Raw genomic sequence first — 54845 nt, 5'->3', positions numbered from 1 at the left:
CAGCTCCCCTCCGCCGGGAAGCGGGACGGGCCGGGCGGCCCCGGCGGCGGCTCTCCTGCGGGCTCCGAGGGTCTCCGAGGTGTGCTTCGGACTCGCCCGGCTGCCGGAAGCAGCTAGGAAAATCACGGCTCAGTAGTTTGGGATGTATTGTAGATATTTTAGGATGAGGGAAACTTCATTTCTGATGCTAGCTAAACTTTCTTATAGGGGTATCTAAAAGTCTGGTAAATTTGGAAAGGGTCATTGTGTATTTTCTCTTAGCAGGCCACAGGCAGGGGTAATTCCTGAAGGTGTCTTGTCCTTTAATTTGGCTTGTAAAATCTTTTCCTTTTTTTTTCTTCCTTCTTTCCTTTTTTCTTTCCTCTTTCTGTCCCCTTCCTTCCTTCCTCCCTCTCCTTCCTTCCCCCCTTTCCCTTCCCTTTCCTTCCCTCCTTCAAGGAGAGTGCGGCGCCCCTTATGATTTAGCAGTTTTAGCTGATTTTTTACCAGATATTAACTGCAGCCGAATCCCTTCTATTCTTGCTCTTTTTGCTTAATGATTACTGAATCTTTGTCAGTCTCTGCCTGACTTAATGCATCTAATTTAGGCTAATGGCATCTCAGTTGGAGGTCTTCAGACAAGCTCACCTCTTTCCATTGATTACAGGGGGAATTTAGCACTTTCTCCACAGAAGCTGCTCCTGGAGACACAGGCTAGGAGTCTGGATCTTAATGAGAGAAACGTGGCCATTTTCCTGCAAGAATCACAAAGCTGCTCCTTAAGCAGCACTCACTATGGCTCTGCACAAACATTGTTAATGGTCTGATGCTTTGCTAAGTTGTGTTTGAAGCAGGCCGGGAAGGGAATGTGCTCCTAAAAGATGTGATTTCCCACTGTGTACCTCCTGTAGCTTTGTTCCCCCCCCCACTCTGCTCGGTGGAGAAGCAGACACACAATCCTCTGAGTGTCCAGGCAGAACAAGAAGTTCTTTCTCCTCATTGCATTTCTTCATTGGTCATAGTCTTGCCTAAGCTGCTTTTTTACATGTGCATCATGAGTGGTATGTATTAGGCTTTGAGGTTCTCTATTTGTTTTTTTATTCCCGAGTCTTAGCTCAGTAGTGATGATGAGGTCAAATGATCTCTGTCGACTATTTTTTTTTATCTTGTGGAAAAACATTTGACACAACTCCTTGGCTTGTCTTAAAGCACTTGGGAATCCTATCTGTTCCTCCACCGAGGTGTGAATCAAGCTCTCATCTGCTTAGCTTCCAAGGCCAACTTAAGCTTGGATGCAAACAGTTCAGCACTTAGCTTCTCTAGCTCTGAAGGCTAGAAGGGCTGAAAACTCATGTCTGCACAAGACACTCAACTCTCTCTTTTCAGCTGCTGCAGGCACTGTGTTAACAATTCTAAACAGTGACATCTCTTTGCTGAACATTTTGAAACAGTGTTTTAGAAATATGTTAAAAGTTCATACATACTTTCCAGAAAATGCAGTGTTAAAGTATTATTTCTATTTTTATATTTGCAAATTATTCTTCAGCAGTTTGTATCCGATAAAAAAGCAATGATTTATTGATAGTTCAGCAATGTTAACCAAAATATACAATTCATAATTGCTGTTTTAAAACATTAATTATTTTCAGACAATGTTAGTAAAGAGCAGTTCAATTTATATGGTAGCATATTCCACCCAAACAATTATTGTTATTACAATTGCCACTGGAAGTCCTAATCATGGCTAGCATTTGGTAACACGTAATAGAGAAGAAAACTATTAACCAATATATTCTCATCTTGATTCACTGGAATACGAACGTATCCTGTTAGTCATTATGAAAGCTGTATTTATAAATCCTCAAAACACCATCAGGAAAATAATGTGTCTTTTTATCTATAGTAAAAACTGTCAAGCCTCTGATTATAGTCCAAGAGAAAGTTAGAGAGGCATACTCTCATCTTATTGCAGTGGGGTTCATACACCCAGGCTGAGACTTCTAGCAGCTGGGAGTGACGATGTTACACGTTTAAGTTGCTACTGAGGATAATTTCTTTAAAATTAAAATTTTGTATTTGTCATTAAAACATGCAAAGCCCAAAGGGTAGAATTAGCTGTAACTCAGTGGAAGTGAGACTTCCAGTCAGAGCCAGTCATCTGAATTTTCTAGATCAAGGAGGCAGAATATCATCTTCAAACGTCATTCCTCCTGCATGTTTTAGATTTTTAGGTAGAAGGAATCACTCCCTGAAAGTGTCTAACTCTTATCAGTGAATATAAAATACAGCCTGGAGGACCAGAGCCCGCCCAAGTACTTAAAGCTAGATGAAATCAACTCACCTGAACTGGACATCTATCAGGCGCTTTACAGGAACTGAAATGTTCAGGATAAGATGGTCATGCACACTCACATTTATAGATCTTTGAGAAACAAGGCTGATATTTTAAAACTAGTGCATCTAGAGTTAGCTACTTAAATGGCTTTATTTCCAGCATTCACTGGCATCTCGAGATCAAGATGTGTGTAGCACTTCTGAAAATAACACCATTTTTCTTTAGATACATAGCCCATGTTTGTAAATGTTGATTAAAACATCATGGATATTCATGTGTTTTCTTGCAATTTGGCAAGAACAGTCTGAATTCAACACATTGATTAGATACAGTTTACATAAAACTAGAAATAAGAAATTTCCAGTTGTAAAGAAGCAGCAAAAAGACAACTGCTTTTGTCTTGCAATAGATGCATTGGCTGAGCTCAAAAAAACGAATTTTTGTGGCTTCTCCTCAAAATAATAGAAATATGGACTGGACCATAAGAAATGGGGATACAGCAGCAGCTGGTAACATTTTCTTTCTTAGTGGTGATATAAAATATTTATGCTACACAGAGTTTATGAAAATACCAAGATAAATCCAGACCCTGGATTATTGTTCAACCTGAGAGTCTTCATTCGGGGGCAGAATTGTAGATAGGAGAGATTCCTCATCCCTGCTTACACGTGTTTTATTTTTGTAATTGGAACTGTGTGTAGAAACGCTTTTCTCCGTATTTTGGTAAACCTACAATTTGGGAAGAGAAAATAAATTATATCTTCTGTTATTATGTGCTGTGCATAGAGAATGGTTTTTCTCCTTGAGAAACCTGCACTTGTAAGGTACAGCCCATCTCCTCTTGAAGGAGACATCCCTGCACACTGTGGGATAGCCACACTCAGACCTGCCCGTTACTTCTCACTGACTCTAAACACAGTCCAGACAACTGGTTAAGTGAAATGGATCTTATCTGGCCAAAAAGAGTGGGGTTGAGAAAGGACATGGGACAGCAAGCACTGATTTTGTTCTAACTACAATGCATCATCAAAGTTGCCCATCATTTGACAAGCAAACAGGGAACCCCTTAGTGTTACCAGAGTTGACTGACATTGGCAGTGGTCATACGGACAGGAGCGCATGCAGCCCCTGCCCAGCACACAAACCCTGTGTATCTGTTGGGAGCAGGAGAACAGACCCTGTATGGTTGACAGCTTCTGGCAGCCTAATAGGCTGCAAAGACCAGAGTCATTTATAACCACCCGCCATGCCAAAAGGTTAACAAGGACACTGTGTATTGAGAAATAGTGTGTCTAGTCCAGAGTAGACAACCAGAAAGGAATCTGTAGTTTTGAAAGGAATTGTCTGTCTTCTTTGAGGAGGAGATGTGAGTCCAGTAAGGACAGAATATGGTTCCTCAGATCCTGCTTATTTTTTGACCCTCCAGACAAAATGTGGCAGTTGGTAACATCTGAGAATGACATTTGGCCATTGCTCTCTGAGGACGTGGGCAGCACATACCTGCAGTGTCCCCACCTCTGAGATCCCTGGAACATGACCTAGGCTCAGCTCCTCCCACCTGGTAGCTATCAGCATTACCAAAGCCAACTGCACTGGCTTCTGCATTAAAAAAGCACAATTCTGTGGGCACAGGGAGAGAGATTTTAGCCACCCAGAGTCATGGTGCAGACAATGGCAGGAAATAAAATCTCATCAGGGATGTCACCCTTCCTTCTGATGGCAACGCACAAATGCTCTTGCAGAAGTTTCCCCAAAGTTTTAAATAGACCCATGGGGAATAATTCCATAACATAATGGTGCACTTGAATGGAAACCAGAAGACTCCCTTTCTCCTGAAAGAGCCAGAGTTTTGGGCGCCCACTTACAAATGTACTACAGCACCCACTAAAGCTCATTGTGGTCTACGGGGCTACAAAACATTTTTCTTCTTTCCRTGTTTACTTACTGCTCCTTCTGCCTCAGCCAGCTGACAGGCAAGAGAGGAAACTAGCCAAGAAAAAGAGGGTCTTTTCCTGGAGTCAAGCGCCCAGCAGGACTGCATTATGTAATAGCTGCAGGAGCAAAAAGGTGATAAACAGAAACATATTAGCTGTTGGAGTCTACAGTAAGTGACTGCATGGAAAGGTGGAAGTTTGGTGGGAATTACGAGGCACCAGAACCATTTTATAAAAAGAGTCCAGATTAGAGTGTGTTGCACCTAAGAAAAACATAAAGAAAGAAGAGGAAAAAGGGTCAAACTAAGAACGCGGCTTCGCTGGAGCCCCTAGCAAAATCCTGCTAATTAAAATATGGCCAGGATTTCACCCTGGCTGACACTTACTGGCATGCTAACATTTTTTTCCAGCTTCCGTATAGAAAATGATTGGAAGACAATTCCTGTCTGACTCTGAGGCCAAATCTGCTCCTTGTGGACTGCCTCATCTTGGGGATAGTGAAGTCTCTTTAAAGAGACACTGCACAGAGTCACTCTTTCACAGTGAATCTCTTTATAGAATTTGACCTTGCAAAAATCTTTCTGAAGTTGAAATACCACCTTAGAGACTTTACAGTTCCAACCAATACAATGCCTATCTGCAGAAGTCCTTTGCAGACTTATGTCAATAGCTTCCCGGGTATTTATAAGCCCCACAGCAATCCTTTGTGGGTTTCCAGGCACCGTCAGATAGATCTGCACCTCTAATGACATTGCAGTCTCTATGTGGAGAACCTTAGAACACAATAGTGCTACATCAAGGCACCAAGTCTCTAGGCTGTTTCTGTAAAYGTCTGCCAGAAGATCTCAGAAAACCCAAAGTCCTCCCCTTTCCTCCATGCTCCAGGTCTCATAGCTCCCTGCCACCTCCTCTTTCAGTTTGTCCCCTAGGAGTCCTTCTCTAGGCAGAACCCATCAGGGCAACTGGAGTCATATGGAGACTGAGAAGCAGTCTGGAAAGCATTTTTTCACTGAAAACACAGGAACATCATCTCCCTCCAGATCTTCCTTTGCATTTTTTTTTTCCTAACAAGATCCCTAGATTGCTGGAATTGAATGAAAGATGCTAAAGCTCAATTAAAAAAAAATGGAGAGAAAATTTACCAACGATTTAGTTGATATCTAAAATGAATATGATATAGCATTGCTTCTGGAAAAAGAAGAAAATGTAAAAAATCTTGTTTAATCTGAAAATTAGAAGTTCTCTGAGAAAGAAAGGCACAACTGAACACAGATAATAAATTAGTCCTTTCAAAGATACATAATCTTGAGTGTTAATCATTTCTACTTTAGGACAAAACCTGCATGATCAAGAAGCCTTTTTCAGAGTTGGAAGAAGATAATCTCAACTGTTGAAACTTTTTTAAACAGGGAACAGTGTATAATAAATAAAAAGTCATAAAAACAGTGACCAAGTAAACCTAAATCCCCATGCTATGCACCATTCAGAAAACACACTCACATATCTTTTGTAGCATAATATGGTCGGTCCATTTTAAATCCACTTTGAATTAATTTGTAGAAGTTGGTATCAACCTGAATACCAGGATAGGGATTTACACCTACGGAAAATATTGGAGAATATGCGTTAATTCAAAAATTCAAAAGACAACAAAGACAAGCAGAGTTCTTTTGCTGTGTTACAGAACATACCCAAAGAGAATATTTCCCATAGTAATATTCCATAGGACCAGACATCACTCTTCATTGTGTACGTCCTTTCGAATAAGCTTTCAGGAGCCATCCATTTAACCGGTAAGCGAGCCTGTACAGACAGGGGAAAGGATGTCAAGTCATGTTTTGACACAGTCTATCTAGATGACTCACTGTAGTTCTCACTGCTTGAACAGAATCAATTCATGTTCACTAAGTGAAAAGCTGGGCCTCTCTTAAGTAATCCCTCTAAATTCCCTATATGGAGAGAAATAGGCACTAAGAGCAGTTCATCTGACTCATTTTAGATGACTATTTAGGGAGAAAAAAAGCTGTGCTTTAGAAGAACCTATTTCACATCTCTGACTTCTAGAGGGAGCAGCTCAGATGGAGATGTCCACACTGTACTTCTTTATATTCATGGAGGATCTGGCATACCCCACACATATGCTATTGTCCCTATGCTGTAATTTTCTGTAACAGTAAACAATACCCAGCATTTTCCATCAATAGATTTCAGTGTACTTTTGAAAGGACATGAGTACCATCTCATTTACAATGCTATTACTATTTTGATTTGGTTAATTATACGCCAAGAATTTGTATTTGCCAAACGCAGGAAAAGTAAGATTTCTGCACTGTCTATACAGATATCTATAAAGTTAACAAAAATCTGAGAATGAAAAGCTTCACCATCTTGATTCCTTATCACTCTTAAAATGGCATGAAAAATAAAGAGCAGGAAGGAACTTACATTGCCCCTGACGATGTAGTTGGAGTCATTCATTACATCTCTGGCAAGGCCAAAGTCAGATATTTTCACTACTTTTCCACGGGTCACTAATATATTCCGGGCAGCAAGGTCTCTATGAATGCACTTACAGAGAAAATATGGGTTAATGTTCTGCAGCATTTCATAACAGAAGGAAAGAATTTCCTTGGCTCATGGTTTCATGCAGAGCTCTGTGAACTGGTACCTTCTTCCACTCCAACTACTTTATGAATGAGCAAGCTGGATGGTCCCCCAGTTGCTCATGGCAAGGCATGGGGCCAGAGCAGAAGGAAGTGTGCAATGCACACTTCTTGCTCAGGGCCATGTCTAAAATTGCAATCTAGTCTTCAAGCCTGCCACTGCRTGGCTCTGTTCCTCGATTTGCTTTTCACTAAACTGATCTGTTTTTGCCACCTTTTCTATTTAAACAATTTTCTACCCTTAACCATACCAATTTGGACTCAAGAAACTCCATTCCTTTGGCAACTTGATATGAGAAGCAAAGAAGGTCTTCAAAAGTGAGCACATTAAAATCCTCTTCTTCATCCATCTGTCTGTCTGTATGTTTAATTTCATCTGTAAAAAATAACCGGGAGTACAAGTTTTCCACGGGCTTCCTTGCTCTCTGTTTAATTCTATTAACTGTTAAAGGAGTTTTTACATGATGCTACCAAGAATAACATGACAAAGAGCATCCATCTTTTTCATCTTTTGCTCAGACACAAACTGAAGCAAAGGGTATTTTCATACTCAAATGCCACGTTTAGCATCATCAGAAACATAAGGCTGAGGTCTTAAACATTGCTGAATCCTTCTCCAACAAAATTTCTATCGGAAGTGAAGAGAGACATAAGACAGAAAGGGGCCTCCTGTGACACTAAATCTAGTCTGGCTAGATCAATAATATGGTAAATACAATAGTAATAGTTAGAATTATTAGAGATAACAGCAATTAATCTCTTACCTTCCTCAGAATACAGCATGATTCCATTTGATCCAGAAGCCACATTTATGTTTTCACTTGGTTGTGTGATTCCAAAGTCATCTTCTCTGCTTAGAGTCATATTCACACTGTATTTTAGTGGAGTTCCCTTTCTGGAGAGGGTGACACATTTTCAAACATTACATATAGTGGATAACATAATCCGCTAAATGTAAACTGTTTTACAATGAAAAGCATTATCAGCTATTTCTATTAAGAGTCTGGGCACAGACATGGGTCTTGTCAAAATTGGAAACATAAACAAGAGATTTCTTGTCTCTTGCAGTTGAGTGAGAACTTCATTACAAAGAGATCAAATCTCAGTTCCTCCCTAGGCCTTGGTTGTTGTAGTATATGAAGGCAGCTCTTAAAGAATTCAGTAATTATACCAGTTTATACCAGAGCTGAGAACATAGCTTAAAAAGTGATAGTAGCTTCATGAGCTATTAAACTGTTGCTGAATGCTTTACCTGGAATTTTGATCCAAATGGATATTGTGGTAAAAGCTGAAGTTGTGCTGTTTAAAGATATCTGTCAGTGTCCAATGAAATTTTTCTCTCTTGCTCCGTAAGTAGTTCAGAAGGTCACCATAGCAACAGTATTCAAATATCAAGTAGATTGGTCCTGAAATAATTTGAAATGTAAATGCCTCCTACTATCTATAGCAGTCTCCCCATTAAAGCCCTAATAAGGCCTCACCTTCTCCCAGGATTAATCTGTATTAAACATCCCAACCATCTTCCTTTTCCAGGTAAATAACCTGTACTGATTGACTTGTGGGGTGTCCCTTTGGAAAATTTGTGTAACTGAATGTTGCCTCTGGTACATTGCCCAAGATGGATTGCAAATCCCTATGAAAGCACAAAGAGACCTCCCCAAACTAATGGCATTGGGGAAGAGAGCAAAGGCTATGAAGATGCACCATAATATCTAAACCACTCATGGTTAGAGCAAAAGATGACACCCTGCTAATTGAATTGGTGGTCTGAATTGGCGGCATTTGACTTAAATTAATCCCTTTCATTTACCTGCATTAGCTTAATGCTCTAGAAATATCCTTTTCTTCCTGAAGGCCACTTAGGACTTGAGTGTTTTTGCTGATGGGATCTAAAGGGGAGAAGGACCTTACAAAGGAATGTGTCCGAGTGGAGCACTGGTCAGGCTACTTTCTAAAGAAAAGAAAAATAACTCCAGTTCCCTGACCAGACAGGCCTGGAAGCAAGCCATTACCAGCCAGCAGAGTGAAAGGCCCTAGAAGTGCTCAGAGTGGTCACACACCACCCTGCAAAGTCTTACATTGACATCACCGCTTCTGGCTGAGAAAGACCAAACACAAATTGTGGATATTCCTGCCAGAAGGTTCCCTGCCAAGCAAGATAAGGCACACCAGGAAAAAAAAATGTAAATTTTTTCAGAGGAAGGATGACAATGTAAGTGTTTTTGTACATGGGATTTGGACGTGACTGAAAGCATTGCTGTCCTACCCTGCCAGAGTGAGCACACACTCCCTGCAGCTCTCCAGCCTACATGATCACATCTTGTAGGGTGCTGCAGAAGGCAGCGTCAGCTATTGCCTGGAAACTTGCTATGTAATTTCAACACCAGTCATGATCTAGTTGTCTGCTTTTCTCTTATGCCTCATGTGTCTTTGTGTGACAGTATTGCTATTGATGCACACCAGGGAAACTAGACGTAGCTGATACCTTTGCTCTTTCTGACTTAATAAAACTCAGGTATTACGATCCATGTCATGGACGAACCCTGAGTAAAATCCTTAGACCTTTTCCTCCCACTCCTGTGCACTGCTAGACTAGCTAGACTGGGAGTTCCTGGCACAGGAACTATGTTTGTACATTGCTTCAATGATATGGCAAGAAACACAATAATTAATTAATGATAATATCCTGTTACTTTCCTCCTAGCCCTTCTTTGCTCAGTTCTTCCCATCTTCATTTTATTTTTACACTCAATCCCTTTGAAAAGTTGTCTCTCTTTTCATTATTCTGTTCCCTCTTTTTTCTTTCTCTATTTTTTCCTACTCTTCATTTTCTTTCCATTCATGTCATTCCCTTGGTCATTTTCTACAACTTCACAGTTTGATAAGGAATATGATTTTGTTTTCTTTTTTGAACTATGATTTCTTATGTGAAAATAATTATGTGGGTACAAAGGTACCTTACACAAGAGGTGTTTTTCCTTTTCTCTTAAAGAACTGGCCTGTATTAGTGCCATTATCTCTGCTCAAGGAAAACCTCTTTCGTTGAAAGACTATTGTATCACTGCATGTCAGTACAATTAGAAAGAATTCATTTTTGTACACACACAAGGCCTTAACTTTGCTTTCATGTCATCCTTAGCTTATTTTAGGCCAGAGAGAACAACAAAATTGTTTGGGAAGAGAAGGAAAAGAGAGAGTGCAGGGAGAAGAGGGGAGCAGCAGCCCGAGGGATACATATTTTGTTATGACTTGGATATTTTTAACACTGCTATCAATGGTCAATTTTTGATACTTCTGTTCAGGAGTCCTCATTAGTTTGATGATTTTAATTGGTACCTTTCCATAATTGCTAGTTACCTGATGCAGTGCAAGCTCCTAGCAGGTTCACAATGTTTTCATGGCTTCCAATGTGAGTCATCATTTTCAGCTCAGACATCAGAGCTTCTTTTTCTGAAGTGTCAGATTTTTCTGTAAAGGTAGTAACATCACAGACTTGTAAACCTCCAGCAAAGAATTCAAAACACCATTATTGCGATGCTTTGTCAAGTGCAAGTCTTCCTATCAAATTAATTGACCTGACAATAGGTTTAGGAACATCCTAGAAAATTGTGGTATAGTATAAAAATTAAGTCAAACATGGAAGATAAGGTGGGGGGTGGATCTTTTTATGCTTGGGAAAGCAATTCTAAAATGTTAGTATCTGTCATTCTTAGGCCGGCAAGGAATGAGAGTAGCGTAAGTAAGGTTGTCACAAGTGCAGAAAAAATGTCAGTGAAGCCTGTGGGAGAGAAATGCTAAGGGAAAAAAGATTTCTCCTCAGTTGTATGGCACACAAGAGGTTGTATTTCAACAGCTAAGAAGGCCATCCTGTTTTCACTAATAGCTTTAGGATTGTCTCAGTGAATTGGAGACATGGGCCAAAACAATCCAGATGATGGAATTCCATACAGATGACTGCAAAGCCATGGATGAAGGAAGAGTAAATTTAATGCACATGTGCAAACAGGGTATGGAGGCTGGCAAGCAGGGCTGGCAGCAAGGGACTGCATGGGGATATGGGTCACCAAAGTGTTGGTGCTGCAGCAGAGGCTCAGTCTCCTACATATTACCAGGACAGTGGTATGTGAGACTCAGTCAGTAACATTCCTGTTCGGCTTGGAGCCAGGGAGGCTCACTCATGCACACTGCTTTTGTGAGAGGTGAAGACGGTCTGGAGGGAGGCCAGAGCAGAGCAGGAAGGAGTATTAGAGATTTAAGAAGCCTGACCTACAAGGAAGGATAGAAAGAAATTATTTTGCTTAGCCAGGAAGAAAAGGCTGCAGGAAGATGTGCTGAAAGTTTTGCAAACAAGCTAGCTCGGATAAAGGAGGCAAGATAACAGTGTTAGGTAGCTAAAAGGAGTGCAACAGCTAGACAGCCCTACAAGAAAAGGGATCTTGGGACAGAGACACGAGTGTAACCACCCAGGCTAATTTGCACTACAAAGTGACATTCTTCCTTTTTAGATCAGCATAGCTCCAACCATCCCCACACAACACAGATCTTCACTGAGGTGTAGGACAAAACACAACATGTTGCACTAAGAATACTCTGCAGTGGTACCTTTTAGAACTGAAATATTTGAAGGAGAAACCAAGCTTTGTGAGATACAACTGATAAAAGTCTGTACTTGAAGGGATTTCCAGCACTGCTTCTGCTTCAGAGCCACTAAAACACATCACTGCTTGTGAAAGGCAGAGTTTATCATACCTTTCAGCATTTTGACTGCAACTTGGACTGAATCTCCCGCCTTGCTAATTCCATAAGCTGTTGCATTCACCACTTTCCCAAAAGCCCCAGAGCCAAGGACCTGCCCTACAAAACAAAATATGCCAATGTTATTTGTAACTGGTACAGCACAGGCTGTGCTACTCCAGCAGCATGCTTTACCTTGTGGATTGCTCACCAAATTCCAGATTTTCTCTGGGAAATTCCCATTTGAGATCATACTCAAATTCACTGAAGTCAATGTAGATGTACTCGTTATCCGATGGGCCTATCATCTGTATCATTTGCAACTGGCTTTCATATCTGAATTGCTTTGAAAAAAAAAGAAAAAGTTGATTAAGTCTTAGAGAAGAAGAAATTGCTTGGTAAAAACAAAAGGCAAAAGAAGGGGCAAGTATTTATGTCTGCTTTTACCTTTTTGTATTTATGAAAAATGAGTAAAAGCAAAAAGGCAATAAATAAGAGGAAAAATCCAGCAGAGGCATAGAATGCAGCATTATCCGGGGGGGAAGAAACAGCTCCTGCAACTTTAAAAGATACACATTACTAAACAGTGAATCAGAGTGTGTGTAAAGCTAAAGGTGTAAGGAAACCCATTGTGGTTTTATCAGTTCTGCCAAATTGCAGTCCTCTCACAGCTGAGCCTCCTCAACACTGTAAATGAGATAAAGCCACATGCAATGCAAGGAACTGGGCAGGACTTGTTAAGTGCTGGGTAATTCTGACATTTATTTTCATTACAAAAAAGTGTTATATGAACCAATAAATCTAAGCGTATTGAGCCACTGCTGTGTTCCATGGATTGGGCTTTGTGAGCATAAACAGAGGAATAAGTGCTTCTTCTTCTGCTCATTTCTCTTTCCTCTCTCCGTGTGCCTTCCCCCAAGACATATATGTTAGATACCAAAGCACCATTTATCTGCAGACTGGCTATACAAAACCTGCTCAGAGCATTGCTCTGCTGCTCAGCAAGGAACTTGCTTATCTAGCCAAGGACATAAGAAGGCACAGGTGGGTAGGTGAAATGTTTACACRAGGCCTGTGTTCATATCATGGCCTATTCAGGAAGGCAGCAGCAGCTGATGACGTTTGTCACTCTCTGCTCCTCTGCAGCCTGTCCTGCTGCAAGTCACTGCCCTGGCCCAGGCCTGCTGCTTTCTCTGCCTGACCCCAGAAACAAAGGAAAGGGTCCTAAATTTGAATTCTTTGCATTTTCCCCCTTCCACTACCAGTAATCCTCCAAGGGAAAGCAGGTGAGAGTTTCTCAGAAAACTTTGTGCTTTCTTCTCTTCTTTTATAGTTGTTGCCTGTCTTCCAAAGTTCAAGATCCAGTAGCTCCTATATCCTCTCTGGGATCACACAGGGAGCCTGGGACGCATTTCCAGGGAACCTCTCTCAGTTATGGGCAGAGCTTCTATCAGCTGTGGTCAAAAGCAGAGAACAGCTTGTCCCTCCATGACAAAGGAAATCCCTTGTTCCGAATGAATAACACAAATATCTTTCTAACGTTTCCCAAGTGCAACAGCACGTTTCCCATAGCTGAAATGCTTTGCCCTATGGAATGTATACGGTGTTACAAATATAAAGTACACAAACAAATAATCATATTGCCTTTTCTTATTCAACAAGGAAAGAATCTCTTGTGTCCCCTAAAAAAGGAGAGGCTGCACAACAGTTCACAAACCAGGGCTTAGTCTTTTGCTACCTGCCTACAGCAGTTGAAGGAGGCCTCACCCCAGTTCCCCCTCTCTGTTTCTCAAGCACAGACTGTCTGTGCAGCAGGTGCAGAACGACCTCTGTGGGCTGAGCAGAGCTCCCGTGGCCCATTTTGGGCAGCATGGTAGCACTGTAGTGAGCTCCAGGAGAAGAACAAGAGCAAACACCTGGCACCAGCTACCTAAGCAGCTTCAGCTTTTTCCAAAGCTGATGCCTCTAGGTTTCAGGTAGGGATTACAAAGAAAAAATAAAAAAGCAGGCCCCAACTTTGCCTTGGCTCCATCCTGCAGTTCCTGTTCTTGTGAAATTTCTGCTGGTTTAATGGGTGAGGCCCTTGCTTTGAGACTGAAGAGACACATATCCATCATTCATCCACCATTCCACATGTTGTATGCACAGTGCTTGCATTTTACCTGCAACAGCCACTGTGTTGTCAGCTAGTTAGCCAGATAAATATTACCGTAAGTTCTCTTTTGCCATCTTTAATAAACTTGAGAAAGCCTGTGCTAAAACACTGGCTTACAGTACCTGACAGGTTAATGAAACTCTTTTCACAGGCTGAACCAATGGAATTTTTTGCGCAGCACTCAACAGAGAAGGTTGTTGCTGTCTCTTTTATATCTAAAGTACTGCTTGAAATCCATGACCCCAGGGATCTCCTCTCTGGCAAGAAGTTCTGAATCCCCTCAGTGATTTCTTCTGTACAGCTGAAAAAGAAAGGAGGCCAGTTCTGATTTTGGGCTCATGCTGGCATTTTCATGGGGGAAGGTGGGTAGTTACAAAATGTGTCTTATATCTGTGTTGGGAGGATGGATGGATGGGCRTGGGTTTTATTTGTCACTATTAGAGTGAGATTTAAGAGTAGTTGCCAGTCTCACTTTTAATTCCCTGGTGCCAAGCACAGGTGATTTGGAGGTATTTGGGGTTAAAGGCTCAGCTGCTGCAACCCAACAGATCTCAGTAGAGTTACACCAATTTACCTGCTGCTGTGTCTTGGTCAGTACGACACATCAGGGAGCCCTGCCCATCACTGCTTAAAGCCACTGGTCTGGTTCCTGCTGCGGCTCCTGGTACGCCACTTTTTCCCGTGTGAGAGCGTGATGGGCATGGCAGCATGGGCAGGGGCGGAATGGGCTCTCTGCCTCCCATCCACTGAGCTACTCCCATGTTCCACCAGTGTCCATAAGTAAATACACAGAATTTATTCAGCTCTACACATAGAATTAGCTTCTACATGTGGAAGTTCCCAGGAAAAGAAATGTTATAGTAATTTTTATTTATTTTTACAGAAGGCTGTTTTAAGGAGTATTTTAAATTCACAAGCTGGATGTTTTCTTCCTCTTCCATTTCTGCACAAATAGATTGATGTTAGGAAGACTTTGCAGAAGTATGGATGAGAAAATTGTCCAGATTTTTTTTTAATCTATTTAAAATACTTGAAGACTCATTCATAATCTTCCAGAAGGTAATTTGACTTAGTACTTTTCTACAACTGTGAGATTATTATTTTTTTTTGGCGTATCTAAAAATAAAAACTGCAGAATTCATTAAACAGCTTAAAGCCTCCTCAGCTTCCCTGAAATACTAGTGCCTGATTCATTGCCTTTAATAAATAGAGGAAGTGGAAACACTCTCACTAACTTCACTGAAAACATTCTCACTAACTGTACTGTAATGAACTTCAGGTCACTGTACAGATGTATCACCCAAAGCTTTTTGATACATTTCCTGAATGTCTTGTAACTTTGACAGACCAAGAGAAAAACTTATGTGGGACTGTGTAACCCCCTAACTGTTGATATAGACCCAGTGGGGTTTGTTTCAGTGTAAAGAGCCTAAATACACACTTAGATAGATTTAATTTGATTCCAACAAAAAAAATTGAAAACTTTCCCTAGTTTTGGTGATTCGGGTCCCTGTAGATTGGGCCACAATTTCCCATTTTACAAGTGAACAAGAGTGCATTTTACACCTAGCTTGTTACAGGCCAGTCTTCATTTAGTCAAGGATAGCTCAGATACAGTCCTTGCAATGAAACCAAGGGAAAGAAAATTATTTACTTAGATGAATTCAGTTCAGGACAGTTCCTCCAAATCCAGGATGAGGCAGGGTAACTGTCAGAAATGCAGGAGATCTGCTTGAATGTTAACTGCATGGTTACTTTAGGTTTCCCTGCAACAAGATAATACAAGACAGTTTTCATCAACACTTCAGTGACTAAAACCATCATGTTTATATGATGATGTTACATCTGCTAAGACCAAGATCTGCCCTGTGTTTCCAAAATAACCCACCCGCAAGTCCATGTGAGCTGGTGCAGACCTCAGTTCCCCTGCTTCCTCCAGTCCCTGTGCATCGGTTCTGTGGGACAGGAGTGTGGGTGAGCCAAGGAGAGCACCCACTTCTGTGTACGGGCAGCCAGAGCCAAACAGTGGCAGAGCCAAAATTAGAAGTCCCGACTTCTGCTTTTGCAACTCAGAACAAGCTCTGTGCCCTGGGACTCTGTCAAGAGCCAAATTCTGTCTTGTTCATACAAAATGTGCATAGGGGATCGCTGTATTGTAGCTCATTAACCTAAAGCAATGGCAAGATGCTGCAGTCAGGCAAAACTGAGATAACCGAGAACGCTGGACAAGGCTGTGCACATCTGCAAATCATGGGCAGGAGCATGCAAGACCTAACATATGTATTGCATGTCAAAGGGTCTGCAGACTAACTGGATTAACTAACAAATGTCATTAGGAAAAAAAATGCCACAAATGGACTATAGGATGCTAACACCTAATGAGTATAACTGTTTCTTCTCACTTTATATTTCCACCATTCACGTGGTCACTACAGCAGTCCCACTTTCTGACTCTTTGTAGCAACGTCGCTGTATTTCACAGGCCTCATAGGCTTTGTGGCTTTCCTAAGAAATGTTCATTTTCTCAGTATATGACTAATTTCTCTTATTCTGTCTTCACTGTCGATGGCAGATTAAAGGGAGGAGTAAAAAAACAAACAAACGCTTCTTCCTCAGATTTGGTAAGGGTAGTCTTCCTTGGCATTCCCCACTTCATTTACATGGCTTTATTATTAAAAATGAAGGAATGCAAGACAAAAAAAGTGATTCTCTTCATGTCTACACTGCACTACTGAAATCCAGGGAGTGGTGCTGGAGAAGGATGCTAAGTGTTTATGGGTCCTGCCTCCTGTGTTGGTTAGGGATGGAGAACAGGCTTTCTGTGTGAGGCTGCGTGACCCCAATACAGGGCTTCTGGTTAACAGGGTATGTGATGGAGACCACATCCCCAATGTGGTGTTATTTAACTCAAACCAACATCTGGTCTGGGACCAAGGCTGGGACTGAGGTCTCCTTGTCTCTTGATCTCCTGTGGCAACTCCTGGGGTCCACTGAAGAAGAGTAGCCAGGACAAATCCCAGATATCAGTGAAAACCTGGGAGAAAATAGCACCCCAAAGATCTTTCTCAGAATCCTGGGACAGATCCTGTGCTCCCCTCGGGCAAACCAGGACCAGAGATGAAACAGGCCCTGAGGATACTCACTGAGAGCAAAGTCACCTTTGCTGATAGGCTAGAGTTATTTCGCATTTTAAAACCCAAGCCCCAACCTTTCTCACTGGGAGTTCACATCTTATTATATTAATTGTATGGATATCTCAAGTGATCTAGTTGTATGCATTCAATTAGGCTATCTTGCTGCCCCCTGACATGTGGTACAGGAAGTCAAAGAGTTTTTACAGAGAATATGGGACTTGATTATATAAGGTACAATTCAAAGCACCTAAATGAGAGATGTTAGGAAAGTGCCTTACTGTTGGTGAAAACAGATATTCAATTGAATGCTCAGATACTCAAGTATATATGTATTTTTAAAAACAAAAGACAACCTTATTCAATATCTAGTCAGAGATCACTCTGGAATCTGGTTCAGTCACCTTAGTCCAAAAGGGTTGGAGAAAATGAACATTTAATTATATCTCCTCTGTTGTAAGACATAGCAAAAGGCAAGGGAATACATGTAAAAACAATGTAGTAGTTCCATTTACATTAGTGGCAAAATCCCTAGTGAGAGACACCAAAGAGATCAAGATTCTCACCTCCAGACTTTGCCAAATCTTTATAAGGATTTTTTTTTGCACTTACTTCTCACATACAAAGTGAATTTTTTCGTCATGATTGTATCATCATTTTCTGCATAAAACACATATACCCCAGGCTGGTGCTGATGGTTGCAGAACTTTGAAGAAATGCTGTGGAACAAAGAGAAGGAAGGAAAAGGACAAAAGATTCTCTTGAGCATGATTTTAGATGCAGTGAAGACTGCAGTGAAGATTATGTTTGAAACAATTCAACATCTTCTAACGAAGAATCCAGACTAAATTATTTCTCGTTAAACAATATAAATCCCCAAATGTTACTGCCTTAATGAGAGGACATGTTTTTCCTGCAGTATCAATTTCATTCTGCAATTTGCCTTGTAGTTCCTGGAGTGCATCTGGGCTGTAAGGCTGTGATTTTGTAACAAATCCATCGAAAGACAAGGTCTATAATGCATCCTGGTACAGATGCTAAGTGTGGCAAAGGAATCAAATGCTCTGCTCCACAAAAGATTTTGATGTGAGCTTCTAGCCTATACAATAAATAGTACTAGGAGATAACAATGAAACAGATAGGCTTATACAAGATCAACCTCTCTGAAAGGAAAGAGCTGATGAATACTCAGAAATTAAATCTTCATCAAAAGTTCAACATCTGTAAGACAAAGCACCAACTGTCAAGTATTTCTGCAGGAAGAAGGATGGCCTTCTACTAATCCCTACGGCCTTTGGCCAGACGGATGGTAGCAAACCGAGACCCAAACCATGCAGGAAGAGGCTTGAGACAATCAAAATGGTGAGGGCAGAGTCCTAACAAGTCTGTGGGCAAAAGTTAGAGACAGAGGACAAGGGAAACCTAGAGATTCAGGCATGACTGACCTGTTGAATTACTGGTTTATGGGACAGGAAAGAGGCAATATATCATCTTATGGAGAGGGCATCCTATTTCCATTCTTTTTCACCAGGTTATTTTTGTCAGGATTGTTTTCAGATTTGAAAGGCAGCTTTTGACAGTTWACGGATATTAGAATAGCACTTAAGAAGAATTTGGTTGCTGGCATTTTGGGGGCAGATGTTTTGGTTGAGAGCATAGGGCTACAAAACCTTCACTAGCTTTTAGCATTAAAGGCAAGCAGACATATCAGGGAGTCTGTAACAGGCAGAAAAAAGACAGCCCATACTGGTAATCTGTGGTGTAAGAGAAAGCAATAACGAGGTTTGAACAAGAAACCTAAAAACAGGGTGTTTCTTATTAAACAAGATACATATGAGTGAATTAAGAAACCAAGCACCACCTTGCATTTCCAAAGGAAGAAAACTCACATTGGAGTCACTGGGAATTTCACCTTCTGCCTAAGGCAACATCTCCATACATAATTATTGACTTTTGAATGTCTCCATTTGGAATGGCCTTAAAGATGTGCCTGAACTCAGAGATTTCTTAAAATCAGATCTGTTCTAAGGTGTCTCAAAATGGATACCTAAGACAGGAGAAACCACAAATCATTCATCACTTTTGAAATCCTAGGTCTGAAGGATTAAGTCCTAATGAAATAATGACAAATTCATTTTATGAAAAGTTGTTGTTGATACCTGAAAACATAAAAAACACAAGGGGATGTGGGATAACAAGCCATATATTTAAAAGAGGTCATTTTGTGTAGGGAAACTCATTTGCTCTCAGGAGGGAAGTGAAAATCAACAGTGCCCTAAAACACAGAGACAACAAGAGCACATAGAAAATTCAAGTTCTGAAGGAATCTCTGATAACATGTAGGGACACTGACAGAAATGAACCCTTGAAGTTAAAAACTAAAGAAGGCGGCAAAGCTAATTAATGACATTTAATATGATCTATAATCAGGAGGAACTATTTGATAAGGAAATAGCAGAAATCAAAAAAGGGAAAAAACAGGAAATGAAAAAGGATATGAAAGGAACAAAGTAGAAGTGTTGGGACACAGGATTACTCAGAAGTGAACCAAAATATGCAAAATTAGAATCATAATACGCTAAGGTATGTGATGACCTTTTTTTTTTGTTTTGTTTTGAGAAACTTTCTGCTTTAAAATCATATCCAAATCTACATTTGTACTACAAGCATGGAGTGTTACATTTTAGGCAGAATCTTGTCACCTTACTACCCATTGCTGCTCCTGATGACATTATCAAACTGAATGAAATATCTACCCCTACTCATTTTTCTCAAGTGAGATATGTCTATAAAATGCTAGTATTTAATCAAAACAGGATAGCTGTGGAGGGTAGCTGTGTATTGACTAAGTAATAACCAAATTCATGTACTTTTCTCCCTATCGTACTTTTCCATAAAATCAGTAGAATGATATTAACTTAGCTGCCTACATAGGTATTGAATTATGTAGTGCTTTGAAAATGTAAAGTGCTAAATAAATGCAAAGTATAACTACTAAAATGAACCTAAAAAAAGAAAAAAAGTGCTTAATCAACACCACAGTCAGATGGATGGCTGAGCTGTCTGTTTGAAGCAGCTTCCAGGTCAAGCTCAAGTGATGCTTTGGGTGGTTAAGCAGCAGGAGCCTGGTGCAGGGCTGAGCCAGCCCAGGATGCGCTGCACTAGGGAGACACAGCTGGACTTCTCCCTGTCCAGCAGATGGTGATCACCACTCAGGAAAGCAAGAGTCATTTCTGTGCTGAAAAGGCTATCTGAAGTGACTCATAAATTCCAGCCCGTGCTGCAACTGCACCTTACTGATTAATGGCGGTTACCTAAGCTATTGCAGAGTTCCCAAAATTGTTATTGTTGGCCCATTCCATAGCACCTTCTTCTTATCTGGACTGAATTTCCACCAGCTGCCAATCATCCAAGCAAAACTCTCTCCCACTTGTTCAGTGAAAAGACAGTCCATACCAGCTGCAAAGCAAATAAACTAGGCATTATCAGCTTGACGGAGGTATCTATTGGACAAGGATGAGCAAATGCTCATGACTGTCCTGTGACACTTCATTTCCAAAATCAGATTTGACCACAAGAACAGATCTGCCTAGGCCACATCAGGCATTGCAGTTTAGTCACCAACACCCAGTTATCAAACGCTATCGAAGTTTGCTGACAGGCCTCGCTTTATCAGCAAGGACAGAATTCCTGTGTCCATTGCCAGGACACGATAATTTGCCAATCTGAACGGAGCTGTCTCTGGACCATGTGAAGGTCTGACTCCAACACTCCACCTGATCCAGATGAAAAGGCCAGTCTGTTGCAAAGATGACTTGACAAGCCAGCAGATAAAATCAAGTATACCAAAACACTAAGGAAAGAAAGTACAGAAAGTGCTAGCAAGACAGTTTTAAGCAAATGATAAGAGAGGTTTAAGAATATACAAAGGAAGAAATCAATGTAGACGCATTAACTCCTGCCTGTCTCTGCCTAGTTTTAAAGCTAAAACTTTAAAAGAGCAGCATGGCTTTATTTTCATTAAGGTGAATAAGATCTGTTACCTTGAAAGCTATGGGACTACTCTGAAAGAAACTCTGAAGGAAATTAGATAATGTTATCAAGAAACTAGAAAGCCTAGGGAATGGAGAAAACATTAACCTTCAACAGGATTCATGCCAGAACTTCATTGTAGGAAGTAACAGAAAAGGTAGATAACTAACAGGTTTATTCAAAACATGTTTTGCAAGAGCGGAAGAATACATGACCTGGGTAATTAGCAGAACGGTATGTTTCTGTGGCACAGACAGAGCCTAATCTACAGAGGGCCTGGGAAACTACAGGGCCCTGGATTTGATTTTAGCTATTTGAAGGATACTGGGAACATCATCAAGAACAGGATGACAAAAGGGGAACATGTAGAACTTGTGTTTCAGGCAGAGAACTGCAAAAGATCTGTAACTGCAAAATTGTGTCAGGGACAAAGCAAATAGCAAAATGCATATAACCTAAAGGGGTTGCGAGATGCATAACTTATAAAGGGGTTTGTTATAACATGGAGAAAAAAATATTCTATAAGTTATCTACATGAACTGCCGTTGAAAGCCAAATTAATGTTTGAGTACCCTTTGGTAACACTGCTTCATCACTTGGCCCATCCATTTGTTAAAAATATGAATAGATTACGAAATAAGGACAGTAATCAGTTCAAAGGAGACAGAAGGAGGAAACACTGTGAAATTATACCAAAATATTCAAGTACCTGAGTCCATCCACACTGCAACTTTGCTCACATGGAAATGTTTTTTGGGAAAATAGCCACATGCACCTAATGGTTGGATATGCTGTAAGATTAACTTCAAAGCAAAACTCTTCTTCACCAATTTCAAAATCCTCTCTAGAGTCCGTTATGTTTATAAACCCCTTTTCTGAAAAAAAAAAAATTGGTATTATGTTACAAACACTCTGTTGCCTCATGGAGGAATTTTGATATCTGTATGCTTTTAGTTTTAGTTATCACAAGCAAAAAAAGCACTGTATTACATCACAAAAAGGCATCCTGTTTATCAGAAAGAAGATAATGCTTCAAAATAGGATTGAAATGATGTCACTGTGTTCAGCTCCAGACCGGTGATCTGAGCCTGTGTAAAATCTGCTAGAGCTGCAGATTTGGTCAGACCCAGAGCCCTTCCAACCATTTCTCCCCTGACCACCCTCCAGAGCTGTGGCCAACAGTTCCATTATTACTTTGTTTTAGGTATGTGTTCCAGGTGCTAACACCTGCATCTCCTGGCTTTCCTTTAATAGGGAATGAAATCATGCAGCACTGCCAGCATAATCAGATGTTGACTGTAGTTGTTTCTCCTTCCCTGAAATAAGCTGAAGATTTTGCAAATGAATCTCATAGCTGCTCCTTTATTTCTCAATCTAAATTAGAAGTATTTGCTGAAAGATTACAGGAACATGGAAAAGTGTTCTGAAAATGTATGAGAATCACGAGCCACTGGTACTTCCCCATCAGGGTGGGATTAGTTTCACCTAATGGAGCTGTCTGAAGTTCAGCGACCCACCAAACTCTTAGTTTGGACCTCTGCTACATTCTGTGGAATAAGACGTGTCTGAATTTATCTAATCCTAAAATAGACTCCAAGAAAGATGTACTGAAGTAAATTCTGGAAATGTCTGTCTCTTGTTACTGACTGCTGAAGGAGCTTAGGTCACAGCTGGGGCTAGGTGACTCACCAGGCGAAACGAATCCCACCCAAAGAGACTGATCAGCACATAAAAGTGGAAGAAGGCCTTTCTAAAGGCATCAGCTCTGTTAAAATCACAGAATCATGTAGGATGGAAGGGACCTCTGCATGTCTCCTGTCCACCCCCTGCTCAAAGCAAGCTTGGCTAGATCAGGTGGCTCAGGGCCTTGTCCACCTGAGTTTTGGGTAACTCCAAGAAAGGAGACTCCACAACATCTGGGCACCCTGTGCCAGTGTTTAGTCAGCCTCATGGTGAAAAACTGAGCTGTAGAAACATTGCTGAACTGTGTATTCACACAGTTCTTGAGTGTTTTCCTTCTGGTTGTAACTCTATATTATTTGCAATGTTTTTTCTCTAACATCTTGGTTTAAAAATACTATGTGGAAATTCCCACAGAAACCACAAAAAAGTTCAGTATTTTAAAACAAGAAGCAATTCCTTTCATGCCTGTTCTCCTCCTTTTTGATATTAAAGGCTTACTGATTTTTATAATGTGGACCTTCATCTTTAGAATGCTCTTTTGGACCTCATCTTTCCAGACAGAAAGTCATCTGAATGTGTACTGTTAGCAACACAATCTGCCAAGTGTAAAGGCTTTTTCTCCAGAGTGTGAAGGGGCCTGGAACAGGGTATGCCATTTCTCTGCAAAAGAACTCAGAAAAAAAGTAGTTTCTTTCTGAAGCAGAAAGAAAATAGCACATTTTTTGCTTGGCTGACCACTTTTTGGCAGGTTTAAGTGTTTTTCTATCATAGAAATAGTGAACATGATTATTTCGTAATGATAGAGAGGTGAGTTGAAATTCCTGAGACTGGAATTGAAGCTTTCATGTCTCTGTATTTAGTGTATTTGTGTGTTTGCCTTTAAACTTAACATGTTGCAAAATAGCTTGTATATTCCTGAATAAAGATTGGATAGTACTAAGAACTCTTTATTCACTGCTGATGGAAACTGAATATAGGAACAGCAGACATGAAGGGCTTTGCAGCTGCAGCTGTTCTCATGATCTCTGTTGCGCTTTAAAGTTGGCTAACCACCCTGCCTGATGTAACCAGCTAAACAAAATGAGATAAGTTGGTGAAATATCAAGTAGCAAAGAGTAAACCAGAGCTGTCTGGCTGCAGGGCATTATTAGGCATTAGAAGACCACCTGTAAATGTAGTTATGTTGGCCAAACTCCTTAGGCAATGCAGAGTAAGCCAAGCAGACAAGGTTTTCTCTTTGTAAAGTTACATTACCACCATTCCCAGTGAAGCTATGGCTGCTGACTCATGGACAGTGATGGTTTAAAGTTAGGGCAAAGTGGTTATGACTTCTGCCTGTCCAGCCAGTGGTCATTTCAGAGACTGCTACCCTATGATAAGAACAACTGAATGAAACTCATATCACTGCTGAAAGTGAATCTGGAGTGTTAGCACAAATCAACACCAACAAAGGGTTTCATTAGTACATTAGGCTAAAAGCTGTGATGGATCTGAAGTGTTGCACATGATGTCCCCTTATAACTTTGGAGAGAGAAGCACAGCTGATAGCTAGGCATGGCAATATTCCCCCACAGCAGTCTACCATGTAAGCCAATAAACTGATTTTTTTCATCAGCAAAGCCAATGAACACTCACAGGTTTTGTTGGCATAAGGCATTTTAGGGAGGGTACAGAAAATCACCATGGTATCCTAGTCAAAAAAGTTAAGAAGACAAAATTGTATGCTGCTGCCTAAGAAAGACATAGTACATGTAATTTCCAACCCCTTCAGTTATAAATGACATCACTCAGAAATATAACCCTCCAGGGAGAGAGATTCAAACATCCCCCATCAATATGATACCTACTCAAGCTGATAGTTTAGTAGGGATCCAAGAAGCCAGTATGTCTGAGCTATGGTCACTAATATGAAGAAAGAGGAGGATTTTGCCCTATCTCTGCACAACCCCCTCCCACTTACCCTCCTGTTTGCTAAGAAACTGTGTGTAGAAAACATGGCCAGGTATCATACTTGGCTACCGTGAATTGCTACAGAAGTTCCTGCTCTGTAGTAGGCAGAAGCTGAAAAGAGGATATTGCACTGTGAAACTCAACTCTGGAGAGACTGGGGTAAGTATTCTCACTTCCTATCACTGCCTAGCTTAGGTGTTGTAAACTCAAAGGTCAACTACATCGAGGGTCAAACGTGTGGTGAGTGCCTCAGAAAGCTCAGTTTTTGAGGCTGTACACCCTGACTCCTTGCACGCCACTCAGAGACCTAGTCACTGTGCCTAGTTTAGCAGCTTGGCCCTGACTACAAGTTTCTTTTTTATGTCTTATTTCCAGACATTGGGAAAGGTCTGGAAACGATATGTTTAGTATATTATATTATTTTTTATCTGAGAAACAAGGTTTGCTGCTGATACCGGTCTGGACTAAATTAAATACTACTTGCTTTTAAATTAATATTTTACCTAAACAGAATGAAGTTTTCTTTGGTTTGCTTTTGATTTTGTAAATTATAAGGACTTTTGTAGCTTGGTGCTAAGAAAATAGTTCCCTTCGGTGCCTGGAAAGTAGAAGATGTGGAACAACCAGTAACACTGGAGTTATTTTCTCTATAGTTTCAGGTTTTCCTTCATATCTGTCTCAGCTGTAGCCACACTTTTGTATAGCAGTTTGCTAGTTCTGTCATCACTAGCTATTCATAATCTCTGTGCGCTTCTATAATTAACACAAATGTTTGGATTTTTTTCTGTTATTGGTTCCATAGTTAGTGAGCTAGAATTCTTTCCCAGATATACTTTTCCATAAATAATTTGACTTGCCAAACTCAAACGGCCACTTGTCAGTTTTTCCTTCTCCATAAGAAGAAATGGTGCTTTCTCTGGATCCCATTTTTCAGGGTTTTGTGAGAGAGTGATCCCACCTCAAGCAACATTGCAATTATTTGGTTCCTTCCCAGGTCAGGCCTGATACAGATCTGTCCTCTCATGTATTACAGTAACTAGCATATGAAAGGACCCTACAAAACTGCAGAGCAGGGGATAGAGGACTGCAAGACCCTCTGCATTACCTCAGCCCTGCTGAGGGAACAGCACAGGTGGGGTGGAAGTGCCTGTATGTGAGCGTAAAGGGATATGTAGTGGGAGCAAGTGGTGAGGAGGCAACTGAGGCCATGGCTACAACTTTTCAAAACCCACTTGCACTACTAGAGTTATAACAGGACAGTCCTGTCTCACGTTACTTGACACCAGTCATTGCTCGTTCCAGACTGTGGACAGACTAATACATGGAGCATTAATAGATGAAAATGCAGGGCAGGTCAAGCATTTTATATCCTTGACCAACTCCTGAAAATGTGTTTTCTGCAGTGTTTTRCCTCTGGTTGTTTTTATCTGTGCTGTAGCTGCCTACATATGAGTTGGTGGCCTTAGATACCTTCGGAGAGGAGAGCCACTTGCAGGGCACAAGTGGCCTCAGCCCAAAGAGAGGTGTGAAGAAGGGCAGAATGGCACAGTGACGGGACCTTGTTGTGTCCAGGAACCCCCAGGGAGCTCCCAGCCACACACTCCTGGGGATGCTGGAGTTACGTACAGAAATGTGAGGAAAATCCCAGCCTGTGTTTCTAGAAATAACAAGTGGCCTCAGCCCAAAGAGAGGTGTGAAGAAGGGCAGAATGGCACAGTGACGGGACCTTGTTGTGTCCAGGAACCCCCAGGGAGCTCCCAGCCACACACTCCTGGGGATGCTGGAGTTACGTACAGAAATGTGAGGAAAATCCCAGCCTGTGTTTCTAGAAATAACATTGAAAGAATCACTAGTCTTCCAAATAGTGACATTTCAGTTCACTTCTAAAAGTATCATCTTCAGGTACCTGAATAACTCAGTTGAGATTAATCTCTTGGCTTCCCTAGACTTCCAGTAAGTGGAAATAGGATTTTATCTTAGAAATCAATATAAACATATGCTGCATACATGCAAGAAAAGAACTGACACACTGAAAACAAAGCAAAACAACCAACCATGGGACAAAATTAACACTTGGGGTTGGAATTACCTAAAACTGTAATCAGAGCGGTTTGATTTGGATGTACTGTAGAAGAACAGGTGTAATGTCCACTATCGTTTCTTCCTGCTGCTGAAGCAAAGGCATACTGAATCCGAACCGCCGAGTGATCTGTTTGATATTCTAATCCTTCAAAACGGCGATCCTAGTTTTCAACAGAGGTTTGCATTTAATCAGTTGTTAGTGCTCAATAATACATATTTTAAAATAAGCCTTGTCTTCTTACCTGCTGTAGTTCTTTGTTTTCAAATGATAATTTAATTCTGAACCTGTAATTAGGATAAACAGCTCTGCATCTGATCAGCAATGGTTCTCCAACTTTAAGAAGTAATTCAGGTAAAGGTGCTGCATGTCTTTCATTTAAATCTACAAAATGAATACATAACCAGTGAAACAACAACTGCTACTCTCTCTGGAAAAATACTTATTTAGATCAAGATTTTTTCTTCCAACTCTATCTATTACTATATTGTAAAGATACTTAGATGTTGGAAAATTACTCACTAAACATGAAATCAGTAAATTTGGTGGATTTAAATGACTCAGACCAAATGTTTACAAGCTGTCTGTAGGGCACAGTTCAGCCCAGGTCAGGTTTATAAAAAGACAAACAAGCCAGCATTTACATATTTTAAGAACATTTTGAAATGCATTTCACTGCCAGGTAGTCCCAAAAGCATGTGAAAAAAATATCACAGGTGCTTAGAAAATGTAGAAGGGCAAGGTATTTTTTACAGGGATCACAAATAGCTATTAGAATTTAGGATTTAAATGTGAGACAGAGCAATCATATTCACTGCTAGATAGATTTGTTCCAGTGATTACAAATGAATAGCTTGGTCTGGGAAGCTTACTCAGATGAGTAGTGCAACTACCTTCAACGGCAGGATCCAGCTCATATGAAAGTAAACCTTAGAGGGAAGTTACCTATTGTAAACAGGCTGGTGCATTCTCTGCCCAGCTCATTAACTGCACAGCACCATATGTATGTTTGAAATAATTCATCCTCATGTAATCCATGTTGTACCTTCAGTATGCCATGTATTTCCCCAGTTTCTTCGTGCATTTTGTTAGGGCAACTGGAATTACAAGCATAATTATTCATTGACTCATTTGGTGAAGCTCAAACAAATGAATCTGATAAATCTCCAAGCCATGAGAATATGCAAACAATAGTGGGAAAACTGGATCTTACATAGCTGAATAAAAAGGAACTAGGAAAGGTGAAGATAAGAGAATAAAAATATCACAGCTGTGGAATGAATGAAGATAATTTAGGCAGCAGAATGAGTTGAATGACCTGAATATGCTCAGACTGGCTCACAAACAGGTAATTCTATGGCTGTAATCTGGAAAATAGTGAAATCATAGGTTGGGCTTTCACACTACACCTCTGAATTCCTGATGGTGGGGGCTACTGCAAATGCAGTGGCCTTATGTGATCCAGATCCTCAAACTGCCACACTGCAGAGAAAAGCACCATCTATAGCCACCAAACACACTCAAGACTGTCTTATTTGAGCTTATTTGCTGCTTATTTGAGCATATTCCCACTCATAATACAACCAATTGTATGTGTAAACATAATGGAACAATCATTTAGCTAGGAAAAATATGTTTTCTTGTAACATCTCCACAGGTCTAAGGCACTCATATTTCAAAAAAATGTGAAAAACTATAGGGGAATGAGATACATTTGATTTGCTTTGGTGATATCAAAATACTAGAATCTGGAATAACTTTTTCCAAGTGAAGAGCTGAAAGTTTCAAAAAAAGCACAACAGCCAACCTTTCTAAAAAAAATATGCTGCAGCACTCCAAAAGTGAGTCATGCAGACACAGGTTTTCAAACAGCACATGGGTGTGCAACCTAGCAGAGCTCACTGCATGCTTCCCCCCAAAACCTGACCCAATAGCTCTTCTTCAATTATCTAGTCAAACCACTAGGCACACTAAAGAGTACAAAGCTTCCCCCTTCTTATTCAGGAGATGGTAAGCTTTCAATCATGAGCTTCAATAAGCAAATAAATACATGCCTTACCTCTTTTCAGGTGTTTTGCAAAATATCCACTCCAAAGATGGCTGGGGGTAGCTCTCCGATATGCACTGTATAGCATCTAATTTTTCATTTTTCCTGAAATAGGGTTTCCCTGGTTTCTCTGTTAAGAATCATGCAAATGTTTAAGAACTGCTGAAATAGTTTTGAAACAGAATGTTTTGCTCAGTAAATAGTACATTAATTGACATGGTTGTAATTTATTTCATGCGATTTCAGTGCTCAGGGAAAATAAAATTATTCTGCCCTAGGGATATTGTGGGTTAGTCTTAGAAACTTCTCAGCCTGGATTGTTAAATATACAGCTTCCCTGATATCAAAGGCCTGCCTCTATACAACAGAGGGTCATCCTGAGGCTGATACTCAAGGTGTTAATTTGCTGTGGCTCCTATTCACTTCACTGGGCAGGAGTGCACACACCTTTAGAAATCACATCTGTTGAGACTGCAAAATGGGATCATTACATGCTACTCAGTCAGATCAGATACACAATGGAAAAGCAAGAGGCGATAACGACTTTTGATAATTAGCAGACTTTTCCATCTTGTATCCATAAGCTGGAGGTGAAAAGTTTCCTAGACCACTCCCAGTCCTCTGACCCTGTCAGACTCATATTTGAGCTAAATATAAAAATTTAACACTTTAAAACTGCTAAAGATCTGACTTAAAATGAAAACTACCGATTTTATTTTAAAGTTGGCGTACAATGAAATTACAATTTTCACCAAGAAGACTCACATTTTCTTTGGATTCATAGTTTCATTGCCTAAAAGGTGACATGCAAAGGCAACAATAACACTTTTGGCTTTTGAATTTCTTTGTTTATCACTAATAAACTGGGCCTAGAAGGTATTTTTCAGCTGTAGAGATTCACATCTCATGTAGCCTGAAGGACTTGATGACAGATGGAATTATGATATTAGATTCACAGAAGCAAAGAGAATGAAATCCAAACAATTGATATGGAAAAGATCTTTACCAAGACTGTTCTGAACTATTTTGCTTGCACATGTAGTAACACTTTTTACTTCTGAAGGCTCACTGATACGGTAGAGAAGGTACATTTTTGATAAACACTAACACCCTGTCCCCTCAGTAAAGTTGTTAAAATTGTAATCAAGGCATACAATAGGCCTTCAAATAAAACAAAGAGACACTGGAGGTGACACTTCTAACACTTGAGCAAGAAAAAAATCAAGCACAAATGCCTTAAAAACAAATAAAGAAGGAATGAAAAACTTTGATTATTGACACTTTATTAAAAACAAGGCAAGTTATGATGTTTGTTGTTAAACCTGTCTCTCTTGAAGGGTTTGGTCCTAATTACTTTGCCAGGCTTTTAGCTGTTTGGAGTTTTTTTTTTCCTTTGAAAATTATTTAAATTTTTTGAATTTTATTTTAAATTTGGCTATTTACAGGCAAAGAATATGGTATTTCTCCTCTTTAAAAAATATGTCTATATATGTGTCTTTTTTGTTCTAAGTTCTTGGACACCCCTACTTAGAAAGAGAAGACTGAACTTTGTTGTGGGAGTTGCCTTTGTGTCAGAGATGTCTCTTGTGTGGTCCTTAAAAAAATTCAACTAAACTTGCACACGCTGTGAGCCTTTCAAAAAGTCACACCTAACACATGCTCTGCCACGACTTTCTGAGTTCAGCAGTTAAAATATGAACTTCTCGTGCACCCTTGTGCTGAGCAGCTGCAGTGCAGATGCACTTTACCGCTAAAACCAGAAAGGACATGCCAGCCCAGGCTGCAAGGGAAAAACCAGACAGCTCTACTGGCTGCCCTGTGCCGTGAGTAAACCCTGGCGCTGAGCAGAGGGACCATGTCTCTCCCGTTTCCCCAGTCTCTTGCCGGCCCAAAGAAGTGTGAACGGAAAGGCTGTGCCAGAAATGCAGAGAGGAGAAGTGGTGGGGTGGGACAAAGTGGGACCCAGAGCGCTGGAAGCCAGAAAATAAACAGAATGGTTTAATCTGATATGGAGAAAAGCCCAGCCAACAATACGGGAAAAAATAGGTTAAGATGCAAGCAAACAAATCTAGCCCGCAGCATTTGAGAGCATGCAAAAGTCACCCTTGATTTGTCCCTTTTGGCACAGAGTGAAATCTTGCATAGGAGAGAAGGGGACTGATGCACATTTACATCTTTATTTGCTCATTTGCATGTTTTATTGACTAGTGGAAGTTGGCTCTCATGCGGTAACTCAATCTGTGGTTTTTGACTTCAGTCTCTCAAGACAGCTCCAAGTCCTATGCAAATCTAGGAAGATGAGGTACTCATGCTTGAAATGCAGCATGCGAGAGAAGTGGCACACAATGTGGGAAGCAAAAGGCAGAGACAAGGGGGCTTGGGGAAGACAGAAGACTTATAAAGAAAAGAGGGAGCTTCAGTGCTTTAAGTGAACTCCAACCTCTCCCTTTGAACTTGCTGATGGAGTGACTCCTTTCTTCTGAGATATACTTACTTCGGACAAGAACAGTAAATATTATTGTGTAATTACTGTTTTCGCTTATGACCGAGAGAGTGTGTTTTCCAGCTTGGGTTTCTCTTATTTGGGAAAAAGCCAAGGATGTAACATATCTATAAAACAGAAAATAAAGTTGTATTTGTTATCTAGAAGGCAGTATGCAGAAGATAGATACAATGAAATAGTTGGCATTGTGCTTGGCAGCATGAAAATACCAATCAGAGATACTAGTATTCACTGTTTACATACTGTCCTTCAACCAAAAGTGTTTTCATGTATCACCCTATACAAGCAGCACTTAGGAACTTACCACCACTGGTACCTAAGCACACGCTGAGCTGTCCTCGAGATGGATGGATTTCCTGAGCTTAGGACAGCTGACGAGAGCTACAGGGAAATGCTTTATCTACAATCCCATCCTACATGTCCTGCTGCGGGAGGGAATAATCTGGCCTTGGGTTTCACTTCAGTTGTTTGGTTGCGAGAACTGGGATACTGCTGCTGGTGCTGTTACTGATCTGCAGTGTGACCCTGCCAAGTCATATAACTCTCCATGCTTCAGTTTCTTTGACTTTAAAATCAAGATATTTGCCTCACATGCATACTGCAAAGCTTGGATTGATCAATGCCAATAAGTCCCTGGAGATACCCACTGCATGATGCAAAATAAATTAAAAGAATGAGTTTATTTCAAACTATTCTAACTTTAAGGTTCTTATGTGTAGATGCTGTGTGTATATATATTTACATGACAATCAGCAAAGAGCAGCCCAGTGACAATAGTTAAGAAAGACGAGAAGTTTTAAGAAAATAATGTATAACAGGATATTAAACACAGAGAGAGTCCCACAGAAAATATCCTATTTGCATCCTAGAAGAAATGATCTCTTTAAGGCTTTTTGATTCAGTACATCCCTTGACTTACCGGTTCTCCGAGTCCAGTGAGGGTTTACAAGCTTGTTTGTCTTTAAAGAACCAAAGGCATGAAATGATCTCTGAAATGTTCATTATCACTCTCAATTCAATATCTTCAAACACATTGACTTCCACATTTTTAGTCGGTTCATAGATGTTCTCTGTTCCTTGAGAATTCAAATAACAACCAAGATCTTCCAAAATATTAGAAATCTGTAATGCAAGAAGACAGATTGCTATGTACTTGGTAGTAAATAGGGTTTTTTTTTTTTTTTTTCATATCTAAATATTTTCAAAGGATGCTTTTCTGGAAAAAGCCTTCATAAATTAGTAATGCCCCCTAATGCCCAAATCACATCAGGATATATCGCATGAGGATAAAATTACTACTCTAAATAGAAATTATACTAACAGTAACATCTCCATCATACTTCCCTTTCTGTTTTCATTTCTACTCTCTAACTTATTTAACAAATATGTTCAATTCTACTACATGAAGAAACACTGTAGGATTCCTGTTGAATTAGTTCATTCTGCTTTGCAGACAGATGTCACAGAACAACTCCAGCCAGGAACATGATCATTTCGCTTAGTGAAATAGGCTGTCCTTTACTATCATTTTTATTTCCTTTCATGTAGAACCATAAGAAGAGACAGAGAACAACTATACTATATTTAGTTGGAGGCCTGTAGCTAGCGGTGTCCCCCAGGGGTCAATACTGGGTCCAGCCCTGTTCAACTTCTTCATCAGTGACCTGGATGAAGGGACAGAGTGCACCCTCAGCAAGTTTGCCGACGATACAAAACTGGGAGGAGTGGCTGATACCCCAGAGGACTGTGCTGCCATTCAGAGAGAYTTGGACAGGCTGGAGAGGTGGGCGGAGAGGAACCTCATGAAGTTCAACAAAGGCAAGTGCAGGGTCCTGCACCTGGGGAAGAATAACCCCATGTACCAGGACAGGCTGGGGGCTGACCTGCTGGAAAGCAGCTCTGTGGAGAAGGACCTGGGAGTGCTGGTGGACACCAAGTTAAGTATGAGGCAGCAATGTGCCCTTGTGGCCAAGAAGGCCAATGGTATCCTGGGSTGCATSAGRAAGAGTGTTGCCAGCAGGTCGAGGGAGGTGATCCTCCCCCTCTACTCAGCCCTGGTGAGGCCACATCTGGAGTACTGCGTCCAGTTCTGGGCTCCCCAGTACGAGAGACATGGCACTACTGGAAAGAGTCTGGTGTAGGGCTACAAAGATGATTAGGGGACTGGAGCATCTCCCCTATGAAGAAATGCTGAGAGAGCTGGGCCTGTTTAGCCTGGAGAAGAGAAGGCTGAGAGGAGATCTTATCAACGTGTACAAGTATCTGAAGGGAGGGTGTCAAGAGGATGGGGCCAGACTCTTGTCAGTGGTGCCCAGCAACAGGACAAGAGGCAACGGGCGCAAACTGAACCACAGGAAGTTCCATCTGAATACGAGGAAAAACTTCTTTCCTGCAAGGGTGCCAGAGCACTGGAACAGGTTGCCCAGAGAGGTGGTGGAGTCTCCTTCTCTGGAGATATTCAAAACCCGCTTGGACGCGATCCTGTGCAATGTGCTCTAGGTGACGCTGCTTGAAGAGGGGGGTTGGACTAGATGATGTCCAGAGGTCCCTTCCAACCTCAACCATTCTGTGATTCTATACTATAATTTTTTTTTGAGACTTCAAACAAAAGGCAGGGCCAGAATATTTTTTTAGCATCCTGCTGCATGTCATTGTGACATCTGGCTACAATGTCCCTCAACTTTGGGTATGCTTTACCAGGTACACAAAGTGTAGGCTGGTAGCGTTCACACATTTCGTTTCCTTACTATCATATATGGCTAAAGGAAAATTGCAAGCAAGAAGAGAATATTCTACAATCATTCTGAAAACCACTGAGGGACAACTGAGTCTCTAGGCTTAGCCTGAGCAAAAAGTGGCATGTAAATAGCTTCATCTGAAGAGCAGCCCTAAAAACTCTCCGTTACCAGGAGGGTGAAATGTATCTGGTGTAAGTTTATGAAAGGATCCAGTTCATTTCCTCCTATGCCCCACACTGTGCTTGGCCTCTTGGCAGTGAGAGTAATGAGGAAATGGTATGATTATGGTTCTGCTCATTCCTTGCTCCTTCTTTTTCCCCTTGTTTGATCTAACAAGTTTCTAGGGGTACAGCCTTATTCTGTATTGCCAGATACAAGGAAAGCACAGTCTTCCCTGGTGTACAAAATAGAAATAACACATTAGGAATTAGGTGGTTGGAAAGTGGAAAAGTATTTTACACAGACAAGATCATGAAAGCTGGTGAAATACTGCATAAAGCACCATACCTCCAGTGGAAGAAATATGTAAAATGACAGAAATAGAACTGTCAGTCCAGAGAAAGCCAGGAGATGTTCATGCATATGGCTACGATGGGAGAGACTGTATTATGTTCTTACATTTAAAAGACCATCGGCACAGCCGGCGGGTAGGGGTTGGGGGGAATCTAACCGCAATACCATGCATTTGTTACTCTGCTTCTTATATATCAGAATTATTGATTATTTGCTCGGAAATGAGAAAGATTTCCTAAGACTGTCTCAGAATACCAGTCCTCAGGAGATATTTTAATTGTAGGTCTCAGTTTCTTGATAATTTAGCTGTACATTGTCTCTTACTGATCTTCTGCCATTTAGAAACTTGGAGTCAGAAGAGAAGAATGAAATTTCTTATTTGATTACCTATGTAGCTTTAGTGTCTAAGCCTAGGTTTAGCTCAGGTAGGGATTTCTGAGGGTGTGGTGGTGGGAAGAAAGCTTCCCAGCCATCCTTAGCAGCTGTGGCAAACACACTCCATGTCAAGTATTCRGTTGGGCTGTGTGTGGCCACCAGTTCACATCACGGCCTTCTTAATCCTTGCAAAGCATTCATCTTTTAAATGAATATAGCTTTTTTAATTGATACATTTCCAACAATATTTAGCAGTAATAAGGCATGATGTGAGACAGGACAGCAATTAAAAGATCAGTTTTAGAGAAAACTGATACTTATCTTATTTCTAGTTCAAAAATATTAAATGTAGTATGTATTTCCCTCTAACTTTCTGTAGCCATATTTGACCCAACCCTTTTTATTTTAATTGTGACATCCCCATAGCCTAAAGGTTCAGGGTGTTGTAAGCTTCTGGGAAGGTATTTCTGGAATGGACAGGAATATTTTATAAGCAACTCATTCTCTATTAGTTCACCTTAGGAGATACTGATGTCTCTGGTGTTCTTGAACCTTCATTCTTCTGGCTGATAAATACACATGTAATCTCAGATATATTTTGATTCATTGCAGAAGTGAAAGTTAGTGCTGTCATAACAAGAACTGTAAAACAAAAATAGAAAACAAATATAATCATCTTTATCTCTTTGGTCACGGATAACCATTTTAATAAAAATAAAACACAACAAAACCCTAGAAAGGTTATATGTTTTCAAGAAAAGGCGAAAGGAGTGCATAGTTATATTATGTGCGTTTGCACACTCTGCTTTTGTGTATTGAAACTGTGTGAAAAAGCTATGCAGAGAACCTCTCAAAAGCATACTGTTTAGAAGTATGTCTCATAAAATATTGCAGAAAATGTCTAAAGATGAAAAACTTCTATGTGTTATGAAAGCTCATTTAGAAACCAGCCTACAAATCACAGGCTCCCTCTTGCAGCTCTTTCTGCAGCCAAATCTCAGACAGGGCCCTGTGAAGCCAGGCAGACACTGGTTAGATGCTCCTTCCCTTGAGCGGTCATTCACAGCCTTGGGCTGTTTCACTGCCAGGAAGCAAACAAGGTAGCAATGCCCACTCTTTTGAGGAAAGCAGATACAGAAAGGCGAGGCGGGAGAGTGAGGAAGAATAAGTCTGTGGCCTCTGCCTGCCTTCTCCCTCCTCTCTGCTTTCTTGGTTCTGTCACACCACTGTAGCCTACACAGTCTGGCCAGCTCACTTGGCAGCTACCAGCCTGATTTGCCCTGATGGATGGAGCAGATGTCATTCGCCTTATACATAAGGTGCAGTGTGGAGAAACTTCTGCTGCCTCAAAGGCATAATCTCTCTGGCAGGGCTTCATATGAGCCTTTCTGTAGGGACTGCAGCTTGAAAAGTCATCATTTAGACTTAAAGGAGCAAAACAGTAACCATGCCCCCACTATTGCCTATAAACAAGAAAGAGAGAAGTAAGACTACAGAACTGGCTGGCTAAAATGTGTATGTTTTCTATAAGCCCCTAAAGCCAGCCCGTAACAGTACAAATAAACACTGAATCACAAAATAACATCTCTCTGCTGCTGACTTAAAAAATTCCAGCGCCAGGGTCTTGATATTTTTTCTTTTTTTTCCCTCAGCTCTTGAGATGATTGGATATAGAGCAAGGAGCAGAGTTGAAAGGAGGAAAAAGGTAAATATATCAGGAAGTGCTTGAAGGAAGAAAGTAATGAGACTGCCTCTGCAAGTGATGGACACAGCAGAACTGGAGAAGGAAGAAAAGCATTCCTGCCATCTCTTTGACTTTTGTGCCTACTGGAACTGCTTGAGCTCCAAACAACAGCTCAGACAACCTCTTTCCAGCCTTCCTGGCAAATGTGGCTTAAAACTCAGTCTTTCTCATTCAGGAACCTAGCACAAACTTAATTTTAGATACTTAATGACACTACCCTTCCAGAGTATATACAGTCAATGGAGTACATGTTTTCGCAAACCTCCAAAGAAGGTCCTGTCTGCCTGTGAGTTGATCCTTAAGAAAGGTGTACATGACTCCTTTGTGGAGGCCTTCAAAAGCACATATCTTCCTTCTTTGACTATAAAGATAATGCAGGCACTTCTTGAGGCAGTGAGTGCTGGAAGGCAGCTGAAATGTAGGTATGCATTAGGTGTCCACATACTAGCATACTGTCTATACTAATCATACATACTCCACCGATGCAAGCCAGGTTTCCAGGCTCTCTCTCCAGCCTTTCACTAAATCCTTCTTGGTTCAGCTTGCTCCACTTTGGTTTGTTGCCCACTTTACCTTCCTTCCATTTTAAATCAGTCTGTTTAAATCTAAGAGACTCACAGTCAGGGGCTCAGTTGAAGGAAAACAGACAAGGTCCACTGATTTCAAGGACGCACCAGCTGAAAACAGCTGAAAATATGGCCTCAAAAGTTCAACTCACAGGGCCTATTGAGCAGTCTCTCACTTCAGCTTTCTGATCTGAAAATAGCTTTAGTTTCTGATCGTACAAGTTGAGCCAATTTATCCTTGGCATTACTCTACTTTGCTCACAGCAGTACCTCCTTGCTAGCAGGATGCCTACTGCCTCAGTAGTAAAAGGGGAAGAGAAACTTAAAGATAAAAGCCAATGGGGAAAACATTTTCAGCTAAGATGTAGGCAGAAGCAGACGGATGTAGTAACCAAACTGTGACAGCGACATGCAAACTAGATGTTTGATGAGCTGGCACTGCATCTGTAAAGGAGGGTATGCTGGAGTACATGCTGGAAGGGGGAGTAGTGAAGATCCTGAGAACCTGGTGTATAAGAGAAAACAGGTTTCCTTGTCCTGCTGACTGCTAGAGTTTGACACTGCTGTCCTCTACCTTTACTCCTGTGCACTCCACCATAACACAGGAGACCTGGAGCAAGTCCAGGAAGGCTTTTAGGGTAAGAAAGGATATTTTGAACATGAGATGATTCCAACTGCTTTACAATTAAAAAAAAAAAAGAATGAGGAGATAGGCAGAAGTAGTTACATGAGATGACACTGAGTGGTCTAAACTTGCGTAGGTCTTAGAGAAATATGTTACACTGATCTAGAAGAAAATGAGAACATGCATGAGCCTTACAGCAGAAATGGAATCAAGAATGGAAATATTGAGAAATGGCGACAGCCCGATTCACCATCTTTATTCTTCAGCTGCTAGCTGGCCTGTTCAGATTGCTGTTACTGTCTGCAAGTCAATCATCCTCCCTAAAGCCCAAAGTAAGAACTGCAGAGATATAAAATATTTGTACAGAGCACTGGGCAAAGAATACCAAATTTGTAACATGCATATCTTGCATTGCTGAACTCTATGGAAACTGAAATAGAAACAAATTGCTGCCCCTAAAAAATGTTTATTCATGTCTGCTTTTCTTCTTCATCATCTTTTTATAGGTTATACAAAAGTAAATGCAGTAGGAGAAATCTTGTTCTCACTGAAGTCTGATAAACCTCTAGCAGCCATAAACTCAGGACTTCATCAAGAAGTGTAGGCACATACATGGGGAAATGACCACACAAGTCAAAATGCAGGCTTGCATATAACAGTGCTGGCACTGAGAAGAAAGGTATAAATCTACTGGACAGATATCAAAACAAGATGCTGTATTTTAAGCTAGTTAAGCTGTCAGATGGTCGGCCTAACAGAACTACTTATGCAATTTTATTTTCAAATGGGGCGATGACCAAAGCAGCCTTTGAAAAAGTGAGAAAGTCACTCCAAAATAGATTAATGGTCTAAAGGAAGAACTTATCAAAAGAAGAATAGCTGAGAAACTGGAGCATTTTGAAAGATGAAGAGAGAACCTTTCTCTTCACAGATGCATCTTGTGTATTGTGTTCAGCTCAGTGTGCTTTGTATTTTAAATAGCAATCAAACCTTTCTTAGACACAGAAAAATCTCCCACTCTGCTTTACAGGTCGGGAGATTTACAAAAAGCAAACAAACTATGTTTTGTTTCTTATTTGGCTTCTGATTGTTTTCTCTGGGTGAGAATCTCAGGATCATCTTTCCAAAATCTTCTTCATGATCAGGGAAAGTAGAAATAGTCTTTTTTTTCCAGGAAAGCTACAGTTTTCCCACAGTCATGTGCTGCCAATAACTCAAGGTTTTGAAAAAACCTCACCAAAAGTCTCTAAAAGTGGCACCACAGATGAGCCTGATGCACATGCATTAACTCTGAGAAAACCACACCTTTGCATGTGTGGTCACCCCCACGTCACCTCCAAAGCAGTGGATCCAGAAGACAGAATTTCACTCAATAAAAAAATGACAAAAAACAGAGGGAAGTATGACAGGTAGCAAGAGCTGACCTTAGCTGCCAAATTTCTACCTTTTACCCAAATGTTATTTCTCTCCAGTAAAACTTTATTTTCTCTTTGCTCACCTTTTAGTACACTGTCCTTCCTAGTCTTCTTCATCATTGCAGCTTAAATAATTCCATGGTTCCAAAAAATGCAACTCTCGTGAGAGTTTATTCTCACATGATGATGAGGCAGGGGGTGTCGTTCTGTGTTGCAGAATAATAACCATATTTGAACAAGGTTTAACAAACAAGCTAGGCAACAAGATGCCTCTGATGAAGTTCATGCTAATTGTGATTAGTTGTTGTAATACTAGATGGGATATGTCCAGGTTAGGACTAGTCATTTATCTGGTCTTACCAGTTAATTACAGTAAACATCATGCAAACTGTTTTGATTATTTACAGTCAAGTTCAAGCATGATTGGGATTTGCGAGGAAAAAGAGGTCTATGTAGTGCAATTGCCCTTCAGGAGGATTTAGTGGAAGGGTACAACGAATCTCTGAACTTGAATCACTATCTGAGCAGGAGACCAGTGAGAAGAGAGGAGACAGGGAAGTCATATGTTTTCAGAAATGGCCTAATTAGGCTCTGTGCACTGAATCAAAAATGAGTAAAAAGAAACACTGAGATTGTACAGCATCCAGGAACGCTACAGTCATTTGCCAATCTCGTTTGTTTATAACAGAAAGCATTGACTTGGCATTTGCTAAGAATTATTTCTCCAGCTGGCACCACTCTCTCCGCTATTTTCCCGATCTGAAGCTGTTCAGGCTGTGACATTCGGCGCCGTTTCTTCTCAAGACTTCTGTTGCCAAACTTGCCGCGGAGCCTCTCTCCTGCGAGACTTCCCGCACGCGTTACAGCGGCAAATCCCAGCATCCGTAACACCCCACTTCCCGCAGCCTTGCGCGGCCTCGCCGCCCTCCCGCGGGGCCGCGGCGGCGGTGCGGAGCGGCCGGCGGAGGCGCCGCGGCCCCCGCGAGAGGGAGCTGCCGCCTCGCTGCCGCCCCGCTGCCGCCCCGCTGCCGCCCCGCTGCCGGCGCGGCGAGTGCGGTAGGCGAAAGCTACCGCGCAGCCTGCGACCAAACGCCCTTTGCGCCCTTCTCTGGGACTTGCGTTAGGCAAAAGAATAAAGCACTAAACATACGCTTCGCTCTCTGAAGTACAGGGGTATCTTCCCAGCTAATAACCAACTCAACCAGTTCGGGCTCCTGCTGCTTGCTACGGAGCAGCATTCCTTATTATTATTATTATTATTATTATTATTATTATTATTATTTTATCCTTAGTAAACGAAACATGAATCAAAAATTCCTTGTAAATTCTCTCTTAAATTAATCGAATCACTGATGACAAATAGCTGTTTCTTCCACAGTGGTGTTTTTACCTAGTGGTCTCCAGAAAACATTTTCTGATTTTCTAATGAAAGATGGAAACCTTAAAATATTGACCCTTTCTGTGAAGATCCCACAGCCAGCCTTGCATGGTTCAGATAGGATTCAGACTCATTTCTAATTTGTCCAGTGCAAATGCCAACAAAGGGATCTGTTCATTGACAACTTGTCCACTTTATGTCAACTTCTGTAGTAAAACTCACTGCTTCTCCCTAAGAACTTTGCTTCCCCCGTCCTTCAAAATTTCATCTACGCCTGAATCTAAGAGATCTTCTTTCAACATAGGTGAAGAAAAAGGAAGAGGTTTGCCCAGTCTACCCTAGGAACATCACTGCCAAGACTACTACAGCCTACTACAACACGGTTTGCTACATGTGATAGGGAAGATACTGTCCATAAATTAATTTTCTACATTTTTAATTCTTTCTTCACCATTTCCTCAACCTTCCATTCTCAGGTCCCAGATGAAAACAGCTGAAAGGAAGACAATTATATTCTTCCACATTCCTTTTATATCTAATGACTTCTCTTCCTGGCCACTGTTTCCAATAAATTGTCCTCCATCTTGTTATGTCCTAACATATTTTTTGGTACAGATTTTCAGCAGATTTCATTTTTCTGGGATAAAATTATGCCCTTCAGTGCTAATATCTTTTCCCCTATAGGAGGATGGCTAGCAGCCCTGCCTATGGCTCATTGCAGCCAGGTTTTCAATTATGTAGAGATTTTACTAATGAATAATTGGGATGGCTGAAGATTTCAAATCAGGTATTACACTAGGGATGTATTTTATGCTGCTCTGTCAGCAGAACTAAACAGAACCCTTTCTCAACAGAACAAGTAGTTGACAGTCAGCAAAGCTGCTCCTGCTCTTTTAYTGATTACCTACAGATCTCTTTGTTTCAGTGCCCTGTGTAGTAAAAAGAAGCTAATGATGGCATGAAGTCCAGGCATATTTATCACATGGCACCATTACATATCAAACTTTATTGACTACTTTTGCCATTAACTTCTATTGCAGATATCCAATTCATGCTCTATCATTAATATTGCTATTTCATCATTCATTTAGGCCAGAAAGAATAAGAATCTGTTTTGAATTATTTTTATATTTCTCTCAGTTTTCAGATTTTCTAGTCACATTTCTGCCCTCTTGGGTACAACAGAACTGCTGTTCCTTTGGGAATCAGAGCTGCTTTTAATGAGTGATTGTATACATTCACGATCAGTCCAACCGCTTTAGCTCCTTCAGGCTTCTTTGATAAATACTGACTGGTCTCATCACCATGTTGCTCCTTAATCTATAGATTTGGTTTGAAGTCTCCTCTTTGAGTCTTCAGTCTCTGCCACTGATTCATGGTTTTTACCTGAAAACAATGCGTTTCCTTAGCATGAAGCAACTGCTGAAGCTTGAAGCAAATGAGATATTTAGCTTCATTTTATCTTCCTGCCCTGCCTCTTCTGTTTCTGGTTTGCGTGAGGAAGGACTGCAGGGTTGTATTCAAACCCTTATTTGCCTTTAACTTTCCACCAGCTTTCCCTATGAGTCTGATACAAAGACATTGCTCAAACAGCTGAACTGTTATTTTGCTTGTTATCCAAACGAGCTTTGCATGGGCCTGGCTAAATGAATGACGGCTCTTCCCCTGTGCAGAAAGGTCCGAGCCCCTAGCTCTCGATCCCATGCTGAATTCTCCATGGGCAGCTCACATGCGCTCAGGGGAAACCCCTGCTCTTCCACCCCCAGCTCACACCACACTAGCCACTTGCAGCCCACCTTACTGCAACAAAGAGTAAGTGACGCTGCTGAAGATACCCCAGTTTCGGAAGTGGCTGAAAAGTGGCTGAAAAGACAATGAACCTCAGCTGTCATGGCAACCTTACTTTCTGGGGAAGAGTCTACACTGTGGCTGGTTCTTCTTCTGCTTCTCACCCACATCCTCCATCCTCACATGGGAGCTTCTTTCTGTCTCCCACATCAGCCAGGCCTTTCCTCCCCATGGAGCACGATGGCCAAAGCGATAACTTTGTGGGCAAAGGAACGCTGATGTTCCCAAATGTGTAATGGCTGTGAGGCCACCACAGAGGTCTCCCACTAATCAGAAAGAGGCATTGGGCTGTCTTGTTCTTGACTGTCCTCTAGAGGATCTTTACTCACGGGGATGACACATGTTTGTGTCATAAAAAAAGCGGGTAGATAACCCTGCAGCAAAACATACAAACAGATCCATCTCATAAAACAGCATAAGTAAGTTTGCTTTGTTTAACTCCTTAACTGCTCTATGTTTAAGCACTCCAGTCTTATTATCTGACATACTCTAGCATTGCTACTGAATTATCAATATTTTGCAAGCAAGAGCTACTTTTGTTCAGTAGTTTCAGGGAAAGATTCCCGGCAACTCATCAACAAAGAGAAAAGGATCTGCCCAAAAGAGAAATGAAAACAGAAGATTGCAGATAATGAAATAATACTCCTTGTCATCTTAGTATTGTAAAACTTCCCTTTTAAATTAAAAGAACAGATTCCACAGTTGGGTATATAATACTGTCCTTCATTTGCTGGAAGAGAGGGTGAGGGAGGGAACAGGGAAGGCCTGAAGGGTGGGTGGGGGAAATAAAGACAGAAAGAGGGAGAGTTGGAGAGAATGGTTTTGCTACAAAATATGAAAAGACAAAGAGGAATCAGAAGAAGATTATAAATACTAGTGAGTGTTATTTGTATCATTATAAGGTTAGAGTTAAAGAACAATTGTAATTCCCAAGTGGTTGCATAAATGTAAACTCTCGTATACTCATTCCTTAAAGAGTACATTGTAATAACAAAGTGTTTGTCAAACCAGCCCTTGTATCTCACCCATTAGAAATCTTATCTATATAATTAAGCCCAGACTACAAAGGAGGGGGTAAATAATGTCCTACTTTTACAACAGTAATAGAACTAACTATCTAGGTAATATACTGGTTTTTGTGTTTGCTTCTTTGCCTGTTCACCCTGTTCATTTTTTTCAGCAGTTTTTAAGGAAAGATCTTAAAAAAATAAGAATTAGAAAATTAAATTCCTTCTCTTGAATGGGAAATGGGCATACATTTATCCAGATATCTGTCTAGCTTTGTTATCCTCTTATGGCACATGAAATATAGAAAAGAAAAGAAGAGTCTATCCTTCAAACACATCAGCAATTTTTAGGAGATTGTCTGTGTTTTAAGGGTTACATATTCCTTAAGCAAGCATTTTGCACCATGTTTCTATTTAGAGTCTTACAGCATCTTTTAAAATGTATTCCTATTAACAGGGTTAGTGTTAAGCCATATGGGAAATAAGATCTTCCTTCCCAACTGAGAAAAGGTGCTGTTTGTTGGCCCTGGGCTGACTTTTTGGTCCCCACTTTCATTTTAAGTGTGTGATCATCCTGACTGAAGACCTTGTCCTTTTCTAGTGTTGATATATAAAACTGAAGTTGCTTTCTGCCTTCATCTGTCATCCACTCCTGCTCTTCCACATTTTTGCTCTGTAACTGTTTTACTCTCCAATTTCATTTCCACTTATGTTTGCCTTATTTTTTCATCCCCACCTTTTGCAGCAAACATCTCCATTAAGATTTTCAGAAAACCTAACTCATCCTAATGAGGCAAAATAGCTCCTTGGCTAACAGTGCAGACTCTAAACATATGGATGAATTTATGCCATGAAGTTTCAGATCTTTTGAAAGCTATATTCTGGGAATCCTGTGAACGAGAGGAGATGAGGGAGTTTGGATTCAACCCAGTGCTATATTGTCTTTGGGATAATAAATATGGGACAGGTTCTTGAAGTGGGTGCTGCAGAGGGGAGCGTGCAGCTCTGGCAAACCTGCCGCTGCTGTGCACAGGCACAGAGCACACACCACTGTACCGCTGCACCGCTGTGCAGGCACACAGGAGCTGTGCGGGCAGTTGGTCTGCCTGCTCTGGGTATCTTCCAGCTACTCAGTAGCTCGAAAGCGGAACAGCCTGAGCAATTTGCTGCAGAAGAGGGGGAAAAAGCAAATGAGGTCAACTCCCCAAAGAAAGAAAACATAAATAGTTTGGAGTTGCATTTACTTCCACTGGAAAATAACCCTCTTCTTGAACAATCTTTCCCCTTCAGGCATCTTCACTTCAAAAGCTATAGCTTATCTTCTGATCCATGAAATACGTGACAATGGAGGACCATGAAAATGTGTTCTGCTGGGCACTACTGTGTTTCCCCGAATAAGCAAATTGCATACTGGCCTTATCCAGCATTCACAGCTGGCTTGCACCAAGGTTTTTGCAAGCTTTGGGAAAGAGATTCTGGTCAGGATCAAACTTGATTTACCCTGGGGTGCTCATTGATTTCACCTTTCTGCCAGCGGCAGGGCTTAGTGCCTGAACATGCTCTGGAATGCTTGACGGCTGGTTTGCTGGAGAGAAATCAGTGTATTTTTGTGAGATGGACAGATCCTGCACACAGCTGCATCCCAAGCATTTCTGGGATTCTCCTTAAAAAGTAGAAGTGTGTTGGCCCGTCTCATATTTCCTGGCTGTCTGCTGCAGGAACGTGACAGGCTTGTACTTTTGTTTATCTGTATGTTCTGTGAGGAGTTTTTCAACATTATTGTCCTTTAGTTTTTGTGCAATTAGACACACCGTAATCTAATCCAGAGCTTGTTTGGGCCTGAGTCTGCAGTCTTGCTCAGATAAAATTCCCTCTCATTTATCAGCCACACTGACATCTTTGTCAGCAACTCATAACTTGATTTCTCTCAGGTGCCCAAAACTGCAGGTGATCCTGTGAACAGCTCTCAATAAGAGTGGGTGCAACAAAAATAAAGGGAGCAAGGGTTCTTGTTAAAGGAAAACTCCTCCTAATGAGAAAGGTCACCGAAAGTCTCTTTTCATCACAGAATTCTCCAATTTGTAAAACATGAAACTAGGACTGCCCCAGTTCCCAGGCCTCATCCACCCTCCCATTCCTTCCACTAAAGCAAGGCTAACTGTACTCTAGATAATATTATTTTTAACCACAAGCTCTTGTTTAGGATGACCAGAAAAAGTAAGAGGATGAGGAACTGGAATAATGCTTTTAATGTCTATAGCTCTATGTACATATATATCATATTGTATATATTGGTTTCTAAAGTTTCTGGAATTATATTCCTTGTTGCTGGGGCTCAGTTTTTCCATCAGATGACACAGGCAAGATGGTTTTCCTGTCCTGCAACTTTTGCCATTCTAGGTTTGCAATTTAAAGATAGAGCTGGCATGTTAAGTCTATATATATATTGTGGACATTCTCCTCTAGATGTTATTGTATTTTAGCTTCTCTTTTGCTGACTAAGTATTGCAATTTCTGATGATCTTGGTTCATCATATGGATAAAGTCTGTCTGCCTGCATTACTTTTTACTGGGTCCTACCTCTGGACAATAAGTGGATCCTTAAAGGAAACACTCCCTTTTTCAAGAAATTACATACAATTCATTAAACTATCAACATTTTTACATTAAAACTACTCTTAAAGAGTCATCTGCTAGAGAGAGACTTATGGAGCTAGCAATCCCCAGGATTTCTGATGTCAGCTATGTCTCTGAACTTCCAAACGCTATCCAGGTTGTATGTCCAAAAGCATCTGCTTTCCCCCCCTATTTCAGATGGCCTTATAAGAAATACTACCTCTCCCTCTATACCTCACCTTCACTAAATAATATCTCAGCACAATGAACAACAGTCCTCCTGGAGAATAACCACACCTCGGTGCTCACACACCCTGTGCTCTCTCTTCACGACCCTCTTACCCCATGGAATATGATTCTTTGCAGGGGCCTTTGGGCACTATCACATCCCAGATACTAATAATTTTTGTTTACTTTATTACGCAGTCTACAGGACTAGCAGAGCTCATTCAAGAAGAAAACACAGAAATCCATCTTTGATGGGGTTTGCTTGGTAGTGGTATCAGTAGTCATGCAAAGCAGGAGATCATAAAATACTCATTTTCATTTTTACTCAACCTTCTCTTCAAACAGACTTTCAAATAGACTCATGTAGACTTTCAACCATGAATGAATCATATCTAACAATTGGTCTTTGAAGTAAACATTATTATCATTGTATATGGAACTGAAACTGGACCACAAATTGTAAAATAGCTTTCCCAGGAATGCATCAGAACTACATCAGTTAGAAAAAAAACCCTCTCTTTTTGTCTCGGTCCTGAATTTTGAAACAGCAAGATCATGTTTGATAAGAGCAAGGCACTTATTTTAAAGCCAGAGAAATACAGTTTCAGGCATATGAGATGGAAAAAAAAGTCATTTCCTTTTCTCTTAGCAGTTAAAATGTTGGGAAGTTTTTCAGAAGAGGAAATCAAGCTTTAAAATCCCCAAATCTTCAGTCTAACAACAACAATACAGAGGCATTTTCTAAATATTAGTATCATGCCATCTCCTAATTAGATTACTGAACAACAACAACAAAACCAAATAAGACACAAATGTGTTGTAATATTTCACTCTACCAAGGTACTTCATTCACAGATTATTTACGAGAAACTGCAGATATATTCTTTAAAGTGATCAGATCAAGCTAGTACCTTTTACACCAGGAAAAAAAAACAAATAGTATTTTGACACTTTTTGCCTCGCATGTGAAATTCCTCAGGTGCACTGAGAGCAAAAGCCAAGCTGGACTGGGCAAAGGACAGACTGAGATGATGGGAGAGAAAAGAGCAGACCCAGAGGAGAGAAGAAAGGTGGGATGGTGAAGGAGAAGGAAGTAAAGATGCAGGAGAAAACTAACAGATAAGAAGTCCAAGGAGAAAAAGAGGAAAAATGTGAGGGGATGGAGTGAGAGAATGGGAAGCAGAGAAGAAAGGGTCCGAGCAGCAGGGAGAAGAGACCTTACCCAGCAGCTGTGAGGGGCTCCTGGAGGGGCAGGTTGGGGGCCAGTGCGCTGCCATGGTGGCCAGGCAGGCTGTGCCCTGCTGTCCCCAGACCCAAGTGAGTGAAACCCAGCAGTGCAGGTGGTTGTCTTAAGGGTGCACGTCACTGCCCACAATGAAACCACTTCTTCAAAAGTGAGGAGCTGAGACCTGAGCCTGAAGGAAATGGCTGTGACAGGGGGAGAAGAGGGGCCTCTCTTGGGGTCGGGGAACGTCTTCCTTCTGTTGAGAGGATCACTGCGCAAGCCAGGCTAGCTAGTCCTGGGCTGGTAGCTGAGGCTTTTTCTGCCTCTTTAGTCCTTAGCTCACACTTCTACGGAAACCTATTTTCTTGGGTAAATCAGATGCAGCTGACTTTTTGCTGTCCCACCTCGATTCTTATTTTTGAAGCAGTCTTAGTTTCTGCTTTTGCACACTGGCTGACAGTCCGCATAATTTATCTTGGTATCTGTGAGGGGAACAGCAAGTGGTGGTACCAGCCTGAAGAGGCGGGTTAAAAAAAATTCTAACGTGGGAATACCCTGCTGCATCAGTCATTCTGAGTGGAGGGAGATTTTTAATGCTGGATGAGAGCTTGGTCCTCTGGTGACTGATGCACACTTGACTTCAGTGTCCCCACCAGCAGATCTGCTGCATGCATAGGGGTTGCTGAGGAACCAGCTGCCCCTGTTCAGAAACGCGTGACCTGGAGGGGGAGCAAGGCTGCAGCAGGAGGCAATGGGGAACTAGTGCTGTCCACGGGAAGGTTCAAACTTAGCCACAGCTGCCGTGAAGTCGTTTCACAGATGACTTGTCTAGGGGATAAAAATAAAGGCCACCAGACTCACCCGCAGACGCGGGCCTCTAGGGACATGCCCGCGTGCCCTCACTTTGCCTTACTCTGAGCGTGGCACCAGCATCTGCCCTCATACACGCCGCTCTTCTTTCTCACTGTTTCCTGTTTGTTGGTAAATCAAGGGTTTAACTAGACCATCTGTCTCTAAAGTTGCTTGTCTCAGACAAGCTTCCTGTTTTATATCGCAACAGGTCATTACAGAGGGGCAAGCAGATCTTCCCAGATACCACAACCATACTCAAATCCCCAGGACAGAGAGTGGATCCAGGTCTAAAGGCTGATCTGATATATTGCCAGGTTGACCTACACCCTTCTGAGGAGGGCAGCTATAACTGACAGCTGAGGGGAGTGACTGGGGTATGACTGTGATTTTCTGATTTCCTTGACAAATTTGGTGCCAGTTGTGCTGGCAGAGGAAAAGGAGGGGTTGATGCAGCGCCAGGAGTGTGAAGGAACTGTTATGGTCTGAGGGAAACTCAGATGTCCTAGCAGCTTTCCTGGAACTGTCATCTGGTGGCACCAGTGCTCCTTTGCTTTGCATCACTAGGACATTCTTCACAAATACTACCATACCTTCCTCTTCATCATCATGGCTGATTAGCTGCAGGTAAAATGGAAATATGGTTCCAGGACTATGCACTATTATTCATCCTATTGCTATATTTTTACTTGCTAAGGACCAAGATTCCACTCTGCAATCACACTGATACAGAATATAAACAATCTCTGTCCAAAGAGCTTGGATGTAAGCAAATAAATTCAACATCAGAAGGTGTTGGTAGAAACCTGCCTGAGACTTTATCTAGAATGGATCTTTTGGTATTGATACTTGTTAAATGGCTTCTTTTGGATCAGGAAAGATTAAATAAAAATGTAGATGGACCAAGACTAGGGGGACATGTCACATCTAAAAGAAGCTGTAGAAAATGTCCCAAAGGTAGTTGCAGGAGAAATGGAGGAAATGGCATTGAGGCCAGCATTGTCAGCTAAGATGAGCACATGATCTCTTACAGGACTGCCTTAGAAATGTAGACTGAGGCAATAACATTGTACTCTGGTGCTGAAGACAAGTTTGTATCTGATGCAGTGCAAAGGAAGGAGCTGAAAGGATTTGAAAACTAGTGAGCGACACCTTTGGAAAAAGACACCTAAAACATGAATGGAAGCCCACAAGCCTTAAAGAAATCATTGCAAACAGGGAAATGACATGCTGGGAAATGACATGACATGACAGGGAAAAAACAAGCTTTTAGAGTTCTTATTCTGTCTTTGCTTTCCTGGCTGGCAGGTTGATTTTTCTTTAACCTTCACTGGTATATTGTGTTTTGCTCAAGCACTAGTCCCGTCTCCTTCAGCACCACACCTACATATAGCTTTTGCACTTAGAAACCAGGGTGTAGACAGTTTGTGCTTCTATTCTGAAACTACCAGAAATCTACCCCAGTAATTTATTGCTTGTTGGCAGTGAGGTGGCATGGCCATGACCTGCCAGAGCTGTTACATATTTATTAAACAGTGGATGTCTGTCCTCTGATTTAAAATTTGCAAGTGAGCAAGCTGCTTTATGTTTTCTCTTCCACCTGCAGCACTCACGGGAAGCTACTGGGATTTCATTTGTCATATTTTGCCTTTTAGTGGTTCATACAAGTCGAAACTGACATTAACTTTCTTAATCGTAAGTATCAGAATCTGTTGCTGGTGATTCAGCTGATCTGGGGTCAGAAGTCTCAATATACATGTGATACTTTCAGCTTAAAAGCTGCTGTGAAAGATGTCTTTAATTCAGATAGTTCCTATTTCTTGGATGTAGTCAAAATAAATATATAAAATCCACCATATTAACTTCTTTCTAAAGATGCTGAACTGGGGGTGGAGGACTAAATTTGCAGGACAGTAAAGCATTTTCCTGAGTAAACAGGATTTTCTTTTTTTCCCCGTGGGGCAGTGGCTTCTGTTACCAAGTATTTTATCCTTGTTATGTCACATTATGGTTGGCCTTCACTGCAACAGTTAGATAAAACCAGCTCCAGTGGGAGTAGCCACAAGGCAGAAAACTCTCCAGCTACACCACATGACTGGATTAGCAGCACACTGACACCAGACTGCTGTTTTATCAGTTGTGCTAATATGAACTCCAGCCTAAGGCTAGACCTCCCCACTCCACCCCCCAAAACATTAATAGCTTAGGTGTTAGCAGGAGCACTCCAGGGTCAACTCCTGACTTGCTGCTTGACTTGAATTCAGAACTTCACTGAGTTGAAGTGAATTTCTTTTTATATGTTAATGGATATCTTGTTAGGAACAACATTTGGTTTCTACCACAATACTGTTAGCAAAGACTTGCCTTGTTATGGACCCACAAGCATTACTACAGCAGGTTGCCCCATTCAATCCAGTATCCTGACTGCAATATTTGTCAGTCTCAAATACTTCAGAGGAAGGTAAAAAAAAAATCATGTTGTGGAATAATTTCCTCAGGAGAGGAAATCTCCCTTAGACTTCAGACAGCATTTGGTTTATATCCTGAACAATGAGGCTTTATCACCCTTCCTTCAAAAAATAAATGAATAAATGCTGGATTCTTGTCTAATATTACTGTGGACTCTGATCATGCTTGTGTTTTTGCAAACCTTGCTCTTTTTTTGTCTAATGATATACTGTAATGGTAATCTTCAAAAGTTTAAGTACAGATTATATGGAAACATTTTTTAAAAAAGTATTTCTTTGGTCTGTTTCAATAATATTAAGTAAGGCTGGTTCTGTAAGTAGAGATAATATCTCTTATTAGACCAACTGGTATTGTTGGAAAAAGCAGTGTTTGGGCACTACTTTTTCTAACTACTGGTGGTTTAACAAAAGATTTCTATCTACAAAACTTGTCTTGCCTACGTCTTAGAAAAATCACAGCTACAATAACTCTATCACTCAAAAAGTATTGTTATTCATTTGTATTATCTGATGCTAGCCTGCACTTCAGACTCTGTTTCCACATGATTTACTAAACATGTTAATTTTGGGTCGACACAAAGAGAAACTGTCACTCGCAACAGCAGAGAGCTTTCTCAACACTGGTTCTAATGTTAGGGGAGAGCTATTTGGCACTTGCAACCTGATTTGGCTGGGGAAAAGAGTTCCTGGCACAGCTTTTCGCCCCAAGGATTTCCATTTTTCTCCCCCCACATCCCCACCCCTTATTTTTAATCTCACAATGTTTTGGCTCTGCCTTCTTGTCAGAGCTCATAAAAATCCTGCCACTTGGCTATGCATGTGTACAGGAGTATTTCCCCATTTCTGGTTCCAAAAGTACAGCATAGTTATGACTTGAGTCCAAAATGGGACAAGACTCAGGGGCATCTGCTTCTCCTAATTCTTGCTCCCTGGATTTCATGCAAAGTAAATCTGGGTGTATGCCCCAGAGAGGAGCTGCAGTGTTCTTCACACAGCTGCCAGTCGCAATAAACAAGGGACTTAGTTTTGTGAAAAAACTGATAAAATCATCAGTTAGTACTCTGCAGGAATCCCCAGTAAATCACTGTGAACTGCATGAGGCAGTGTAGCAGGTCTGAAAAGCCATCGAATGGCCAATAGGACTCTGCATTCTGACTGACCAGTAGAAACAGGCAACAGAAATAAAATCTTGGAGGTGGACACATAGTTATGACCAGTGAGAAAGTGCCAGGCTCCCATATATCCCCCACTTAGTATAAGCACATCAATCTTCAGCTGAGTCCTTATATATAATTTATGGAAATGAAGAGACAGGAGAGGCAAGAGCTTGCCAGAGCCAGAAAAAGAGGCTCATACCATCTTTAGCCTTTTCTTATTATCAACTCTGCTCTATTGACCAAGAAAACATAGAAAAGATGAGGGATGCTTCCAAACTGATATGACATTCAGTGGCTCAGGTTTGGCATTATGCTGAATTCTTTGGGGGAGAACCCAAACACCGTTGGCACCATACCATATCTCATTGCTCATCTGTACTCACTGCCTGGCAGGATCACCTGTGCTACTGTCCAGGCCACTATCTCAGCTCTGCCCACATCCTGCCTGAATGTTTCCAACCTGAACTACAACATGCAGACAGAAAAAATGTGGGTTGTGTATGCACAAGCCCATTTGTGTCCTTGTTCATAACCTTACTGTGTATACTTAATATTAGACATATGCATGGATCAGCAAAAGAGCTGTGGGAAAAGCAGATTCACAGGGTTGAAAACACAGGTTAGAATATACTTTAGTGATGGGAGTGGCTACACAATTGAAAGACTCTGCTTGGAAGAATTTATTTCATGTTCAACCAGTTTACCCAGAAAAGGTGTTTCCTTACGTGTATCATGAAATCTTTTGTAAGATAACTTGATACCATTAAATCTACAGTATTACTTAAAGCTTTGGATAAAAGATCCATGGGGCTTGGGAAAGCTCTGGGTGAAAGTTGAGGTTCTTCTTCTCCCGGTATTAACATCTTCCTGCTGCCTCTTCCAACCTCTCCACACGCACACATACTTTGTGCACTCAGTTCCATCTTCTGTTGGGAAGGGACTGTTTCCAAGGGGACCTCACCCTACGATAACAGACCAGCAGAAGGCGATACTGGGTTCTTCTCTCTTCCCACAGACCTAGCCTTGCCCGAGCACAGGATCTTCCACCTCCCATTCCCCTCTATGAACCCAAACACTCCCCTCTGCCTGCCTGAGGGCCCTGCCCCACCCCAGTGTGCTCCCAGGGCATGGATGAGCAGGATAAAAGGAGAGAAAACACCTCACTTCCAGGCCCTCCCTTTTCCTACTGCAGCAGCTGATAGAAGCGTTGCCTCAGCCTCATGGAAGCTGGAGCAGAGGCAGAGCACAGTAGTGGCAACATCTTATCGTTGCAATGCTTCACGGTGCAAGGTCCCTGGTTTCACTCCTCCGAGACATAATTCTGATGACAGTGGTCTGAGTGATACGTAATTAGGTAGTGCTGTGAGCACCTCGGCTAAAGCAGCTGCAACCACCTCTGATTGGTGTACAAAAGCAAACTTATTTTGGTTATCTAAGGCAGCACAAGACCCAACCGAAATATTTTTTCCATTTATGAGGGCTCTCTTCCCAGTGGAATCTGCTGTGTTTTATACCTGTGCTCCTAATGAGACATTTTAATGGAGAAACTTCTACTCTATTTCCCGCTTTTCTAAACTTGTAGGACAAAAGATCTGTGAGCTCTTTGTCATACAAAGTTGAAATGAAGCAAAAAGTTAAAAATTGTTGGGGAATGGCAGAGATGATACCCTTCATCTTGTTTTCTTGGGATACCAGGCTAGAATTGGAGCCCCAATGCTTGTAGCCTTGTTCTTGTTTTCCATCCCATCTTTGTTGCAGAGCAACTTTTTTTTTTTTCTCTCAGCTAGTTGGTAAGCTTGGAGAAGTCATGCTTCTGAGTGTAAAAATGGTGGTCTAGAGACCACCTCAGCTTAAGACATTTATTTCTCAAAGTCTTTAAAGACATTAGTTGATGAAGGAAGATTTTGATGTTTCAGTGTGACATTTAAAAACCCACTCATTATTTTTTAAAATTTCTTTTCACACCAAGTGTCAAAGCATCTTGGAGGCAGTCCCCAAATTTCTTTTTTTCTGAGATAGAAGACTAAGACAGGCAAAAAAGCAATCTTAATTCTACAATAAATGTTTTTCTTACTAAAATAATGCCAAGCATGCTTTAAAACACRAGGATTGTTCCACTATGTGTATCAATTCAGTGATTGCACCACAAGCTGTGCCAACAATTTGACTGAGGAAAATTTTGAAAAATCTTGAGTGACTATGTAAATGAGTCACTGACAATTCACATAACAAAATTCTCCATGCTCAGGGAAAAACACTTCAAACATCCCCTTACAGTGGCAAGCCTGGCAGCTCTCACTCGTCTAGGGGGAGAATCCCTTAGCTTGCACTCCCGTCAAGCCAGCAGTTAGAGAAAAGCATTTTACTCTGCACATAAAAGATTCGTTCTGTGTTTTTCAGCAAGAAATGTAGACACTAATTTTTTGGAAATTTATTTCAGATCCTGCTGGGATAACCAAACAACCTAATCTCGACTCTCAGAAATGCGGAAAGAGGAGAAGAACAAATGTATTATGCCACAGGTGTACCCATCACGTCTCTGCAGAGCTGAGGCGGGCGAGCCGAGAACGCCCTGGGTTAGATCTGCCTCGTCTCAGGTCAGGCAGCACCAGAGACGAGCAGTGAGGCAGAGAGGGAGCCGGCTGCCGCCTCGGAGACACGAGATCTGCTCGCCGTCACGTACACCTCCCATCTGCGCCTTCAAAAATAAAATTAAAATTCGGAGACGCTGATTTGGAGGAGGCTTAACGAAGGGCTGCCGGCTAAAACAGGCCGCCCGGGTCACCACCCGACGGCGTGACTCACGCCGAGGCGGGTCACGGCGGCGAGCGCCGGCAGCGGGGCGGCACCGCGGGCGCGGGACGCCC

The 54845-nt window shown here is 41.3% G+C and overlaps 1 protein-coding gene across 1 annotated transcript; it reads right to left on the bottom strand.

The window, feature by feature from the left end:
* Nucleotides 1-1564: 1564 nt before the first annotated feature.
* Nucleotides 1565-39326, bottom strand: FLT3 (fms related tyrosine kinase 3). The gene is made up of 24 exons (XM_026074328.1): nt 39286-39326; nt 35370-35494; nt 32146-32348; nt 31218-31333; nt 28736-28853; nt 27622-27773; nt 26921-27060; nt 26686-26839; nt 21673-21838; nt 17544-17650; nt 15455-15566; nt 13923-14101; nt 12093-12205; nt 11857-11989; nt 11661-11765; nt 10269-10379; nt 8164-8317; nt 7676-7806; nt 7163-7287; nt 6694-6816; nt 5940-6051; nt 5749-5848; nt 4260-4365; nt 1565-3043 (listed from the first exon to the last, which is right to left on the bottom strand). The coding sequence occupies exons 1-24, from the start codon at nt 39320-39322 to the stop codon at nt 2909-2911; spliced, it is 3057 nt and encodes a 1018-aa protein (XP_025930113.1). The 5' UTR covers nt 39323-39326; the 3' UTR covers nt 1565-2908.
* Nucleotides 39327-54845: the final 15519 nt, after the last annotated feature.

The sequence above is a fragment of the Apteryx rowi genome, unplaced genomic scaffold (assembly GCF_003343035.1).
Source record: "Apteryx rowi isolate R43461 unplaced genomic scaffold, aptRow1 scaffold_386, whole genome shotgun sequence".
NCBI classification, from domain to species: Eukaryota; Metazoa; Chordata; class Aves; order Apterygiformes; family Apterygidae; genus Apteryx; species Apteryx rowi.
The sequence above is the reverse complement of the archived record's forward strand: the minus strand, read 5'-3'. Positions and strand labels throughout refer to the sequence as shown.

Coding starts and splice junctions, on each gene's coding strand:
- FLT3 (XM_026074328.1), bottom strand. CDS start 39,322: ATGATGAAGAAGACTAGGAAGGACAGTGTACTAAAAG. Junction 27,061..27,621: donor CACCAGCCTGTTTACAATAG/GTAACTTCCCTC, acceptor TTCATTTTGTAG/ATTTAAATGAAAGACATGCA. Junction 7,807..8,163: donor CATTTGGATCAAAATTCCAG/GTAAAGCATTCA, acceptor CACCCTCTCCAG/AAAGGGAACTCCACTAAAAT.